The sequence below is a fragment of the Oncorhynchus masou genome, unplaced genomic scaffold, assembly GCF_036934945.1.
Source record: "Oncorhynchus masou masou isolate Uvic2021 unplaced genomic scaffold, UVic_Omas_1.1 unplaced_scaffold_12___fragment_6___debris, whole genome shotgun sequence".
Taxonomy (NCBI): domain Eukaryota; kingdom Metazoa; phylum Chordata; class Actinopteri; order Salmoniformes; family Salmonidae; genus Oncorhynchus; species Oncorhynchus masou.
Genome location: NW_027016554.1, coordinates 10379 through 82467, shown reverse-complemented (window position 1 = coordinate 82467; position 72089 = coordinate 10379). Strand labels below are relative to the sequence as shown.

Sequence of the window (72089 nt, the reverse complement as noted above, 5' to 3'; positions counted from 1 at the left end):
TGCTGAAATAGTAACTGGTCCTAGTTTCCAGTTTGAGGATCAGGAAACATGCAGGAGATTAAGGTGAGGGAGGATTCTGAAGCCGTTCCCATACAACTCTCTTACCATGTCTCTCTTGCCCTCATCCTTTTCCTGGAGCTTCAGATTAGCAGACACCTAGGAGACAGAGAGGAAGATTTAGTTCACACTTTGGCTGCGTCCCAAATAAGAGAAACAAAGTATACGTGTGCAGGTACATGCAGGTGCATGCAATCTTTCATGTAGCAACCATGTAGAGAAGGTGTATCTTATTAATGAAAAGAAAGCCCAAGTTTAGTAGTACACAATGTTACATATAAATGCATTGTTTAGAAAAGACAATGTGGAATAAGGAATTCTGATGCCTCTAATTACATAGCATTTCTATCTGCAGCGTTCTAAATGTTCCACCCTTTTAACTTATTGTTTACTTTCGGAGCATAAATTTCCATTGTGTATGCACTGTAATGTGTTTGATCTATTGACTTGCCCTCTTGGCCAGGTCTCCTTTGTAAAATAGGTCTTCTGACTTCAATGGGACTTCCTGGATAAATAAAGGTTAAATAAAATGTCAAACAATTACCATCATGGCCTCCTGTACTGTGAGGTGAGGCAGAAGCATGTCGTCCTGCATGATGTAGCACGAGACCTTCCTGAAAGAACGCAGGTCACGAGGCTGTCCATTGATCAAGATCTCCCCCTTCATCCCCGTTTCCCTACAGACAGAGGGCAAAGGCATACCTGGGTTATGCATTTGATCCATATGATAGACTTGATTTATATCTGTGTTTAAAAGAGAAGTGAACCATAGAAATAGAAACAACCGAGAACAGAGAGTAACGTAAACAACATGAACAACACGTATTTCCCAAGTGGTCATTGATTGGAAGAGGACTAACCAGTTCAATCAATCATGAAAACACACATAAAATAAAAATGGAATATATACAAAAAGACATATAGTAATCATTCTCAAAAATGTATTTCATGACATGGGTCAATGTTAAATTATTGCGAATGAACGTGCCGCTTGGCGTCACCCTGCGAGAGTCACATCAAGGTAAACACCAAGCTGCAGCAAGGCTTTTTGTAATGACAACTTTCTAATGCCCAGAACTGTAGGTGTGGCGTGATTCTTGTAAGTTACTCATCTATCAGCGACCTTTACACCTATTGGGTGTTAAGTGTCAGGCCTGTGGCTCACCTATAGCCAGACAGAATATTCATCAGCGTAGATTTCCCAGCTCCTGAGGGACCCATGATGGCCACCAGGCAGCCGCTGGTAAATTTCCCAGAGATCCCTTTCAGCAGGGTCTTGTAACCTGAAAGCCGGGTACAAAAGAAAGCAGAACCATATAAAACCCTCAATCAGCCTCACAATGGCACTTCAGGCTTTCAACTTCACACAGTACTTGCTTAAATCTGTCTATGTTTTCCCTCCTCCTCGAATAAAACCCTCTGTGTTTCGGGTTAAAAGGGCCTATTTGTATTTTGTGTTTTCTAAGTGAATACACCTATCTGTGTGGGTGTATATTACATTGTAATCTCCTCATGCTCACATTTCAGACCACAGAACATGCGTGGTATTAGAAGGGTTCCCACCCAAACATGTTCATGGTGTGATTCAAATCAACCCACACTGTGGGAGTAACGTTTTTTGGGGTGCTTTTTGTGAAGCATTTTGCTGCATTTATAAAATATGCTTTATAAATGAAGTTATTCTCATACGTTTTAGAATTCATTCCATTTTTACATGAGCTGTTTATCTATTCTGTTTGAACAGCCTATTTGTGTCAACGGTGAACACATTGTTGTTCTAGCCCAGCACTAGCACACCCGATTCAAGACCTTGATTATTTAGATCCGGTGGGTTAGTGCTGAGCTAGAACAAAAATGTGTAACCCAGTGGCAAAGGTCTCAGTATTAGAGTTGAGAAACATTGCCTCACTCTAAATCAATCATATATGCTAAAGCTGTAAATAAAATGTAAATGAAATCATCCCCTAGCTGGGAGTGGAATGGCCTATAGTAACCTGCTATTCACCTAATGGACACAGCTTGCTGAACGCTAATCCAGTTGATTGCGGTGGCTACCAGTTTAATTGGATTTTCTGTTATAATCCTTCAGAGCGATACACAAATACCTCTGACCTTTTCTGTCCTCTTTTAATGGAACCTAGTGTTCTCTGCTAGGAGGAGAGGATGCACTTTAGTAACCTCTCCCTTGTGAGGACACAGCATGTAAGCCATGCAGTGTGTGCATAGACAGTAATTGACTGGTTCACGAAGGGCATGTTCATAACTTGTTCACTTGACGGTTTTTCTTTATTTTTACTATTTTCTACATTGATAAATAATAATGAAGACATCAACGCTATGAAATAACACATATGGAATAATGTAGTAACAAAAAAGTATTAAACAAATCAAAATATATTTTATATTTGAGAATCTTAAAAGTAGCCTCCCTTTGTCTTGATGACAGCTTTGCATAGTTTTGATGTCTTCACTATTATTCTACAATGTAGAAAATTGTAAAAATAAAGAAAAACCCTTGAATGAGTAGATGTGTCCAAACTTTTGACTGTTACTGTATGCCTCGTTGGTGTTGAATCCCACTATAAATGGTAGCTACATCCTTCAACAGACAAGCAAAAATATATCCAAACCCTGGTTCACTATACTCATGTGATGAGTAACATTTTGTCTGAGACTAAAGCTAATGCCTAGTCTTTAGCTCAGCAGGCTAACATGGTTTGAGTCGTGACAATTGTCAGCATGTTACAGAAAGAGAACTGAACAAACAAGTGAGAAACAAATTCAAGTTCCATCGATCTATCCTACTCGGAAAGGGAGTTGGAGGTAAACAAATATCATGTATTTACAAAATCAATTCCTTTCAATTATTTGAGTCCAAAGCATGACCCCATGAAAAGACACAGTTGTCGGTGTCCAAATCTGCATGGTATCGGACAAAAACGGACCAAAATGTTTTTCAAACAAACCTGGTATAAACAAAGCAGGTAACCAAATTCTGCAAATACTTGTATTCACACCCAATGAGCACATGTAAACAATAGGATTAATCACAGTTCATTGAATTGGTTGCATTCACTGAAATACCCTTTGGCAAAATGCCCTTTGGCAAAATAATGACAGAGTAGGCTATACAGAAAGGTCGAAATCACACACTCTGCATTAAATCTGAGCTTTGGAAGAAGATAAGAAGTATGTACAACCCATTTAATATGAGTTCAACAATTTGGTTCAACAGGTTTTAGGGTGGGCAGCTAAATAAGTGGGTTGGATTCGTCTTAATACATACTCCCCTGAAGTTAAAATTAGGGCAATAAAGTTGCATTAAGTGCTTTTCAACTGACCTGTATGGTCCAAATATATATTTCAGATGTGTGTGGGGAAAACTAAAGATGGTCTAAAAAGAGGTGAAAGCGTTCATATTTAATGCATGTCCATCTGCATCAGTGAGCAGCTGCAAAAAAACAGAGGGGAGATGATGAAGGAGCAAGAGAGGTGAGTGCGAGGGAGGGAGGCCAGAGAGAGCTGGGAAGGCGTTTAAAAGGAAAAACACGTGGCGGGCATAGCTACTGCCACAGTACTCCAAGTGTTTCTGTTTGTGTTGATGATGCTGAGGAAGGATGAGAGAGGAGGGCTTCCCCTCCCCTTCTCTTCCTGAGAAAGACTAATGCCAGGAAGGAGATGGAGAGCAGCCAAGGAGGATGATCACCCAATGTCTCCCTTCGCTGCTCAGCTTATAAGGCACAAACACCCAGTGTTCACTCTGTGATTCTTGAAATTGGACGAGACCAAGATGAGTCATAAAACTAAGAGCCATTCCACTAACTTAGAGAAATTATATTTCTAGAGCAAAGAAACAGTCAGCCGGGATTTGATTAAAAGTCAATGAAACTTTTTAATTTCTTTAATTGAATGTACTAAGTTAGGCCTACTCAATAAACACAATCTACAGTTCATTGTCAGTCCTTTCCTGTCTCATAACAGTTCTCCGAAAGCGGTCTTTACCTTCAAAAGAAGGTAGAAAATGTTGTTTGTTACCAAAAGTTATGTGTTACTCATAACAAAATATTAAACGCATATATGTAGTAGCAGATCAACAAAGTTAGGACAACATTCAAAGTGACAGTAGGATGTAGAAGTAGGTAAAAAAAAACAAAAAAAACAATAAAGGAACAGAACCGATTCTAGTTTAGCACGGGTGTTCCTGTGTAGTGGGGTAATATTTATCATATGCATATGATATATCAGGGTTCCCCAACTGGCGCCAAATCTGGCCCACCAGCAATATTATTTTCCCACCCAAAGGCCCCAAATGAATTATTAATATTTTTTCATAGAAATATATAATAATAACTAAATAATCTCAGACTCGAGATGCAAATACTCCCAAATGCAATGTCCCAAAAAGTTACATTTGAACTTAATTCATGTGGAGAGAGAATACAGGAGACAGTCAACTAATAAAGCAGGTGTAACAGTACACTTCTTGCGTTGTGTACAATCAATCATTGACACGAACTCCAACTTGTAGCACCAGTCATGGAGCTTTATTCTGATAGGAACAGCACAAAATTGCACGTCTTGCAATGCACGGCTCACCATCCAACTCTGCACTCACGCACGCTGATTTGGTGCTTGTTCACTGGGGATGTAGTTACCAAAATAATACAATTACAATATACAATATAATATCTTTAACAATGTACCTGATAGAAACAGCACAAAATTGCACGTCATGCAATGCACGGCTCACCATCCAACTCTGCACTCACGCACTGTACAAAATATATGAACCCCTCCACCAGACACAGTAAGTTGCTAGCTAGTATTAGCCGGAATTCTTTACAACAAAATGCACAACAAATATTCTCCATAAAACACTGCATTTTATGTGTGATGTTCGAATAACATTTACAAACAAATTGATATAAAATTGTACATTTAAATCATCACTTGGGAGTATAAAAATCACTTTTGACGTACAGTGCTTTGCAACCAACAATTTACCGCTGGTTTGGTACCGGCGCCGACAGATATGGCCGCCTCGCTTCGTGTTCCTAGGAAACTATGCAGTTTTTTGTTTTTTTTACGTGTTATTTCTTACATTAGTACCCCAGGTCATCTTAGGTTTCATTACATACAGTCGAGAAGAACTACTGAATATAAGAGCAGCGTCAACTCACCATCAGTACGACCAAGAATATGACTTTCACGAAGCGGATCCTGTGTTCTGCCTTTCACCCAGGACAACGGAATGGATCCCAGCCGGCGACCCAAAAAACGACTCCGTAAAAGAGGGAAACGAGGCGGTCTTCTGGTCAGACTCCAGTGACGGGCACATCGTGCATGTCACGGCCTGGTTGATATATATTGTGTTTGTCTTTATTTATTTGGTCAGGCCAGGGTGTGACATGGGTTTTTGTGGTGTGTTTTGTCTTGGGGGTGTCTAGCATAGTCTGTGGCTGCCTGAGGCGGTTCTCAATCAGAGTCAGGTGATTATCGTTGTCTCTGATTCGGAACCATATTTAGGCAGCCATATTCTTTGAGTATTTCGTGGGTGATTGTTCCTGTCTCTGTGTTTGTTGTCACCAGATAGGCTGTATAGGTTTTCACGGTCCATTTGTTGTTTTGTATTGTTTAGTTATTTCATGTCTAGTTCATTTAATTAAAGAACATGAATAACCACCACGCTGCATTATGGTCCGCTTCTCCTTCTACAGACGAGAACCGTTACAGTGCACCACTCCCTAGCATTCTTCTCGCCAATGTCCAGTCTCTTGACAACAAAGGTTGATGAAATCCGAGCAAGGGTAGCATTCCAGAGGGACATCAGAGACTGTAACGTTCTTTGCTTCACGGAAACATGGCTCACTGGAGAGACGCTATCGGAGTCAGTGCAGCCAGCGGGTTTCTCCACGCATCGCGCCGACAGAAACAAACATCTTTCTGGTAAGAAGAGGGGCGGGGGCGTATGCCTTATGGCTAACGAGATGTAGTGTGATCACAGAAACATACAGGAACTCAAATCCTTCTGTTCACCTGATTTAGAATTCCTCACAATCAAATGTCGACCGCATGATCTACCAAGAGAATTCTCTTCGATTATAATCACAGCCGTATATATTCCCCCGCAAGCAGACACATCGATGGCTCTGAGAGAACTTTATTTGACTCTTTGCAAACTGGAATCCATACATCCTGAGGCTGCATTCATTGTAGCTGGGGATTTTAACAAGGCTAATCTGAAAACAAGACTCCCTAAATTGTATCAGCATATCGATTGCGCAACCAGGGCTGGCAAAACCTTGGATCATTGTTATTCTAACTTCCGCGATGCATATAAGGCCCTGCCCCGCCCTCCTTTCGGAAAAGCTGACCACGACTCCCTTTTGTTGATCCCTGCCTACAGACAGAAAGAAGAAGCTCCCACACTCCAAGACTGCTTCCATCACGTGGACTGGGATATGTTTCGTATTGCGTCAGACAACAAAATTGACGAATACGCTGATTCGGTGTGCGAGTTCATTAGAACGTGCATTGAAGATGTCGTTCCCATAGCAACGATTAAAACATTCCCAAACCAGAAACCGTGGATTGATGGCAGCATTCGCGTGAAACTGAAAGCGCGAACCACTGCTTTTAATCAGGGCAAGATGACTGGAAACATGAACGAATACAATCAGTGCAACTATTCCCTCCGCAAAGCAATCAAACAAGCTAAGCGTCAGTATAGAGGCAAAGTAGAATCTCAATTCAACGGCTCAGACACAAGAAGTATGTGGCAGGGTCTACAGGCAATCACGGACTACAAAAAGAAAACCAGCCCAGTCACGGACCAGGATGTCTTGGTCCCAGGCAGACTAAATAACTTTTTTGCCCGCTTTGAGGACAATACAGTGCCACTGACACGGCCTGCAACGAAAACATGCAGACTCTCCTTCACTGCAGCCGAGGTGAGTAAAACATTTAAACGTGTTAACCCTCGCAAGGCTGCAGGCCCAGACGGCATCCCCAGCCGCGCCCTCAGAGCATGCGCAGACCAGCTGGATGGTGTGTTTACGGACATATTCAATCAATCCCTATCTCAATCTGCTGTTCCCACATGCTTCAAGAGGGCCACCATTGTTCCTGTTCCCAAGAAAGCTAAGGTAACTGAGCTAAACGACTACCGCCCCGTAGCACTCACTTCCGTCATCATGAAGTGCTTTGAGAGACTAGTCAAGGACCATATCACCTCCACCCTACCTGACACCCTAGACCCACTCCAATTTGCTTACCGCCCAAATAGGTCCACAGACGATGCAATCTCAACCACACTGCACACTGCCCTAACCCATCTGGACAAGAGGAATACCTATGTGAGAATGCTGTTCATCGACTACAGCTCGGCATTTAACACCATAGTACCCTCCAAGCTCGTCATCAAGCTCGAGACCCTGGGTCTCGACCCCGCCCTGTGCAACTGGGTACTGGACTTCCTGACGGGCCGCCCCCAGGTGGTGAGGGTAGGCAACAACATCTCCACCCCGCTGATCCTCAACACTGGGGCCCCACAAGGGTGCGTTCTGAGCCCTCTCCTTTACTCCCTGTTCACCCACGACTGCGTGGCCACGCACGCCTCCAACTCAATCATCAAGTTTGCGGACGACACAACAGTGGTAGGCTTGATTACCAACAACGACGAGACGGCCTACAGGGAGGAGGTGAGGGCCCTCGGAGTGTGGTGTCAGGAAAATAACCTCACACTCAACGTCAACAAAACTAAGGAGATGATTGTGGACTTCAGGAAACAACAGAGGGAACACCCCCCTATCCACATCGATGGAACAGTAGTGGAGAGGGTAGTAAGTTTTAAGTTCCTCGGCATACACATCACAGACAAACTGAATTGGTCCACCCACACAGACAGCATTGTGAAGAAGGCGCAGCAGCGCCTCTTCAACCTCAGGAGGCGGAAGAAATTCGGCTTGTCACCAAAAGCACTCACAAACTTCTATAGATGCACAATCGAGAGCATCCTTGCTGGCTGTATCACTGCCTGGTACGGCAACAAGCATTTCGCTACACTCGCATTAACATCTGCTAACCATGTGTTTGTGACAAATAACATTTGATTTGATTTGTTCACTGGGACGATTCTAACTGAAACATCCTCCCTCGTAAGCAAGCTACGCAAACCAGCCAATAAAATGCCATGTTGAGTAGGTAAAGACAAGACAAAACTAAAACCAAAAACCCATTGGCTTAACAATAAAGTGGCATGGGGAATCACCAATATAACCCTGTTACACGGAAGCAGACAATTTTGTGGTGCTGAAACGTAAAGATGCAGCCGCAGCACAGGAGGTGAACAGCGCCTGGTGCTGAAAACATATAACAAATATATAACTTGTCATGCAAGTGTTGCACAGCAACAGATGGAGACAACCTACACTAGTCGAGTAAAATATACAATTTAATTTTAATTTCACTTTACAAACAAGAGGGCTTAATTGGTATCTATTTCTTCCGAGCCTAGGCTTATATAGACCCGTCATTCAGGGCAGAGCCCCACCTGTTTTGAGCTCCACCTGTTTAGCTATGAAAAATATACAGTACAAGGCCAAAGTTTGGACACACCTACTCATTCAAGGGTTTTTCTTCATTTTGACTATTTTCTACATTGTAGAATAATAGTGAAGACATCAAAACTATGAAATAACACATAAGGAATCATGTATTAACCAAACAAGTGTTAAACCAATCAAAATATATTTTATATTTGAGATTCTTCAAATAGCCACACTTTGACATGATGACAGCTTTGCACACTCTGGGCATTCTCTCAACCAGCTTCATAAGGTAGTCACCTGGAATGCATTTTAATTAACAGGTGTGCCTTCTTAAAAACTAGTTTGTGGAATCTCTTTCCTTCTTAATGCATTTGATCCAATCAGTTGTGTTGTGACAATGTAGGTGGGATATACAGAAGATAGCCCTATTTGGTAAAAGACCAAGTCCGTATTATGGTAAGAACAGCTCAAATAAGAAAAGAGAAACAACAGTCCATCATTACTTTAAGAACTTTTAAAGTTTCTTCAAGTGCAGTCTCAAAAACCATCAAGTGCTATGATGAAACTGGCTGTCATGAGGACTGCCACAGGAATGGACAAGACAAACTGGCACAAAGAGACAGGAAACACAGGGATAAATACACTGGTTAAAATAAGCGGAATCTGGAGGGGGTGCAGACAATCACAAGGTCAGGTGAAACAGATCAGGGCGTGACAGTCTCAGAAATTGCAAACCAAATAAATGCTTCACAGAGTTCAACAGACACTTCTCAACATCATGTTGGTTCTGTATTTTCTGTGCTCCGTTTAATTTTACATAACAAATAAGTAACACTCAAAATGTGCACTTATAAATCATAACAATTTTAATCAAAATACAGCTGTAGACAGAAGTCAAAGATCAAACATCGCACATACAATGATGTCTCTCCTGAGTTCTGCCCCATAAGACGTCCCAAGTAAGTCCCAAATTGTATTAAGCCCGAAGTCCAGCCCTAGTGATGTAACTGCATACGTCATTACCTGTTACTCATGCGTCCAAGCTCATGCATACAAAGCTATACCAACTTGCAAGAGAGATACAATAGTTCCATTGTTTTCTAAAGCCTCCGTAGTAAATGTTAACCCTCCCAAGTTGATTTATAGAAGTATGTCTGACTAGCCTCTTATATCTTTTACTCCCCTGCAGGGCTCTATGTTTATCTTTGAAGTGCTTTCTCACAGACCCCGTGCAATAATTCACACATTTCTCAGACCATTTCTTTATAAGATGCAGAAACTTTGAACAATTGTGAACAACACTGTGAACAATTTTAAAACCTTATAATGAATATATATATTGTTCATCCGTAGTTGAGGACCCTATACATGTGGAGGAGAGGTACCATAGCCCCTCCCCTTCTATTAATACAAGATAAGAATAATCAAGTATTATATTACATCAAACATTTGGTGCAGCCCCTGTCATGACCCCAATTTGACCCCATCAATTAACTGTTCAGAGGAGACTGTGTGAATCAATCCTTCATGGCCGAATTGCTGGAAAGAAATGAGTACTAAAGGACGCCCAGTGGTTAAGGGCGCTGTACTGCAGCGCCAGCTGTGCCACCAGCTGGCGACAGTAGCTACTAAAAACATCAGGCATCAGATGACCTGGCCTCCACAATCCCCCGACCTCAACCAAATTGAGATGGTTTGGGATGAGTTGGACCGCAGAGTGAAGGAAAAGCTGCCAACAAGTGCTCAACATATGTGGGAACTCTTTCAAGACTTTATAGAAAAGCATTCCAGTTGAAGCTGGTTGAGAGAATGCAGAGTGTGGGGCAAAGCTGTCGTCAAGGCAAAGAGTGGCTATTTGGCAAATCTCAAATCTCAAATATATTTTGATTTGTTTAATACTATTTTTTTTAATAATTTTTTATTATTTCATGGTTTTGATGTCTTCACTATTATTCTACAATATAGAAAATAGTCAAAACAAAGAAAAACACTTGAATGAGTAGGTGTTCTAAAAACCTTTGACCAGTAGTGTATTGTTTAGCTGGAATGGAATGTTCATATCCTATGTACACAGAGTGTACAAAACATTAGGAACACTTTCCGAATATTGAGTTGCACCCCGTTTGCTCTTAGAACAGCCACAATTCGTTGGGGCATGGATAACAAGGTGTCAAAAGAATTCCACAGGGATACTGGCCCATGTTGACTCCAATGCTTTCCACATTTGTGTCAGTTGGCTGGATGTCCTTTGAGTGGTGGACCATTCTTGATACACACACAGGAAACTGTTGAGCGTGAAAAATCCAGCAGCGTTGCAGTTCTTGACACACTCAAACCTACTACCATACCCTGTTCAAAGGCACTTAAATATTTTTTCTTGCCATTCACCCTCTGAATGGCACACGTACACAATCCATGTCTTAATTGTCTCAAGGCCAGGAAATCCTTCTTCAACCTGTCTTCTCGCCTTCATCTTCACAAATTAAAGTGTATTTAACAGGTGACATTAATAAGGGATCATAGATTTCACATGGATTCACCTGGTCACTCTATGTCATGGAAAGAGCAGGTGTTCCTAATGTTCGATACAATTAGTGTATTTCACTGTGATATGTGGTAGTCTCACCTAGCTATCTTAAGATGAGTGCACTTACTGTAAGTCGCTCTGGATAAGAGCACCTGCTAAATTACAAAAAATTTAAATCTAAATGTTTTATACACAGATCTCATATTACAGAACTTAATTATTTAAAAAAATTCAAATTTAAATATTGATTTGTACATTTATTTATAAAACATGTAGTTATTTGTTACATTTCACTGTGTAAAATTGAAGTCGGAAGTTTACATTTAGGTTGAGTCATTAAAACAAATTTTTCAACCACTCCACAAAACCATAGTTTTGGCAAGTCGGTTAGGACTACTTTGTGCATGACACAAGTAATTTTCCCAACAATTGTTTACAGACAGAGTATTTCACTTATACCTAACTCAGTGTATCACAATTCCAGTGGGTCAGAAGTTTACATACACTAAGTTGACTGTGCCTTTAAACAGTTTGGGAAATTCCAGAAAATGATGTCAAGTTAATTGACATAATTTGAGTCAATTGGAGGTGTACCTGTGGATGTATTTCAAGGCCAACCTTCAAACTCAGTGCCTCTTTGTTTGACATCATGGGGAAATCAAAAGAAATCAGCCAAGATGTGGGAGAAAAAAAATTGTAGACCTCCACAAGTCTGGTTCATTCTTGGGAACAATTTCCAAACGCCTGAAGGTACCACGTTCATCTGTACAAACAATAGTACGCAAGTATAAACACCATGGTACCACGCAGCCATCATACTGCTCAGGAAGGAAACCGTCTCCTAGAGATGGACATACTTTGTTGCAAAATGTGCAAATCAATCCCAGAACAACAGCAAAGGACCTTGTGAAGAGGCTGGAGGAAACAGGTACAAAAGCATCTATATCCACAGTAAAACGAGTCCTATATCGACATAACCTGAAAGGCCGCTCAGCAAGGAAGAAGCCACTGTTCAAAACCGCCATTAAAAAGCCAGGCTACGGTTTGCAACTGCACATGGGGACAAAGATCATACTTTTTAGAGAAATGTCCTCTGGTCAGATGAAACAAAATTATAACTGTTTGGCCATAATGACCATCATTATGTTTGGAGGAAAAAGGGGCAGGCTTGCAAGCCGAAGAACACCATCCCAACAGTGAAGCACGGGGGTGGTAGCATCATATTGTGGGGGTGCTTTGCCACAGAAGGGACTGGTGCAGTTTACAAAATAGATGGCATGAGGACGGAAAATGACGTGGATATATTGAAGCAACATCTCAAGACATCAGTCAGGAAGTTAAAGCTTGGTCGCAAATGGATCTTCCAAATGGACAATGACCCCAAGCATACTTCCAAAGTTGAAGCAAAATGGCTAAAGGACAACAAAGTCAAGATATTGGAGTGGCCATCAGAAAGCCCTGACATCAATCCTATAGAAAATGTCTGGGAAGAACTGAAAAAGTGTGTGCGAGCAAGGAGGCCTACAAACCTGACTCAGTTACACCAGCTCTGTCAGGAGGAATGGGCCAACATTCACCCAACTTATTGTGGGAAGGTTATGGAAGGCTACCCGAAACATTTGACCCAAGTTAAACAATTTAAAGGCAATGTTACCAAATACTAATGGAGTGTATACAAACTTCTGACCCACTGGGAATGTGATGCAATAAATACAAGCTGAAATGAATCACTCTGTACACTATTATTCTGACATTTCACATTCTTAAAAAAAGTGATGATCCTAACTGACCTAAAGACGGAATCTTTATTAGGATTAAATTAAATTGAAATGTATTTGGCTAAGGTGTATGTAAACTTCTGACTTCAACTGTATAATTTTGAATAAAAAAGATGATTATTTGTCTCCCTGAAATTAAACCATCAAGTGATATATTTTAAACAAATACATGTATGTCATTGAACAGCCCCTTGCCATGATTAGTGAAAAGCACACCAATCTCTTTCATAATTCATTTAAACAATAAAAGCTAATTAACCAACATTTCTGAAAATGGATATATAGTGTTCTGGAATTAAACTCTTCAATTGTCATTTCACTCTCAATATGAAAATACACTCTTTTGTACCAAAGGATTCTAAAGTAGGTAATAGTCATTTGTTAAACCATCAAAGCTATTTTTAGTGAGAGGAGGTCCTCATCCATGTCCCCTGACAGCAGGTTTAGTCTTCATGTATCTTTCATGTAGAAAGAGATCTGGGCCAGTATTCACAAAGCATCTCAGAGTAGGAGTGCAGTTTTGCCTTTTAAATCATAATGAATAAGCGTGAGAACCTGATCCTTGATCAGCACTACTCCTCTGAGGTGCTTTGTGAATGTGGGGGCCCTGACCCCGTTATTGAGACACAAACAATTCTGATGCAAATTCCTTTTGGATGAGAGTCACAGATAGCAGATTATCCTACAGAGTCTGAATCCCTCCAGGGGAGAGAGAGAGAGAGACAAAATGACAGAGAGTATGCTACAGCACACAGACTAGTCAAAGAAACGAAACCATACAACTCTGATACTATATATTTGTCCAATCTTTTATTTATTTATTTCACCTTTATTTAACCAGGTAGGCAAGTTGAGAACAAGTTCTCATTTACAATTGCGACCTGGCCAAGATAAAGCAAAGCAGTTCGACACATACAACAACACAGAGTTACACATGGAGCAAAACAAACATACAGTCAATAATACAGTATAAACAAGTCTATATACGATGTGAGCAAATGAGGTGAGATAAGGGAGGTAAAGGCAAAAAAAGGCCATGGTGGCAAAGTAAATACAATATAGCAAGTAAAACACTGGAATGGTAGATTTGCAATGGAAGAATGTGTAAAGTAGAAATAAAAATAATGGGGTGCAAAGGAGCAAAAATAAATAAATTAAATACAGTAGGGAAAGAAGTAGTTGTTTGGGCTAAAATATAGGTGGGCTATGTACAGGTGCAGTAATCTGTGAGCTGCTCTGACAGTTGGTGCTTAAAGCTAGTGAGGGAGATAAGTGTTTCCAGTTTCAGTGCTTTTTGTAGTTTGTTCCAGTCATTGACAGCAGAGAACTGGAAGGAGAGGCGGCCAAAGAAAGAATTGGTTTTGGGGGTGACTAGAGAGATATACCTGCTGGAGCGTGTGCTACAGGTGGGAGATGCTATGGTGACCAGCGAGCTGAGATAAGGGGGGACTTTACCTAGCAAGGTCTTGTAGATGACATGGAGCCAGTGGGTTTGGCGACGAGTATGAAGCGAGGGCCAGCCAACGAGAGCGATGGTGGGTAGTATATGGGGCTTTGGTGACAAAACGGATTGCACTGTGATAGACTGCATCCAATTTGTTGAGTAGGTCGCAATGGTGGGTAGTATATGGGGCTTTGGTGACAAAACGGATTGCACTGTGATAGACTGCATCCAATTTGTTGAGTAGGTCGCAATGGTGGGTAGTATATGGGCCTTTGGTGACAAAACGGATTGCACTGTGATAGACTGCATCCAATTTGTTGAGTAGGGTATTGGAGGCTATTTTGTAAATGACATCGCCAAAGTCGAGGATTGGTAGGATCAATCTGATTTTGCCACTGCCACTTTTAGCTTTGAGAAGGGGATAGAGACAGACAGTCAGTTTCCTTTTCGTATTGACTACAAATATTTGCTGGATAGCTTGATGGCCCAGTTTCCATTTCAGTCAAGCAGGAACAATAGGAAAGCAGGAACAATAGGAAAAGAAGGTCGACGACATCCGATCCTCGTTTGCTAAGTCAAACGACACCGCTGGTTCTGCTCACACTGCCCTACCCTGTGCTCTGACCTCTTTCTCCCCTCTCTCTCCAGATGAAATCTCGCTTCTTGTGACGGCCGGCCGCCCAACAACCTGCCCGCTTGACCCTATCCCCTCCTCTCTTCTCCAGACCATTTCCGGAGACCTTCTCCCTTACCTCACCTCGCTCATCAACTCATCCCTGACCGCTGGCTACGTCCCTTCCGTCTTCAAGAGAGCGAGAGTTGCACCCCTTCTGAAAAAACCTACACTCGATCCCTCCGATGTCAACAACTACAGACCAGTATCCCTTCTTTCTTTTCTCTCCAAAACTCTTGAACGTGCCGTCCTTGGCCAGCTCTCCCGCTATCTCTCTCAGAATGACCTTCTTGATCCAAATCAGTCAGGTTTCAAGACTAGTCATTCAACTGAGACTGCTCTTCTCTGTATCACGGAGGCGCTCCGCACTGCTAAAGCTAACTCTCTCTCCTCTGCTCTCATCCTTCTAGACCTATCGGCTGCCTTTGATACTGTGAACAATCAGATCCTCCTCTCCACCCTCTCCGAGTTGGGCATCTCCGGCGCGGCCCACGCTTGGATTGCGTCCTACCTGACAGGTCGCTCCTACCAGGTGGCGTGGCGAGAATCTGTCTCCTCACCACGCGCTCTCACCACTGGTGTCCCCCAGGGCTCTGTTCTAGGCCCTCTCCTATTCTCGCTATACACCAAGTCACTTGGCTCTGTCATAACCTCACATGGTCTCTCCTATCATTGCTATGCAGACGACACACAATTAATCTTCTCCTTTCCCCCTTCTGATGACCAGGTGGCGAATCGCATCTCTGCATGTCTGGCAGACATATGAGTGTGGATGACGGATCACCACCTCAAGCTGAACCTCGGCAAGACGGAGCTGCTCTTCCTCCCGAGGAAGGACTGCCCGTTCCATGATCTCGCCATCACGGTTGACAACTCCATTGTGTCCTCCTCCCAGAGCGCTAAGAACCTTGGCGTGATCCTGGACAACACCCTGTCGTTCTCAACTAACATCAAGGCGGTGGCCCGTTCCTGTAGGTTCATGCTCTACAACATCCGCAGAGTACGACCCTGCCTCACACAGGAAGCGGCGCAGGTCCTAATCCAGGCACTTGTCATCTCCCGTCTGGATTACTGCAACTCGCTGTTGGCTGGGCTCCCTGCCTGTGCCATTAAACCCCTACAACTCATCCAGAACGCCGCAGCCCGTCTGGTGTTCAACCTTCCCAAGTTCTCTCACGTCACCCCGCTCCTCCGCTCTCTCCACTGGCTTCCAGTTGAAGCTCGCATCCGCTACAAGACCATGGTGCTTGCCTACGGAGCTGTGAGGGGAACGGCACCGCAGTACCTCCAGGCTCTGATCAGGCCCTACACCCAAACAAGGGCACTGCGTTCATCCACCTCTGGCCTGCTCGCCTCCCTACCACTGAGGAAGTACAGTTCCCGCTCAGCCCAGTCAAAACTGTTCGCTGCTCTGGCCCCCCAATGGTGGAACAAACTCCCTCACGACGCCATGACAGCGGAGTCAATCACCACCTTCCGGAGACACCTGAAACCCCACCTCTTTAAGGAATACCTAGGATAGGATAAAGTAATCCTTCTCACCCCCCCTTAAATGATTTAGATGCACTATTGTAAAGTGGCTGTTCCACTGGATGTCATAAGGTGAATTCACCAATTTGTAAGTCGCTCTGGATAAGAGCGTCTGCCAAATGACTTAAATGTAAATGTAATGTAAATGTAATACTGTAATGTTGCTGAGACCTAAAGCCTGGCAGGGACAATGGTCAATTCCATGAGGTCAGACAGAAGTTCCCATCATCTGAATCAAACGTCAATTCAATTTAGATTACCTAAATTTCCTTCATGCTCATTGTTGATGTGTTTTTTGTTTAAGTAGAACACATGTGCGTCACTGCATCTTATTGAAGGCTGCCTTTTAATGATTAGGTTACATGTTTGTATTCTCGTCACTTCTATATCTTAATGTTGTCTGTATGCTTCTCTGACCTAAACAGACAGACAGACGCACAGACAGACAGAAGGTGCAGGTCTGCATGCCAATGAACATCCATAAGGAGAGTGCTAATGAAGACAACAGTGCCGTGCTATGATGGGAGGAGGGCCCTCCAGTAAAAACGTGCCAGAGCTTCTAGCCAGCTGTGCAGTTGCGTCAACACTGTCATGTCTTGTTATGTCTGTTCCTGTCCTTTCTCTTCACTCTGTCTCTCTCTGCTGGTCTTTTTAGGTTACCTTCTCTGTCTCTCATTCTTCAGCTGTTCTACATCTCCCCTAACTAGCTCATTCACTCTTTCCCACCTGTTCTCTCTTCCCCCTCTGATTAGGTCTCTATTTCTCTCTCTGTTCCTGCTACTTTCAGTGTCTGATTCTTGTTTGTGTTTTTGATGCCAGAAGCAAGCTGTCGTCTCGTTTGCTTCCACCTTGTCCTATCCTGTCGGAGTCTGCCTGGCAGGTGCATCCTGCACTATACTACGTTCTTTTTGTTCCATTGTCAACGTTGGAAGAGGATTTATGCCATTCCTGTTTTTCATTAAAGAACTCTGTTTTCTGTTAAAACCGCTTTTGGGTCTTCACTCAAGTACATAACAGAAGAATCAGACCAGGAATGGACCCAGCGGCTCCGGACCCTTTTCACTCCGCCGTCGAGATCCAGGGAGCGATGCTAGGCAGACACGAGGAGGAATTGTCTGCTGCTCGACATGCCGTTGAGACCCTGGCCGTCCAAGTCTCCGACCTCACAAGACAGGTTCACCAACTCCACCTCGATCCACCGCCCACTTCCAGGGTTTCCGAGTCTCCGGAGCCCAGGATCGACAACCCGCCCTGTTACTCTGGGGAGCCCACTGAGTGCCGCTCATTCCTCACTCAGTGTGATGTGGTGTTCTCTCTCCAGCCCAACACTTACTCCAGGAGCGCAGCCCGCATCGCCTACGTCATTTCTCTCCTTACCGGACGGGCGCGTGAGTGGGGCACGGCAATCTGGGAGGCGAGGGCTGAGTGTATTAACCAGTTTCAGGACTTTAAGGAGGAGATGATACGGGTTTTTGACCGTTCTGTTTTTGGGGAGGAGGCTTCCAGGGCCCTGTCTTCCCTATGTCAGGGGAATCGATCCATAACGGATTATTCTATTGAGTTTCGCACTCTCGCTGCCTCTAGTGACTGGAACGAGCCGGCTTTGCTCGCTCGTTTTCTGGAGGGTCTCCTCGTCGAGGTTAAGGATGAGATCCTCTCCCGGGAGGTTCCTTCCAGTCTGGACTCCTTAATAGCCCTCGCTATTCGCATAGAGCGACGGTTTGATCTTCGTCGCCGAGCTCGTGGAAAGGAGCTCGCGTTCTCCGTTGCTCCCCTCTCCACATCACTGCCACCTGCCGCATCACTGCCACCCTCCTCCGCCGGCTCGGATGCTGAGCCTATGCAGCTGGGGGGTATCCGCATCTCGGCCAAGGAGAAGGAACGGAGAATCACCAATCGCCTCTGTCTCTACTGCGGCTCCGCTGGTCATTTTGTCACCTCATGTCCAGTAAAAGCCAGAGCTCATCAGTAAGGGGAGGGCTACTGGTGAGCGCAACTACTCAGGCCTCTCCTTCTGGATCATGCACTACCTTTCCGGTCCATCTCCGCTGGCCCGGTTCATCTGCTTCCTGCAGTGCCTTGATAGACTCTGGGGCGGAGGGCTGTTTTATGGACGAGACCTGGGCTCGGGAACATGACATTCCTCTCAGACAGTTAGGGAGCCCACGGCCTTGTTCGCTTTAGATGGTAGTTCTCTCCCCAAGATTCAGCGTGAGACGCTGCCTTTAACCCTCACTGTCTCTGGTAATCATAGCGAAACCATTTCTTTTTTAATTTTTCGTTCACCTTTTACACCTGTTGTTTTGGGTCATCCCTGGCTAGTGCGCCATAACCCTTCTATTAATTGGTCTAGTAATACTATCCTATCCTGGAATGTTTCTTGTCATGTGACCTGTTTAATGTCTGCTATCCCTCCTGTTTCCTCTGTCTCTTCTTCACAGGAGGAGCCTGGCGATTTGACAGGGGTGCCGGAGGAGTATCACGATCTGCGCACGGTGTTCAGTCGTTCCAAGGCCACTTCTCTCCCTCCACACCGGTCGTATGACTGTAGTATTGATCTCCTTCCGGGAACTACTCCCCCCGGGGTAGATTATACTCTCTGTCGGCTCCCGAACGTAAGGCTCTCGAGGATTATTTGTCGGTTTCGCTCGACGCCGGTACCATAGTCTCCTCCTCCTCTCCCGCCGGAGCGGGGTTTTTTTTGTTCAGAAGAAGGACGGGTCCCTGCGCCCATGCGTGGATTATCGAGGGCTGAATGACATAACAGTTAAGAATCGTTATCCGCTTCCTCTTATGTCTTCAGCCTTCGAGATCCTGCAGGGAGCCAGGTTTTTCACCAAATTGGACCTTCGTAACGCCTACCATCTCGTGCGCATCAGGGAGGGGGACGAGTGGAAGACGGCGTTTAACACTCCGTTAGGGCACTTTGAATACCGGGTTCTTCCTTTCGGCCTCGTTAACGCTCCAGCTGTCTTTCAGGCACTAGTTAACGACGTCCTGAGAGACATGCTGAACATTTTTGTTTTCGTTTACATGGACGATATCCTGATTTTTTCACCGTCTCTCTCGATTCATGTTCAGCACGTGCGACGCGTCCTCCAGCGCCTTTTGGAGAACTGTCTTTATGTGAAGGCTGAGAAGTGCACTTTTCATGCCGCCTCTGTCCCTTTTCTCGGTTCCGTTATTTCCGCTGTGGGCATTAAGATGGATCCCGCTAAGGTCCAGGCTGTCATTGATTGGCCCGTTCCTAAGTCACGCGTCGAGCTGCAGCGCTTTCTGGGCTTCGCTAATTTCTATCGTCGTTTCATCCGTAATTTCGGTCAGGTGGCAGCTCCCCTCACAGCCCTTACTTCTGTTAAGACGTGCTTTAAGTGGTCCGTTTCCGCCCAGGGAGCTTTTGATCTTCTTAAGAATCGTTTTACGTCCGCACCTATTCTTGTTACACCTGACATCTCTAGTCAGTTTGTTGTTGAGGTTGACGCGTCAGAGGTGGGCGTGGGAGCCATTCTTTCTCAGCGCTCTCTCTCTGACGGCAAGGTCCATCCTTGCGCGTTTTCTCTCATCGCTTATCGCCGTCAGAACGTAACTATGATGTTGGTAATCGCGAACTGCTCGCCATCCGCTTAGCCCTAGGCGAATGGCGACAGTGGTTGGAGGGGCGACCGTTCCTTTTGTCGTTTGGACTGACCATAGGAACCTTGAGTACATCCGTTCAGCCAAACGACTTAATGCGCGTCAGGCTCGTTGGGCTCTGTTTTTCGCTCGTTTCGAGTTTGTTATTTCTTATCGTCCGGGCTCAAAAACACCAAGCCTGATGCTTTATCTCGTCTCTTCAGTTCTTCTGAGGTCTCCACCGACCCCGAGGGGATTCTCCCTGAAGGGCGTGTTGTCGGGTTGACTGTCTGGGGAATTGAGAGGCAGGTAAAGCAAGCACTCGCTCACACTCCGTCGCCGCGAGCTTGTCCTAGGAACCTTCTGTTCGTTCCCGTTCCTACTCGTCCGGCCGTTCTTCAGTGGGCCCACTCTGCCAAGTTAGCCGGCCACCCCGGCGTTCGGGGTACGCTCGCTTCCATTCGCCAGCGTTTCTGGTGGCCCACTCGGGAACGTGACGCGCGTCGATTTGTCGCCGCTTGTTCGGTCTGCGCGCAGACTAAATCTGGGAACTCTCCTCCTGCCGGCCGTCTCAGACCGCTTCCCATTCCCTCTCGACCGTGGTCTCACATCGCTTTAGATTTCATCACCGGACTGCCTTCATCAGCGGGGAAGACAGTTATTCTTACGGTTGTCGATAGATTCTCTAAGGCGGCTCATTTCATTCCTCTCGCTAAGCTCCCTTCTGCTAAGGAGACGGCTCAGATCATTATCGAGAATGTTTTCCGAATTCATGGCCTTCCGTCTGACGTCGTTTCCGACAGAGGCCCGCAGTTCACGTCTCAATTTTGGAGGGAGTTTTGCCGTTTGATTGGGGCTTCCGTCAGTCTCTCGTCCGGCTTTCATCCCCAGTCTAACGGTCAAGCCGAACGGGCCAATCAGACTGTTGGTCGCATTTTACGCAGTCTTTCTTTTCGTAACCCTGCGTCTTGGTCAGAACAGCTCCCCTGGGCAGAGTACGCCCACAACTCGCTTCCCTCGTCTGCTACCGGTCTATCTCCTTTTCAGAGTAGCCTCGGGTACCAGCCTCCGCTGTTCTCATCTCAGCTCGCCGAGTCCTGCGTCCCCTCCGCTCAGGCTTTTGTCCAGCGTTGCGAGCGCACCTGGAAGGGGGTCAGGTCGGCACTTTGCCGTAATAGGGCGCAGACTGTGAGGGCCGCTAATAGCGTAGGACCAAGAGTCCTAGATATTGTTGCGGTCAGAGAGTATGGCTCTCCACTCAGAACCTTCCCCTTAAGACAGCTTCTCGCAAGTTGGCCCCGCGGTTCATTGGTCCGTTCCGTATTTCCCAGGTCATTAATCCTGTCGCAGTGCGACTTCTTCTCCGCGCTATCTTCGTCGCGTTCACCCGGTTTTCCATGTCTCCTGTGTTAAGCCCGTTCTTCGCGCCCCCGCTCGTCCCTCCCCCCCCATCCTTGTCGAGGGCGCACCCATCTACAGGGTTCGTAAGATTTTGGACATGCGCCCTCGGGGCCGTGGTCATCAGTACCTAGTGGATTGGGAGGGGTACGGTCCTGAGGAGAGGAGTTGGGTTCCCTCTCGGGACGTGCTGGACCGTTCGCTGATCGATGATTTCCTCCGTTGCCGCCAGGTTTCCTCCTCGAGTGCGCCAGGAGGCGCTCGGTGAGTGGGGGGGTACTGTCATGTCTTGTTATGTCTGTTCCTGTCCTTTCTCTTCACTCTGTCTCTCTCTGCTGGTCTTTTTAGGTTACCTTCTCTGTCTCTCATTCTTCAGCTGTTCTACATCTCCCCTAACTAGCTCATTCACTCTTTCCCACCTGTTCTCTCTTCCCCCTCTGATTAGGTCTCTATTTCTCTCTCTGTTCCTGCTACTTTCAGTGTCTGATTCTTGTTTGTGTTTTTGATGCCAGAAGCAAGCTGTCGTCTCGTTTGCTTCCACCTTGTCCTATCCTGTCGGAGTCTGCCTGGCAGGTGCATCCTGCACTATACTACGTTCTTTTTGTTCCATTGTCAACGTTGGAAGAGGATTTATGCCATTCCTGTTTTTCATTAAAGAACTCTGTTTTCTGTTAAAACCGCTTTTGGGTCTTCACTCAAGTACATAACAAACACGGATTCCCAGAAACACTACCACCAGCACCCAATTCCAAATGCAAAGCAACCTTGCTAACAACTCTCTCTCTCTCAGCTCTTGTGGGAGAGTAATCACTTACCCAGAGAGAGTAAGGATGTGCCTATTCAAAGGCTAACAAGTAATAGCTTACTTTGTTTATAGTCATTTGTATGATGGCACGTCTTTGAAGCAATAGCCTTCCGGCCCTCTCAACATCAAATCAACTTTTATAATGGTTGGTGATTCTTAAAATGGTCAGTGGGATGGAGTGTTGTCGGGCAGCTTATTCCTCTAAAAAGTGATTTGGGGTCCCTAACTGGAGCTGATACTTGTTATGTGTTATCTGAACACAAGATGTTACAAGCTTCATTGAACCTCAAAATAAGATCCCTGCAAAATCAATCTAGTGGCTATTTCTGCCTATATGCAAATCCACATTTACGTATGATAATCCACAAGACATAACAATCATTGAGTAACATCATGCAGCTCTGCGAATCCATGTAAAAATGTCTCTAGCTATACAGTTGCTAGTAAAAGTTTACACACTCCTTGCACAATCTTCATATTTTTTTGCCTTAAAATAACATCAAAATAGGCAATATCTTTTTTTTTATCGTACCGATCTACACAGCCTACTCCAGATTTTCAAAGTGAAAGAGAAAATATAGAACAGTAATATTAAGATGTTTGATTGCATATGTCTTCACACCCCACAGTTAATACTTGGTGGATGCATCTTTGGCAGCCATTACAGCTGTGAATAATTTAAAATAAGATTCTACCAACTTTGCACAACTCTTAGGGCAACATTTATTGATTGTTTTTGTCAAAACTGCTAAAGCTCAGTAAATTTAGTCGGGAATTATTGATGGACAGCATTATTTAAACTTTAAATTTCAAGCAAATGTAAGTCAGAAATGAGACTGGACCACTCAGAAACACTTAACACCCATTGGAAAGCTATTCTGGTGTGTCTTTGGTACTAACATTTGTGCAATTGTCCCACTGAAAAAATTAAACTCTATACCAGGGTTAAGTTTTCAGAAGAATGAGGCAGGGTTTGTGCTAACTTTTTACCTAGGTTTTGCTCCTCTCATATTTATTTTTATCCTGACAAACTCCCCTATCTCTTTCGGTAACAAGTCCGCCCATAAGGTGATGCTGGAACATTCGGCAGCTCTAACTAAAGGCTAGAGATGCCGCTTTCAAGGAGCGGGACACTAATCCGGATGTGTATACAAAATTCCGCTACGACCTCCGACGAGCCATCAAACAGGCACAGCGTCAATACAGGACTAAGATCAAATCTTACTACGCCAGCTCTGAAGCTCGTCGGATGTAGCAGGGCTTGCAAACTTTCATGGATTACAATGGGAAACCCAGCTGTGAGCTGCCCAGTGACGCCTGCCTACCAGACAAGCTAAATATCTTCTATGCTCGCTTCAAGGCAAGCAACACTGAACCATGCATGAGAGCGTCAGCTGTTTCAGACTACTGTGTGATCTCGCTCTCCGTAGCCAATGTGAATAAGACCTTAAACAGGTTAACATCCACGAGGACGAAGGGCAAGATGGATTACAGGATGCATACTGAGAGTTTGCGCTGATCAGCTGGCAAGTGTCTTCATGGACATTTTCAACCTCTCCCTGGCCCGGTCTGTATTGTCTCAAGCAGACCACCATAGTCCCTGTGCCCAAGAATGCCAAAGTAACTATCGCCCAGTGGCACTCACATCTGTAGCGATGAAATGTTTTGAAAGGCTAGTCATGGCTCACATCAACACCATCATCCCAGACACCTTGGACCCACTCCAATTCGCATACTGCCCCAACAGATCAACAGATGACGCAATCTCTATTGCACTCAACACTGCCCTCTCCCACCTGGATAAGAGGAACACCTATGTGAGATTGCTGTCACTGACTGCATCTAAACATTCAATCCCATAATGCCCTCCAAGCTCATCACTAAGCTTAGGACCCTGGGACTGAACACCTCCCTCTGCATTTGGAGAACAACAGAAGTTTGACGGACCGCCCCTAGGTGGTGAGGGTAGGCAACAATATATCCGCCATGCTGACCCTCAACATGGGGGCCCTACGACTGCGTGGCCGTGCACGACTCCAACACCTCATTAAGTTTGCTGACAACATGACGGTGGTAGGTAGGCCTGATCACAGACAACAATGAGACAGCCTATAGGGAGGAGGTCAGTGACCTGGCAGTGTGGTGCCAGGACAACAACATTTCCCTCAACATCAGCAAGACAAAGGAGCTGATTGTGGAATACAGAAAATGGAGGGCCGAGCACGCCCCCATCCACATCATCAACAGGACTGTAGTAGGTGGGGTTTTGATTCAAGTTCCTCATTGTACACATCAATAAGGACATGGTCCACACAAACACACTCCAACACAGTTGTAAAGAAGACACAGCAACACCTCTTCCCCCACAGGAGGCTGAAAAGATTTGTCATGGGCCCTCAAATCCTCAAAAGATTCTACAGCTGCACCATTGAGAACATTTTGACTGGCTGCATCACCGCTTGGTATGACAACTGCTAGGCATCTGACTGCAAGGCTCTACAGAGGGTAGTGCGTATGGCCCAGTACATTACTGGGGCCGAGCTCCCTGCCATCCAGGACCTCTAGGCTCCAGCCACTGTTCTCTCTCTACTGCCGCATGGCAAGTGGTACCGATACACAAAGTCTGGAAACCAACAGGACCCTGAACAACTTCTACACCCCCAAGCTAAATAGTTAAAGTGGCAATATGTAACTTTTCGGGCGACCCGGCCAAATTCATATAGAAATGTGAATTATAGATCTATCATTATACTTGAATTATACATATATCATTCTAAGAAGCAGTAGATCAGTTCTATAAGCACTATTTCAATGCTTCCCTTTCTTAAGTTTTGTTTTTGCATCTTTTACTTTCAATTTTGTACACCAGTTTCAAACAACTGAAACAACAATATTGTTGTTTATGGGAAATATATTTCACAGCGGTTTAGATAGTACAATGATTCTCTACACTATACTAGCTTATTTGTCACATAAATTACGCGACCTATTAGAGTTTTAGCAACCAGGAAATGGCGGATGGATTTCTGCATAGTGCAACTTTAATCAAATAGCTACCCGGACTATCTGCATTGACTACCCTTTGCACCCTTTTGACTCATCTGCTGCTACTGCTTATTATGTATCCTGGTGCCGAGTCACTTTACCCCTACCTATATGTACATATATACCTCGATTACCTCGTACCCCTTCAAATCGACCCGGTACTGTTACCCTGTTTATATAGCCAAGTTATCGTTACTCATTGTGTATTTATTCCTCGTGTTATTGTTTTTCTATTTTTCTCTCTGCATTGTTGGGTAGGGCCCGTATCTGTTGTTTGATTAGATTTTTTTTTTTAAATACGATTCCTCAGAAACGTCAATAATGCACTCACCTTTCTTTCCCCACCATGGTCCCTCAGGAACTGAGTAGCAGACATCTTTGAATTCAATGTTAACTGCTGGTCGATGTGGCAGGTAGGAAAAACGTTGGGCTTCAGTTAGACTGTTCTCCACTTTCTTGAGATGCCCATGTGATAATGGAGTCTGACTTCTCACATGATTGGATACCACCTCATCGATAGATACACATACAGTTCTGGGGTCCAGCATCAGATCAGGAGGCCCATTGGTGTTCTGGTGATGATGAAGAGAGAGGTAAAATAGGTGGTTTGGGGTATAAAATTATTGAATTATCAAAAAGTTAGCAAACAAAATGCGGCAGGTTACACTGGCCACCTCACCACTTGTTTTGATAACAATCATAGACAATTCTTGTGATGCAAGGAATGACAGTCCATGACATCCAAATTATAGTTTCAAACATTTGAGGCTATACATTGTTTGTTTACGATCTTCTTATAAAAAAATACAATTGAGTAAAAAAACTTTGGGTTATTATAGACCAAGACAGTTTTGTTAAGGTTATATTTATAAGTTATATTCTTCAAGAATCAATGTCAATAATTATAATTTGACCACTAAACAGATCCCAGACAACAATAAAACTTGAATACAATAAAGATATCTTAAAAAACAATTAATTGATAAGACATGTACATGTCTGATCATTTCACCTTTCAGATTACGATTTAGGCAAAGTGCATATTGGCATAGGCTACTGTAGGCTACTGCAGAGTCGCCTAATCTGTTTCTATCTATATGCAGTGTGCCGGGGTTACAATCGGACAAAGCTTAGCTTACTCTGAGCGCAAAGAAAAACAACAGCCATGCAATAATTAGCCTGATACTGATGAACTACATGGTATGTGTTAACTACATATGCAAATTGAGTAATTCAATATTGATTATTGAAGAATGAGGGCAGCCATTCTATCTATGGTTCATACACAAAATAATGCTGTGTTGTTTGGTTGACCCAACTGCTGGGTTAGAGGCAAATACATTTGATTGAGTTATAATTTCAGAACAAAAATATTGTCATACTGAAGTAAGAACAGACAAACACCAAAGGAAAGACACGGGTGTATAAGGTAATGTCAGCTAACTGTCAGTAACTGTCAGCTAGTTGGGTTGTTTTCTTTAAAAAGAGCACGGTTGGGTTGTTGATGCTGGGTTATTGGTGCTGGGTTATTGGTGCTGGGTTATTGAGACATGTAGATATGTACTATATGTAGTTCAGTAGGGGTGTGGCTTTCAGATTGTTGTAAGAGTAAATGTCATTCTTGTTCATCTGTTCTGTTGTATAGTTATCACATGTTATGGTAGAACATTTACATTTTTGTAGCTTCAATGAGCCTTAAGTTCCCTTTAAAGCCTACACAAATCGCATTGTCAGGATAGATACCACCTTATTATAATATGTAATAAATAATCTTAATATTCTACAAGAATGTGCAAAATAATAAAGATTTTAAGGAGACATTTTATTTGCAGTATCGAAACTTAACATGGTGAGAAGGAATGACATTTACTCTCATGAATAATATCTATCAGAAAGCCACACCCTAATAAGCCACGCCTCCTGAAAATAAACTAGTTACATTAAAAAAACACAGCTGCTTGGTCAACCCAGCATGAAATTAAAAATACCCAATTGATGGTTAAATAATCCCAACAACCCAACATGTTGAGTTATTCACGCAACCCAACTGTCTTGGTCAAAATAACCCAGCATATGCTCTTTCCAATATTTACCCAGCCCTGGGTTACCAAATAACCCAAATTGGGTTCTTTTTAAGCCAGCATTTATTTTAAGGTCCATAAATTAAAACAAAAAGCCTAAATGAGAAACTCACACACTGATATAGTCATGTTGCCTAATAGTCAACAAATATTGTTATCAATATTGAAATTATCATGATTTGAAAAGGCAAAAAATCTATTAATGTATAGGGTTAGGGTTAGGTAACCCTTAGGTAACCCTAACCCTAACCCACAGTATTGACGCAATCAAAATCAAAATCAAATCAAATTTTATTTGTCACATACACATGGTAATCATAATTTGTTTCCATTATTTGTAGAGGGGTTATCACAGTTCATATTCTCATCGAGGCTGCCTATTATGATGAACAATTTTGGATGAGCAAAACTGATCGGCTATGAAAAGCCAAATGTCATTTACTCCTGAGGTGCTGACCTGTTGCACCCTGTGATTATTATTATTTGACCCTGCTGGTCATCTATGAACATTTGAACATCTTGGCAATGTTCTGTTATAATCTCCACCCGGCACAGCCAGAAGAGGACTGGCCACCCCTCATAGCCTCGTTCCTCTCTAGGTTTCTTCATAGGTTCTGGCCTTTCTAGGGAGTTTTTCCTAGCCACCGTGCTCCTACACCTGCATTGCTTGCTGTTTGGGGTTTTAGGATGGATTTCTGTACAGCACTTTGTGACATCAGCTGATGTAAGAAGGGCTTTATAAATACATTTGATTTATTTAAATTGGATTGATAGAAAAATGCTGATCAGACATGTTCATTTATAGAAATGCATTGAAAGAAATGCACAACTTGCCAGGCCAACATTGCAAATAAGCATTTGCTCATAATCAACTTGCCTGGTTCAATAAAGGTTCAATAAAATAATTAAATTATGTCATTTAAGAAACTACCATCAATATTACCACAATACATTGTCACAATCACGTTATTCATGTGTAATGAATAAGAGTTTTCTTACCATTATGATGGAGTTAGTGACAGTGGCGTTATTAACAGAAAAGGCTGCCATAACACATTCCATTCCCCCTAGATTTTTTTTCTCCAAAAAAGGACAAAAAATCCCACCTAATAACCTGCAAACATCTGTTGCGTCGCCGCTTCGTGTGCACTGCGCTCGATGTGTTCACTCTTTCTATTCTTTCCCGCGTGTCTTGCCTGCCCTGTGCCCAGGACGAAATAAGTAGCCTATTTGTTTACAAGCGCACAACCAACCACAGTGTTAGGAATGTGACGTCACAGACTGGACTGGCGACAACTGTAGGTGTATGGGTTGAAGGAGCATACATGGACAAAGACACTCGCCTCTCTCCAGGTTGTTGTTCGTCGAATTGAACAATACGCACCTAATCTTCAATTTGCCAGACACGATGTAGGCCTACAATACAAACATTATAATAGGCTAAGTAGCTGAGCTGAGATTACGTTCTCTTACGCTTTGAACACACCAACAGCTTTTACACCAGAATTACATTCATTTCCAATGAAACGCTGCGTTTTGCCTTGCAGCATTTGCGTTGCAGAGGCAGTGCGTTCGGTGTGGTACATAAATGGGATTTATCGAACATATGCGTCCAACTGTATGCGTAGACGGCTTGACAGAAATGGTAGCAGAAGGTGAATGTTGAACTTTTGTTGCATACATATCCAGATGATGCCGAGTATTTTTTTGAGCAAAACACTGTCGGTGTGTTGGAAACGTTATGCTAACAACAACATTGATACTTGTAAAAATGTCCTGTACAACTGGGGTGCTGAAATTCTAACGTTTAATAAAAACGTTGATCCCCTGCTGATTTTGTACGTTTGCCCACATGACAAAGAAATGACCAGTCTATAATTTTAATGGTAGGTTTATTTGAACAGTGAGAGACAGAATAACAACAACAAAAATCCAGAAAAATGCATGTCAAAAATGTAAAATGAGGGAAATAAGTATTTGACCCCCTCTAAAAATGTAAAATGAGGGAAATAAGTATTTGACCCCCTCTCAATCAGAAAAATTTCTGGCCCCCAGGTGTCTTTTATACGGGTAACGAGCTGAGATTAGGAGCACACGTTTAAAGGGAGTGCTCCTAATCTCAGTTTGTCACCTGTATAAAAGACACCTGTCCACAGAAGCAATCAATCAATCAGATTCCAAACTCTCCACCATGGCCAAGGCCAAAGAGCTCTCCAAGGATGTCAGGGACAAGATTGTAGACCTACACAAGGCTGGAATGGGCTACAAGACCATCGCCAAGCAGTTTGGTGAGAAGGTGACAACAGTTGGGGCGATTATTCGCAAATGGAAGAAACACAAAAGAACTGTCAATCTCCCTCGGCCTGGGGCTCAATGCAAGATCTCACCTCGTGGAGTTGCAATGATCATGAGAACGATGAGGCATCAGCCCAAAACTACACGGGAGGATCTTGTCAATGATCTCAAGGCAGCTGGGACCATGGTCACCAAGAAAACAATTGGTAACACACTGCGCCGTGAAGGACTAAAATCCTGCAGCGCCCCAAGGTCCCCCTGCTCAAGAAAGCACATATACATGCCCGTCTGAAGTTTGCCAATTAACATCTGAATGATTCAGATGGCAACTGGGTGAACGTGTTGTGGTCAGATGAGACCAAAATTGAGCTCTTTGGCATCAACTCAACTCGCCGTGTTTGGAGGAGGAGGAATGCTGCCTATGACCCCAAGAACACCATCCCCACCATCAAACATGGAGGTAGAAACATTGTGCTTTGGGGGTGTTTTTCTGCTAAGGGGACAGGCCAACTTCACTGCATCAAAGGGACAATGGACGGGGCCATGTACCGTCAAATCTTGGATGAGAACCTCCTTCCCTCAGCCAGGGCATAGAAAATGGGTCGTGGATGGGTATTCCAGCATGCCAATGACCCAAAACACACGGCCAAGGCAACAAAGGAGTGGCTCAGGAAGAAGCACATTAAGTGGCTTGGCCACTCCAGGACGTCTCCAGACTTTAATCCCATAGAAAATCTGTGGTGGGAGCTGAAGGTTCGAGTTGCCAAACGTCAGCCTCTTAACCTTAATGACTTGGAGAAGATCTGCAAAGTGGAGTGGGACAAAAGCCCTCCTGAGATGTGTGCAGAACCTGGTGGCCAACTATGAGAAACATCTGACCTCTGTGATTGCCAACCAGGGTTTTGCCACCAAGTACTAAGTCATGTTTTGCAGAGGGGTCAAACACTTATTTCCCTCATTAAAATGCAAATAAATGTATAACATTTTTGACATGCATTTTTCTGGACTTTGTTGTTGTTATTCTGTCTCTCACTGTTCAAATAAACCTACCATTAAAATTATAGACTGATCATTTCTTTGTCAGTGGGCAAACATACAGAATCAGCAGGGGATCAAATACTTTTTTCCCTCACTGTACATCCGCAAGACAAATGGGTGTGTTCCAATTGGGAAAGAGGGATACCTAAATCCGACGTATGCACTGCAACTGCCTCTGCAACGCAATGCTGCATGGCAAATGCAGCGTTTCATTGGAAATGAATGTAATTCGGGTGTAAAAGCTGTTGGTGTGTTCGAAGCATAAGAGAACATAATCTCAGCTCAGCTACCAAGCCTATTAGAATATTTGTATTGTAGGCCTACAATACAAACCCACTCGTAGCACACGCTCCAGCAGGTATATCTCACTGGCCACCCCCAAAGCCAATTCCTCCTTTGGTCGTCTTTCCTTCCAGTTCTCTGCTGCCAATGACTGGAACGAACTGCAAAAATCTCTGAAGCTGGAGACTCATATCTCCCTCACTAGCTTTAAGCGCCAGCTGTCAGAGCAGCTCACAGATCACTGCACCTGTACATAGCCCAACTGTAAACCGCCCATATATCTACCTACCTCATCCCCATACTGTATTTATTTATTTATCTTGCTCCTTTGCACCCCAGTATCTCTACTTGCACATTCATCTTCTGCACATCTACCATTCCAGTGTTTTAATTGCTATATTGTAATTACTTCGCCATCATGGTCTATTTATTGCCTTAACTCCCTTATCTTACCTCACTTGCACTCACTGTATGTAGACTTTTTGTTTTCTTTTGTTCTACTGTATTATTGACTGTATGTTTTGTTTATTCCATGTGTAACTCTGTGTTGTTGTATGTGTCGAATTGCTATGCTTTATCTTGGCCAGGTCGCAGTTGCAAATGAGAACTTGTTCTCAACTAGCCTACCTGGTTAAATAAAGATAAAATAAAAAATAAACTTCCTCTGCAACGCAATTCTGCAAGGCAAACGCAGCGTTAAGATCTAGATTATGTGAGATCTAAATAAGCAGCAGCCACTTGTATTCAAATCAAATCAAGCTTTATTTATATAGCAAATTTCAGACATGAATCATGCGCCAAATACAACCTTACAGTGAAATGCTTACTTACAAGCCCTTAACCATCAATGCAGTTTTAAGAAAAAAAATTAAAGAGCAGTAGTAAAATAACAATAGCAAGGCATATACAGGAGGCACCGGTACAGAGTCAATGTGGGGGGGCACCAATTAGGTGACATAATAGTGGTAGTAAACTCAGCAAAAAAAGAAATGTCCTCTCACTGTCAACTGCATTTATTTTTAGCAAACTTAACATGTGTAAATATTTATATGAAAATAACAAGATTCAACAACTGAGACAAACTGAACAAGTTCCATAGACATGTGACTAACAGAAATGGAATAATGTGTCCCTGAACAAACTTGCAAAATCAAAAGTAACGGTCTGGTGTGGCCAGTATCTGGTGTGGCCATCAGCTGCATTAAGTACTGCAGTGCATCTCCTCCTCATGGACTGCACCAGATTTGCCAGTTCTTGCTGTGAGATGTTACCCCACTCTTTCACCAAGGCACCTGCAAGTTCCCGGACATTTCTGGGGTGAATGGCCCTAGCCATCACCCTCCGATCCAACAGGCCCAGACGTGCTCAATGGGATTGAGATCTGAGCTCTTCGCTGGCCATGGCAGAACACTGACATTCCTGTCTTGCAGGAAATCACGCACAGAACGAGCAGTATGGCTGGTGGCATTGTCATGCTGGAGAGTCATGTCAGGATGAGCCTGCAGGAAGGGTACCACATGAGGGAGAAAGATGTCTTCCCTGCAACGCACAGCGTTGAGATTGCCTGCAATGACAACAAGCTCAGTCCAACGATGCTGTAACATACCGCCCCAGAACATGACGGACCCTCCACCTCCAAATCGATCCTGCTCCAGAGTACAGGCCTCGGTGTAACGCTCATTCCTTCTACGATAAACGTGATTCCGACCATCACCCCTGGTGAGACAAAACCGTGACTCTTCAGTGAAGAGCACTTTTTGCCAGTCCTGTCTGGTCCAGGGACGGTGGGTTTGTGCCCATAGGCGACGTGGCCAAGTTGCCGACGTTGTGAAGTTATTGGGATTTTTACGAATTATCTTTGAAAGACAGTGTCCTGAAAAAGGGATGTTTCCTTTTTTTGCTGAGTTTATACACAACACAATGCGCTTCACAGGAAGAACCAAATAAACAATTAAAATAAAAACTGAAACATTTTCTACCCAATCAACATACGAGTATTAAAAAGCTGAAACACTAAAAAAGCACCCTAAGGAAAAGCAAAGCTTTGTTTTTTAAGATCCCTTTTAAATATGTCCACAATTTCGGCCCCCCTCAGGTTCTATGGCAGGCTATTCCAGAGGCAGGGGGTATAGTAACTCAAAGCTGCCTCTCCATGCCTCTTGGTCCTAGGCTTTGGGATAGTTAAAAGGCCAGAGGACCTGAGGGACCTACTGGGTACATAACTTAAAAGCATGTCTGAAATGTATTAGGGTGCTCAATAGTAGATAGATTTTGACAACCAATAGAAGCATCTTAAAAGGAATTACAAAACTCACAGACAGCCAATGCAGGGACTTTAAAACCCATGTAATGTGTGCTCTCCGGCTGGTCTTGGTCAGTACCCAATGGCTTTCTTGAGTAGGCAACACAGAAGAACATTACAGTAGTCAAGCCTGCTTGCAATAAATGCATGGATGAGTCTCTGTATCAGCCTGAGATAGAAACGGCCGCACCTTGGCAATGTTCCTCAGGTGGTAAAAAAGCTATTTTGGTCACATTCCTAATGTGGGATTCTAAATTGAGTTCAGAATCTAGACTTACACCCAGGGTTTTTATCTAGTGTTTTATCTTTATTGCCCATGAATTAAAATGTGCGGCCAAATTCTTTCTCTGTGCTTTGGCTCCAATAATAAGTACCTCGGTCTTGTCTTGATTTAGCTAGAGGAAGTTGTGAGCCGTCCAAGTATTTCAATTACTAATACAGACTAATCATTTATCTGTGGAGCTAAAATCATTTGGTGACACAGACATTTAAAGTTGTGTTTTGTCTGCGTAGCAAGTGAAAATCAATGTTGGGCCTTCTGATAACACTGCCAAGGGGTAACATGTACGGAACAAAAATTTAAACGCAATGTATAAAATATAGGTCCCATGTTTCATGAGCTGTAATTAAAGATCCCAGAAATGTTCAATATGCACAATAAGCACATTTCTTTCAAATTCTGTGCACAAATTTGTTTACATCCCTGTTAGTGAGCATTTCTCCTTTACCAAGATAATCCACCTGACAGGTGTGGCATATCAAGAAGCTGATTAAACGGCATGATCATTACACAGGTGCACCTTGTGCTGGGGACACTAAAAGGCCACTCTACTTTTCCCACATTTTTTTGTGTTACAGCCGGAATGGTATGGGCAGGCATAAGCTACAAACAACAAACACAATTGCATTTTATCAATGGAAATTTTAATGCACAGAGATACCGTGACGAGATCCTTAGGCTCATTGTTGTGCCAGTCATCTGTCACCTGTCATGTTTCAGCATGATAATGCACATCCCCATGTTGCAAGGATCTGTACACAATTCCTGGAAGCTGAAAATATTCCACTTCTTCCATGGCCTGCATAATCATCATTCTTGTCACCCATTGAGCAGGTTTGGGATGCTCTAGATCGACATGTACGACAGCGTGTTCCAGTTTCCACCAATACCCAGCAACTTCGCACAGCCATTGAAGAGGAGTGGGACAATTTTCCACAGGCCACAATCAACAGCCTGATCAACTCTATGTGAAGGACGTGTTGCGCTGCATGAGGCAAATTTTGTCACAACAGATACTGACTGGTTTTCTGATCCACGCCCCTACCTTTTCTTTTAAAGGCATCTGTGACTAACAGATACAAATCCGAATTCCCAGTCATGTGAAATCTATAGATTAGGGCCTAATGAATTTATTTTAATTGACTGATTTCCTTATATGAACTGTAACTCAGTAAAATCTTTGAAATGGTTGCATGTTGAATTAATATTTTTGTTCAGTACAGCCTAGGCTAGCCTAAGCATAGAGCAGAGCTGTCTGACAAAATAATTGCAAAATAATTGCACTAGTTTTTCAAATTAGATAAGGCATACTTTCTATTCCTGTCTCTTGTCCTTGTGTTGGGTACTTTCCTCTATCATGCGATCTGTGTGTATCTAAACTAACAAGTGAATTGCCTTGCCACATTTTTTGCAGTATTACTTAATTGCCTTGCTGCAAACAGGATGCATGTTTTGGAATATTATTTTTTTAGTACAGGCTCCCTTTTCACTCAGTCAATTAGATTAGTATTGTGGAGGAGTAACTACAATGTTGTTGATCCATCCTCAGTTTTCTCCTATCACAACCATTAAACACTAACTGTTTTAAAGTCACAATTGGCCTCATGGTGAAATCCCTGAGCGGTGTCCTTCCTCTCCTGCAACGGAGTTAGGAAGGACACCTGTATCTTTGTAGTGACTGGGTGTATTGATACACCATTCAAAGTGTAATTAATAACTTCACCATGCTCAAAGGGATATTCAATGTCTGTTTTTGTACCGATCTACCAATAGGTGCCATTCTTTGTGAAGCATTGGAAAATCTCGCTGGTCTGTGTGGTTGAAATTAACTGCTCGACAGAGGGACCTTAGAGGTAGTCATTCAAAAATCATGTTAAACACGATTGCACACAGTGAGTCCATGCAATTTATGTGACTTGTTTTAAGCAAATGTTTACTCCTGAACTTATTTAGGCTTTTTATATATAAACAAAGGGGTTGAATACTTACTGACTCTCAAAACATTTCAGCTTTTATTAATTTGTAAACATTTCTAAAAACATAATTCCACGTCGACATTGTGGGGTATTGTGTGTAGGCCAGTGACACAACTGAATTTAATAAATGTTAAATTCAGTCTGTAACAACGAAATGTGGAAGTAAATGGGTGTGAATACTTTCTGAAGGCACTGTATGTCACGTGAATTAGGCCTGAGTGAAATCATTGTCAAACCCGCAAGAGATAGGCCTACTGTTGCATGTATGTCTAGATTGTTTCATTTCTATATGATCAACCCATAAATATTCTTTCAACTCCAAAGAAATGTCCTGTCTGTGGCACAGAAACCAGACTTGCTGCCTTTATCAAGACACCGGCTGGTAACTCATAACTGGTTTATACTGCTCATGAGGTCTCCTAAATATCTGTTGACTAGGTGGGACTCGACTTAAGGCTTCATGCATAGCTTTCACTTTTACCCATAAGAGGAGGAGTAAAACAGCGCTACTCTCAGCAATTACGAGCAATTTCTACTCTGCGACACTGTGGATACAGGCCCAGATCAGCACTCCTATTCATTGAAACACAGATCAAAAAGTAGACAATGTAAAAATGCCTTCTAACTTTATTTGAAACTTATATGAACAGGTACATACAATAAGGTTGCTAAAGCCAAAAACCTACGGACAAAAATGGCAACGTCTCTGTACCCCTCACTTTTAAAGTCATACTACAGAGAAATGAACTATCCAGGAATATCATCCAACCTTCACAATATAAATTAAATATCTAAAATGGTCATGCATTCGAGTGAGGATAACTGATCAATATCATTTCATTTTTAAACTGTTGACAAAAACATGTACATCAAAACAATTATCCCTGCTTTAAAGCGGAGCCGCAAAAGGTGAAACAGCGCCACTGATCACCCCTAGGCCTTTTATTATTTTTGAAAAGGAGATGAGCATCCAGCAACATAATAAAAATAAAATTTCAGTACATACTCTGCTGTGCTATCACACACATGCAGTGATGTGCAATATCTGGAGGGAAAAAAAAATTGAAGTAATGTCTTTGTAATATCGCAAAAGGACATGGCAGTTCCACCGAAACAGATTCCAAATTTAAAGAAATACGTCCAACAAACCATGTACTGAAGGGAGGCATGGCGGCGACACTACGAAATGTATGGATTCAGTCCCTCCAGATCATTTATTTTGCCCTATAAAGCCTTATGGTAACAAAATCCATTTAAAAAAATACATACATGTAGAATTGCAAAGATTTTAAAAGGACAGTAGTTGAATAATCCTTTCAGGACAATTTAACATAATTTCCAACAAATTATCTGGTCGGTCACTGCACGCATTTACGTAAGGCTTTGTCCTAAAGCATAAAATCTGGGGAAGAAAAGTCAAAGAAGACCAATCTCTTAATTTTTAACAGCCATTCAAGGGAGAAGACATTTTTTTGCACCAATCAAGTTTTGTTAAGTTGTCCTAAGGGTCCTCAAAAGCAATGTCTAGATGAAACCTGTATCAAGGTAAACATAGGGGGGAAATGTAATGACAACCCTCAAATTTATTGGACAATTCTAACAAGACAACAAATGCTGGCGTGCAGACTTCTATAACAACCAATAACTAATCCAAATGCACCCAGGATTGTACAATACCAGTGTGCTCTACTGCAGTTCATTCCGGTGTGGTGCAGCATTGTAAAGGTCTGATCATTATTATTTTGTCTTCTTTTCAGTGGCCAAGGTATTATGGAGTTTTGACACACACTTTTCAAACTGGTCCATGACCAGCGTTCCGTTCCCGTCAAAGAAAGCCCCCACAGACTTTGTGATCTCTTGCTCCCGTGTGTGTTTGGACTTCCCATCTGTGAAGGACACTCTTAGTGTGTACTGGTCATCAAACCTGCAGAGAGTCGATGTCACAACACTACACACTGTTAACACTTGAAAATTAAAACAAGCAAACAAATTTGCTAGGCAGGACTTTTCAATATCAAGATATATTAAAAACATTACCAGGCATCATCTCTCAGAAAATGTGATAGTACCAACAACAAAATAATGCATAAAAAGGTAAACCACCCTCCCACCCCCAAAAAGTACCTTTTCAGACTAGATGAAAGCTGCCAGGTGTGGTCAAGGTCCATGCCTGCGGGATCTTTCTGGACAGAAACAAGGAAGATGTTCTTCTCTTGGTAGGAGGTGTATAAGGTTAGAAAGCCCATCATTATGAAATACGTAAGGATCCGTTAGGGAAAACATGGATATATAAATTCCAGAATCCAATAACGGACATTTTCGGAAGGACAATTAAGTTACTAACATGCTGACCAGACCGCGCACATGTTCACGTGTGATATCGCACACGTTCGTTTTGTCCACCCACATTTGGGTTATTTTACCTGAAATGCACAATGTCCTCTACTCCGACAATTAATCCACAGATTAAAGGGTACAAGTTTGTTTCTGGTTCTCTCTCCTCCTTCAGGCTTCTTCTTCTGAATTTATTTTGTTGGCAACCAACTGCATAGTGGTAGTGGTACATTACCACTACCAACTGGACTGGAGTGTGGACCACACGTGAGCGGTGTGGTCAGCATGTAAGCCGTGATAAATGTAAAATAGGGTAATAATAACTCATCAAAAACATATCATCAGTCTGTAAATGTCAAAATGCACAAGTGGACATAAAATAAGGCCTGTAGAGGCCTTTAAAGCAATATCCACAGTTGGATGAATTGTTTTATAAAAGCAATAAGGCATGTTAGGCAGTGCTGTGTTAGGATTGCATTACACCAATGGAATGTAGAAATTAAATGACATAAAATAAAGTTTACGTGCACAACGATGGCACAGTTTGACATCATTTAGCACAATCAACACTGCCATCATTCCTCCACACACTTCCCACAATTAATATTTGCTAACTTTAGTTGGACCATGTAGATGGGCGTATTAAACAGTGGTAGGTGTAACGAGGAATCATGGCGGTGGTCGTAGTAGTAAATTACCTCAAAATGTAGGCACTTATGCCATCTTTATGCATGTCTTCTACTGTGACAAAGCAGTAGTTTAATTATTTTTTCCCTTAAAAGGATATGATATAACACAGATTGCCAGGACTGGCTTGGACTCAGGGAATGGATGAAGGAAGTCCCAAATTAAAGCTACGATGGCGAAGAGGCATGAGATTGTGCAAATGAGGAGACGTCCATCTACGAGATTGAAGTTCTCGGCATAACCATACTTCTCCAAGAGCACCTGATGAATGTTGGAAAAATATGATCATAACAGATGTAAAATGTCAAAACCATACAAGAGACTGGAAATCAGCTAATTTGTCTGTGTACATTTTTCCCCTCATTGTACTGTATGCAAACCTTCTTCGCTGCATCATCAAGAGAATTCTTGACAGCTGCACCATCCCATTTGTCAATCTTCACAGGTTTCTCATCAATCCTCCACTGAAAACAAATGACAATGGTCAATAGTATGAGCAACACAGTTCTTGATAGTTAGCAAACTCCTATTGCAGGGGCATGTTAGATGACAATTACGCCTTGTTCACACTGCAGGCCTTAATGCTCAAAATCAGTTTTGTTTTTCAAATCTATTTTGGACTGACTGTCCAAACATCAAGTTACAAGTGACCAAATCAGATGTGTGTGTGTGTGTTCGTTCAGACAGCAGTCATTTGCTGACAAGGCTATGCTATTTGTCATAGTAATGAGGGGTGTGTGTGCTCGCATTGGTGTAGGCTGATTGGTGGTGGTGTTTGTGCTTCCTGTCACTCAGGAAGTTAAGTTATGTTTCCCATTTGCTTTGAATGTTCAAAATCATAGGATAACACTTAAAGCCAAAAGATATATATATATATACACAAGATGATCCAACTTTCAAAACAAGTTAGGTAGCTGTTTTGCTTTCTATTCACTATATTTGTTAGTAAACAATTAACTAGCTTGTTAGCTACCACATGTTCTTGACAAAAAGTCAGGAGTAGCTAGCAAGCAACAAGGTATGCTGAATTAACAGTCTAAATACCACTTGAGGGCAAATAAAGACAAGTCACATGGCCAGGAATCAGGTCAGATTCCATGTGCCTTGTGACTGTTCAGACTGCATGAAAACTAAAAGATTTGAATCGGACATTCAAATCAATAGATTTTGAGTCACTTCAAACTAATGATTCACAGATTTTTAGCCGATACCTAATATTTTTCATGCAAAAAACAAACAAACACGATACTTAATTTTAGTGGCATTTTATGCATTCTAGTACAGGTAAATAGTTTACACACACACACGTCTAAGGCACTGCATCTCAGTGCAAAAGGCATCACTACTGTCCCTGGTTCGAAACCAGGCTGTATCACATCCGGTCGTGATTGGGAGTCCTATAGGACGGTGCACAGGGTTTTCGTCCGGGTTTGGCCAGGGTAGGCCGTCATTATAAATAAGAATTTGTTAACTGACTTACCTAGCTAAATAAAAGGTTACTTCGTTGGAATTTACATGTCCTTATTACCAGTAAAACAATCAAAACCGATTTCTTTTACTTACTTGCTGTGCTGTTTTGTTGTTAGTTTGATCAGTCGTTTCATTCTCAACCAGGATTTCTATGGAACGCCGTTTGGGTCTTTGGGTGTCAAAAAAAGATACTCTAACGTGTCAAATAACACTATTTGACGTGTCAATTAAGCTTGTTGACCAATCAAGACCTGAATGACTGCACGACACATTCTAATTTAACGCGTTCATTAATTTCTCACGTAGTTATTACACATCGATTACACTATCCACTCGTATTTCATACGTCACAACAATTCATTGAAACGAATGCTATGATGCTGGTAAAGTTGTCTCACACACCTGCAGTGCTGGTCATAAAAAAAAGCTAGCTAGCTCATGGATGCAAACAATGTTCTTCCTCCAAAACGACAATTTGTTTCAGTAGCTATAGTTAGCCAACTACATGTCATCCTCTAAAATAACCCTAATTTATAAGACAGTTCTTTGATTAACGGTGGTCGGACCATCTATGTGAAGCTAGCCACAATAAGGATTAGCCACAACAGAAGACTTTGTGGTTAGCCTTCAAAATAAAAAAGTATTTGATTTACACAAAAGGCCTACCACTTTGAAGATTGCAAAATATTTGTGAAACAAACGACAGAAGAGAACATATCTATTCACCCCCCCAAAGTCAATACTTTGTAGAGCCAACTTTTGAAGCAATTACAGCTGCAAGTCTCTTGGGGTATGTATCTATAAGCTTGGCACATCTAGCCACTGGGATTTTTGCCCATTCTTCAAAGGCAAAACTGCTCCAGCTCCTTCAAGTTGGATGGGTTCTGCTGGTGTACAGCAATATTTTAACTTCTTTGGGATAGGGGGCAGCATTTTCACTTTTGGATGAATAGCGTTCCCAGAGTAAACTGCTTCCTACTCAGGTCCCAGATGCTAATATATGCATATTATTATTGGATAGAAAACACTGAAGTTTCTAAAACTGTTTGAATGATGTCTGAGTATAACAGAACTCATATGGCAGGCAAAAACATGAGAAAAAAATCCAAACCGGAAGTGTGAAATCTGAGGTTTGTAGGCTTTCAAGTCTTTGCCTATCCAAGACAGTGTAAATTTGGTCCGATTGCACTCCCTAAGGCTTCCACATGTATTGTGTAACATGAAGTCCTATGAGTGTCATCTGATGAAGCTCAAAGGTTAGTGATTAATTTTCTCTCTATTTGAGCTTTTTGTGACTCCTCTTTGGCTGGAAAATGGCTGGGTTTTTCTGTGGCTTGGTGGAGACCTACAGTGCCCTGCGAAAATATTCGGCCCCCTTGAACTTTGCGACCTTTTGCCACATTTCAGGCTTCAAACATAAAGATATAAAACTGTATTTTTTTGTGAAGAATCAAACAACAAGTGGTACACAATCATGAAGTTGAATGACATTTATTGGATATTTCAAACTTTTTTAACAAATCAAAAACTGAAAAATTGGGCGTGCAAAATTATTCAGCCCCCTTAAGTTATTACTTTGTAGCGCCACCTTTTGCTGCGATTACAGCTGTAAGTCGCTTGGGTTATGTCTCTATCAGTTTTGCACATCGAGAGACTGACATTTTTTCCCATTCCTCCTTGCAAAACAGCTCGAGCTCAGTGAGGTTGGATGGAGAGCATGTGAACAGCAGTTTTCAGTTCTTTCCACAGATTCTCGATTGGATTCAGGTCTGGACTTTGACTTGGCCATTCTAACACCTGGATATGTTTATTTTTGAACCATTCCATTGTAGATTTCGCTTTATGTTTTGGATCATTGTCTTGTTGGAAGACAAATCTCCGTCCCAGTCTCAGGTCTTCTGCAGGCTCCATCAGGTTCTTCCAGAATGGTCCTGTATTTGGCTCCATCCATCTTCCCATCAATTTTAACCATCTTCCCTGTCCCTGCTGAAGAAAAGCAGGCCCAAACCATGATGCTGCCACCACCATGTTTGATAGTGGGGATGGTGTGGTCAGGGTGATGAGCTGTGTTGCTTTTACGCCAAACATAACGTTTTGCATTGTTGCCAGAAAGTTCAATTTTGGTTTCATCTGACCAGAGCACCTTCTTCCACATGTTTGGTGTGTCTCCCAGGTGGCTTGTGGCAAACTTTAAATGACACTTTTTATGGATATCTTTAAGAAATGGCTTTCTTGCCACTCTTCCATAAAGGCCAGATTTGTGCAATATATGACTGATTGTTGTCCTACGGACATAGTCTCCCACCTCAGCTGTAGATCTCTGCAGTTCATCCAGAGTGATCATGGGCCTCTTGGCTGCATCTCTGATCAGTCTTCTCCTTGTATGAGCTGAAAGTTTAGAGGGACGGCCAGGTCTTGGTAGATTTGCAGTGGTCTGATACTCCTTCCATTTCAATATTATCGCTTGCACAGTGCTCCTTGGGATGTTTAAAGCTTGGGAAATCTTTTTGTATCCAAATCCGGCTTTAAAATTCTTCACAACAGTATCTCGGACCTGCCTGGTGTGTTCCTTGTTCTTCATGATGCTCTCTGCGCTTTTAACGGACCTCTGAGACTATCACAGTGCACGTTCATTTATACGGAGACTTGATTACACACAGGTGGATTGTATTTATCATCATTAGTCATTTAGGTCAACATTGGATCATTCAGAGATCCTCACTGAACTTCTGGAGAGAGTTTGCTGCACTGAAAGTAAAGGGGCTGAATAATTTTGCACGCCCAATTTTTCAGTTTTTGATTTGTTAAAAAAGTTTGAAATATCCAATAAATGTCGTACCACTTCATGATTGTGTCCCACTTGTTGTTGATTCTTCACAAAAAAATACAGTTTTATATCTTTATGTTTGAAGCCTGAAATGTGGCAAAAGGTCGCAAAGTTCAAGGGGGCCGAATACTTTCGCAAGGCACTGTAACACAATCGTTTGTGGTGCTTTCGCTGTAAAGTATTTTTGAAATCAGACACTGTGGCTGGATTAACGAGAATTGTATCTTTTAAAAATGGTGCCTTGTGAGATTTCTGTTGATTTGTATTTGTCGCCCTCATTGGCTGTTGGCCAGTCCTAGACAGGTTAAGTTATACCACAGATTCTGAATTGGATTGTGATCTGGGCTTTGACTAGGCCATTGCAGGACATTTAAATGTTTCCCCTTAAACCACTCGAGTGTTGCTTTAGCAGTATGCTTAGGGTCATTGTCCTGTTGGAATGTGAACCTCCATCCCAGTCTCAAATCTCCGGAACAGGTTTCCCCTCGAGAATTTCCCTGTATTTAGCGCCATGCATCATGCCTTCAATTCTGACCAGTTTCCCAGTCCCTGCTGATGAAAAACATCCCCACAGCATGATGTTGCCAAAAACGCTTCACTCTGGGGATGGTATTCTCGGGGTGACGAGAGGTGTTGAGTTTGCGCCAGACAGTTTTCCTTGATGGCCAAAAAGCTCAATTTTAGTCTTATCTGACCAGAGTACCTTCTTCCATATGTTTGGGGAGTCTCCCAAATGCCTTTTGGCAAACACCAAACGTCTTTTCTTATTTTTTTCCCACTAACTTATTACGGCTGAAATCCCGTTAAAGTGGTCCTATGGACATATACTCCAATCTCCGCTGTGGAGCTTTTGCAGCTCTTTCAGGGTCATCTTTGTTGCCTCTGATTAATGCCCTCCTTGCCTGGTCCATGAGTTTTGGTGGGCGTCAGTCTCTTGGCAGGTTTGTTGTGGTGCCATATTCGTTCCATTTTTTAAAATAATGGATTTAAATGTTTAATATTTTTTTTATAACCCAACACTGATCTGTACTTCTCCACAACTTTGTCCCTGACTTGTTTGGAGAGCTCCTTGGTCATCATGGTGCCGCTTGCTTGGTGGTGTTGCAGACTCTGGGGCCTTTCGGCACGGCACGGGACGAGATATACATATACACATATATACATACACACACACACACACACACACACACACACACACACACATATATATATATATATATATATATATATATACATATACATATATATACATATACATATATATACATATATATACATATACATACATATACATATACATATACATATATATACACACACACACACACACACACACACAGTATATCACAAAAGTGAGTACACCCCTCACATTTTTGTAAATATTTGAGTATATCTTTTCATGTGAGAACACTGAATTGTTTTTACTTTGTAAATGTAACTACTACAATGTAAAGTAGTGAGTGTACAGCTTGTATAACAGTGTAAATTTGCAGTCCCCTCAAAATAACTCAAAGCACAGCCATTAATGTCTAAACCACTTGCAACAAAAGTGAAAATGTCCAAATTTGGCCCAATTAGCCATTTTCCCTCCCCGGTTGTCATGTGACTCGTTCAAAATATATTTCATATTCGTCAAAGTAGCCACCCTTTGCCTTGATGGCAGCTTTGCACACTTGCCATTCTCTCACCTGGAATGCTTTTCCAACAGTTTTGAAAGAGTTATATGCTGAGCACTTGTTGGCTGTTTTTCCTTCAATCTGTGGTCCAACTCATAAACAGAGGGAAACCAGATGGGATGGCGTATCGCTGCAGAATGATGTGGTAGCCATGCTGGTTAAGTGTGCCTTGAATTCTAAATAAATCAGTGACAGTGTCACCAGCAAAGAACCCCCACACCTCCATGCTTCAAGGTGGGAACCACACATGCGGAGCGCATTCGTTTACCTACTCTGTGGTTGGAACAAAAATAAAAATGGACTCCTCAGACCAAAGGACAGATTTCCAAAAGGTCTAATGTCCAGTGCTCGTGTTTCTTGGCCCAAGCAAGTCTTGCATTATTGGTGTCTTTTAGTAGTGAAGAGGCGACTCCGGGATGCTGGCCTTCAGGCAAAGTTCCTCTGTCCAGTTGTGTTATTTTGCGCATCTTAATCTTTTCTTTTTATTGGCCGGTCTGAGATATGGCTTCTTTTCTTTTATGAAACTCTGCCTAGAAGGCCAGCATCCCAGAGTCGTCTCTTCATGGTTGACGTTGAGACTGGTGTTTTGTGGTACTATTTAATGAAGCTGCCAGTTGAGGACTTGTGAGGCGTCTTCTCAAAACGAGACACTAATGTACTTGTCCTCTTGCTCAGTTGTGCACCAGGGCCTCCCACTTTCTATTCTGGATAGAGACAGTTTGCTCTGTGAAGTGAGGAGTAGACAGCGTTGTACGAGATCTTCAGTTTCTTGGCAATTTTTTGCATGGAATAGCCTTATAATTTCTCAGAACAAGAATAGACTGATGAGTTTCAGAAGAAGGTATTTGTTTCTGGCCATTTTGAGCCTGTAATCGAACCCACAAATGCCGATGCTCCAAATACTCAACTAGTCTAAAGAAGGACAGTTTTATTGCTTCTTTAATTAGCACAACAGTTTTCAGCTGTGCTAACATAATTGCAAAAGGGTTTTCTAATGATCAATACACCTTTTAAAACTATAAATTTGCTAACAATATGACATTGAAACACAGGAGTCATGGTTGCTGATAATGAGCCTCTGTACATCTATGTAGATATCCATAAAAAAATCTGCCGTTTCCAGCTACAAGTCATTTATAACATTAACAATGTCTACACTATTTTTGATCAATTTGGTGTTATTTTAAAATGGACAATTATTTTTTGCTTTTCTTGCAAAAACAATGACATTTCTAAGTGACCCCAAACTTAACGGTAGAGTACGTACACTTTTTTTCCCCACTCTGTTGTACACGAGACTAATAACACCAGAAAATCAGCTCCAAGTAATTTTAATTCAAGAAATCTATTCCTAAGTATTCACACACAGAGACAAATGTGATCGTATACAGTAAAGCTGTAAGCAAGGTTTAAAATGGTTTTAGTCAAACATCTGTTTGAGCTTCTTGCGGTCAATTTGCAGTCTACAAATTTGTAATTATGTTCCGGCCACCCGACCATCCGCTCAAAAAAAGAAAGGCCTGCGGCTGAATCTAGTTGTTGATCCGTACATTACAGTATGGGGAGCACAGAGAACATTGCTCAGGCTGTAGCAGCCAAATGCCAGACAGCAAAGAGTTGACTAAAGAACGAAAAATAATACAGGAATGTAAGAAAGTCTAAATAATATACACAAAATATTTTATTATTTCACAGTCATATTCTATTTTCCAATTGATGTCTAACCTATGTGGACCAGAAAAAGATAATTAAATATTTTCAATGTTTTGTTCACTACATCACCAAATGTATGTGGACACCTGCTCTTCAAACATCTCATCCCAAAATCATGGGCATTAATATGGAGTTGGTCCTCAATTTGCTGCTGTAACAGCCGCCATTCTTCTGGGAAGGCTTTCCACTAGCTGTTGGAATATTGCTATGGGGACTTGCTTCCAATCAGCCACAAGATCATTAGTGAGGTTGGGCACTGATGTTGGGCGATTAGACCTGGCTCGCAGTCAGCCACCAATTCGTCCCAAAGGTATTCAATGGAGTTGAGGTCAGGGCTCTGTGCAGACCAGTCGAGGTCTTCCACACTGATCTCAACAAACCATTTCTGTATGGACCTCGATTTATGCATGGGGGCAATGTTGTGCTGAAACAAGAAACTGTTGCCACAAAGAATCGTCTAGAATATCATTGTACGTTGTAGCGTTAAGATCCCTTTCACTGGAACTAAGGGGCCTAGCCCAAACCATGAAAGACAGCCCTGAGCATTATTCTTCCTCCACCAAACTTTACAGTTGGCACTGTGCATTGGGCAGGCAGAGTTTTCCTGGCATCCGCCAAACACAGATGGTGTTTTCGTCCATCGTACTTCCAGATGGTGAAGCGGGATTTATCACTCCAGAGAACACGTATCCACTGCTCTAGAGCTTTACACCACTCCTGCTGACGCTTGGCATTGCGCATGTTGATCTTAGGCTTGTGCGCGGATGTTCGGGAATAGAACCCCATTTCATCAAGCTCCAACTAACAGTGATTGTGTTGCTTCCAGAGGCAGTTTGGAACTCAGTAGTTTGTTCCAACCGAAGACAGACTATTTTTACGCGCCACACTTCAGCGGTACTGTTCTGTTAGCTTGTGTGGCTTACCACTTCGCGGCGGAGCAGTTGTTGCTTATAGACGTTTCCACTTCACAATAACAGCACTAAAATGTTGACCGGGCAGCTCTAGCATGGCAGAAATGTAAACTTTTTTTAACCTTTATTGAACTAGGCAAGTCAGTTAAGAACAAATTCTTATTTTCAATGACTGCCTAGGAACAGTGGGTTCTCTGCCTTGTTCAGAACGACAGATTTTTCTACCTTGTCAGCTCGGGATTAGATCTTGCAACCTTTCAGTTACGAGTCCAACGCTTCAACCACTAGGGTACCTGCCATCCTATGACGGTGCCACATTTAAAGTCACTGAGCTCTTCAGTAAGGCCATTCTACTGCCAATGTTTGTCTATGGAGATTGCATGGCTGTGCACTCAATTTTATACTCTTGTCATTAGCGGGTGTGGCTGAAATAGCCAAATCCACTAATTTTAAGGGGTATCCACGTATGTTTAAATATATACAGTGGAGAGAACAAGTATTTGATAACCTGCGAAATCGGCAGTGTTTCCTACTTACAAAGCATGTAGAGGTCTGTAATTTTTTATCATAGGTACACTTCAACTGTGAGAAGAGGAATCTAAAACAAAAATCCAGAAAATCACATTGTATTATTTTTAAGTAATTAATTTGCATTTTATTGCATGACATAAGTATTTGATACATCAGAAAAGCAGAACTTAATATTTGGTACAGAAACCTTTGTTTGCAATTACAGAGATCATGTGTTTCCTGTAGTTCTTGACCAGGTTTGCACACACTGCAGCAGGGATTTTGTCCCACTTCTCCATACAGACCTCCAGATCCTTCAGGTTTCGGGGCTGTCGTTGGGCAATACGGACTTTCAGCTCCCTCCAAAGATTTATTGGGTTCAGGTTTGGAGACTGGCTCGGCCACTCCAGGACCTTGAGATGCTTCTTACGGAACCACTCCTTAGTTGCCCTGGCTGAGTGTTTCAGGTCGTTGTCATGCTGGAAGAACCAGCCACGACCCATCTTCAATGCTCTTACTGAGGGAAGGAGGTTGTTGGTCAAGATCTCGCGATACATGGCCCCATCCATCCTCCCCTCAATACGGTGCAGTCGTCCTGTCCCCTTTGAAGAAAAGCATCCCCAAAGAATGATGTTTCTACCTCCGTGCTTCACAGTTGGGATGGTGTTCTTGGGGTTGTACTCATCCTTCTTCCTCCAAACACAGCGAGTGGAGTTTAGACCAAAAAGCTCTATTTTTGTCTCAGACCACATGACCTTCTCCCATTCCTCCTCTGGATCATCCAGATGGTCATTGGCAAACTTCAGACGGGCCTGGACATGCACCGGCTTGAGAAGGGGGACCTTGTGTGAGCTGCAGGATTTTAATCCATGATGGTGTAGTGTGTTACTAATGGTTTTCTTTGAGACGGTGGTCCCAGCTCTCTTCAGGTCATTGACCAGGTCCTGCCGTGTAGTTCTGGGCTGATCCCTCACCTTCCTCATGATCATTGATGCTCCACGAGGTGAGATCTTGCATGGAGCCCCAGACAGAGGGTGATTCCATTCTCTAATAATTGCGCCAACAGTTGTTGCCTTCTCACCAAGCTGCTTGTGTATTGTCCTGTAGCCCTGATGTCCTTACACCCTCTCTGGTGGTGGCCATTGTGGAGAGGTTGGAGTCTGTTTGATTGAGTGTGTGGACAGGTTTCTTTTATACAGGTAACGAGTTCAAACAGGTGCAGTTAATACAGGTAATGAGTGGAGAACAGGGGGTCTTCTTAAAGAAAAACTAACAGGTCTGTGAGAGCTGGAATTCTTACTGGTTGGTAGGTGATCAAATACTTATGTCATGCAATAAAGTGCAAATTAATTACTTAAAAATCATACAATGTGATTTTCTGGATTTTTGTTTTAGATTCCGTCTCGCAGAGTTGAAGTGTACATATGATAAAAGTTACAGACCTCTACATGCTTTATAAGTGGGAAAACCTGCAAAATCAGCAGTGTTTCAAATACTTGTTCTCCCCACTGTGTGTGTGTGTTATATATTATAAATAAAAATCATGTTTGGCTTTGGAATTTCCCTTAATATTCTCAGATGCTTTTTTTGACTTTAACATAGAGGGGAGGGGGGATAACCGAACCGACCTAAAAATATATATTTTTAAATATTGCTCAGCACTATTTTCCACACATACATACATACATATGGTCTCACATTCCTACCGCCAAAAGGACCAACTGGTAAAGTACATACAATTAGAATTGTAATTCAACATTCTGACTCGTAGAGGTCATGAGGAAGCGTTCCCGATTCAAACATTCATTTCTGCCCGACGTAGAATTGAATGCAATTGAACGTCTGGTTTCCAGGCAAAAAAAAAAAATACCAGGGTCCAATTGTTAAACAATTGCACTGTTACAATGAATGCAATCCAAGATAGTACGGTTAAATTGTTGCTGCAGTATAGAATTACTGGTTATCTAGTTACTGTAGCTAGTCACTATAACTATACATCTAGTGAAGTTGTCAGCATATGCTACCTATAGTTTCCTAGCTAGCTATACAGCGCGTAGTGTTAACATCTGGAAAGCCATCAACGAGGAATAATATTAGCTAGTAGCATGCTAGGCTAGCCATAGTTCATCCAAGTTAGCGAACTGGTCAATAAGCTTCCCTCACTTCAAAGCAGATCTGCGTTCCTCTTGAAATTAGAACATACAAACAGCCCACGTTATTTGTATAGCCAATGCCTTCAAGAAAGTAAAACTAACTTGCTAACTACTGTTAATATTAGCTCAAAATGAACGGTCTGTCTGTTACTAGTAGACATGCCTGTCGTGGCGTAATACAATATTGGCTATGCGGTCAACTATTGAAAAATACCCAAGCATGACAGGTTTAATTTCCGATCCCCGTGTCTTATACAATGTAGCATGAATTAGTGTAATATAATTCTTACTTTCTCAAGTAGACCATTCTTCCCATTTTTGGCTGCCATCTTTCTTTCCTGTACATTTGCTGTGAGTGACCTGGAACAATGTGATTGGCTAAAATCATATTTTTTGCAGCCAACCAAACTAACTCGGAACGACGTACGTTTACGGAAGCGATGTTGAGTGTTTTTATTTTACCCCCAACGTTCAAATGAAGAATGAGGATTCAATGGGTGGATACGATTATGCAGAATCGCGGGGCACCGGCATTGGCCCGTGACATGAACGGGCAAAAGCGCTGAGGGAGGAGCACCCTTCGTAAACCGAACAGTAATCTGCGCAGCTCGGTCATGTTGTTACAAGGCAGCATGGTGCATCAACCAGAAACAGTCAAGATGTCATTTCCATAACAATATATCTTCACATCACTTTTGCATGTGAATATACATAATCCTACACATTACTCCACGTGCTTAATTAAGTCACTTTTGTTATGAGGTGATTAAACCGTGGGCTTTGAACCGTGCATGCGTGCCAGATAAATCGAAACCCCTCATTTTAGCTCGCCCAGCTCACATGTTCGTTAACAATCTGGGCAAGCCGCAAAGTCATAAACCCTGCCCACATCGACAATTTATCTTCTTAAAACCTGATTTGAACCCCAACCTTAAATTAAGACCAAACATATAATTTTAGTTTTCATGATGAAATCGAAGGGGGAATATAGATTTCTATGTCTAGTATGTATACATGACAAAAATATAAATGCAACAATTTCAAAGATTTTACTCAGTTAAAGTTCATAGAAGGATTTGAAATTAATTGAAATTAATTCATTAGGCCCTAATCTATGGATTTCCCAAGTGGGCGGGCCTATGCCCTCCATGGCTACACATAGAACTGGTGTTGTGCAATTTAGATTTGCAGAGCAACGCCTCCCCTGGTTTAGGTGATCATCCCCGCCAAATACACAGTTGTAGTGATTGATTGGAAACAACTTGTGTCAATTAAAACAACATTTCTTAGGGTTTTATACCTGCACCAAGGCTAGTAGACATTGCTGGAAATACTATTAAATGTAAAGTGCCCCCCCCAAAAAATGGCCCTAGCTACAAGAAAATTAGTTTGAGGAAGAAAAATAGAAGCTTAAAGATAGTAAGATCTATTGAATTTAGCTAGAAACTCAAGTTCAAATTAATGATTTGAAGACAACAAATATATTTAAATTTTTGGGAGTTTTATGCATGACCTCCAATGCAAATCAATGACTGTAATATTATATATGATCTTTCCTGTCATTGTGTTGAGTTGAGTGGTCAAATTAATGTCTTGGAAAGCCATTCAGCATTCAAACATTTCACATTTCAAAACCAGATACTGGAGAAAAAAAACACAGAATAACATACAGTTGAAGCCGGAAGTCAATAAAACTCATTTTTCAACCACTCAATTTCCAAATGCCTGAAGGTACCACGTACAATAGTACGCAAGTATAAACACCATGGGAACCATGCAGCCGTCATAACACTCAGGAAGGAGATGCATTCTGTCTCCTAGAGGTGAATGTATTTTGGTGTGAAATGTGCAAATCGATCCCAGAACAACTGCAAAGGACCTTGTGAAGATGTTGGAGGAGACAGGTACAAAAGTATCTATATCCACAGTAAAACGAGTCCTATATCGACATAACCTGAAAGGCCGCTCAGCAAGGAAGAAGCAGCTGCTCAATACCGCCATAAAATAGCGAGGCTACAGTTTGCAACTGCACATGGGGACAAAGATCAAACATTTTGGAGAAATGTCCTCTGGGCTGATTAAATAAAATAGAACTGTTTGGCCATAATGACCATCGTTATGCTTGGAGGAAAAAGGGGGAGACTTGCAAGCTGAAGAACACCATTCCAACCGTGAAGCGTGGGGGTGTTTTGCTGCAGGAGGGACCGGTGCACTTCCCAAAATAAATGGCATCATGAGAAAGGAAAATTATGTGGATATATTGACGCAACATCTCAAGACATCAGTCAGGAAGTTAAAGCTTGGTCGCAAATGGGTCTTCCAAATGGACGGATGACCCCAAGCATACTTCCAACGTTGTGGCAAAATGGCTTAAGGACAACAAAGTCAAGGTATTGGAGTAGCCATCACAAAGCCCTGACCTCAATCCTATAGAACATTTGTGGGCAAAACTGAAAAAGTGTGTGCGAGCAAGGAGGCCTACAAACCTGACTCAGTTACACCAGCTCTGTCAGGAGGAATCGGCCAAAATGTACCCAATTTATTGTGGGAAGCTTGTGGAAGGCTACCCAAAACATTTTACCCATGTTGAACAATTTAAAGGCAATGCTACTAAATACACTCAATTAGTATGTAAACTTCTGACCCACTGAGAATATGATGAAAGAAATAAAAGCTGAAATAAAATCACTCAGCTATTTATTCTGACATACATTTAAACTTTATTTTAAGTGTATTTGGCTAAGGTGTATGTAAAAACTTCTGACTTCAACTGTGTGTGCAAACCTCTTTACATACTTAAAGTGAAAATGAGACAAGCTTGAATGAAAGTCTTTCAGGTCTCCGTTCCGTTTGAATGGGTTGTGTTTCACAGTTCCTTCAGAATGTGAATGGACATGATCGGAACAAGTTGTTTCCTTCAAAGTACAGCGCTGTCAGTGAATCATGTAGGCTATACAAGTGGTACATTCTGATTACTATAAAGAATAAATAACCTAATCTTTAAATCAGGAAAGTAAACAAAAAACTGCAGATGTATGACAGTCGATAGAAATCAACCATTTGGCACTAACCTATTTCCATTTGGCACCAACTTCCCCTCCAATACTAAAATATGCATCTGATTATTTAAACTGTATGTACAAAAAAGTATACAAGTATGTGTACATAATGTGCATATTAATATTGCAATATCTCATACTTAAACGTTTAAGTAGTAATGGACATTAAAGCTAATATTTTGGCATATGCCATTGAAAAAAAATATATCTTCAGAAAAACAAGAATCAAATAGAATATGGAAAGACATTTCTCAGATCAAATATAATAGCCCTTTGAATAAGCGTCTCAAACAATATAGTAAGTACAACTCAAAGATTTGAAAAATAACAATGCTGATTAACCCTGCATACCACTGCTGGCTTGCTTCTGAAGCTAAGCAGGGTTGGTCCTGGTCAGTCCCTGGATGGGAGACCAGATGCTGCTGGAAGTGGTGTTGGAGGGCCAGTAGGAGGCACTCTTTCCTCTGGTCTAAAAAAAATACCCCAATGCCCCAGGGCAGTGATTGGGGACATTGCCCTATGTAGGGTGCCGTCTTTCGGATGGGACGTTAAACTGGTGTCCTGACTCTGAGGTCATTAAAGATCCCATGGCACTTATCGTAAGAGTAGGGGTGTTAACCCCGGTGTCCTGGCTAAATTCCCAATCTGACCCTCAAGCCATCACAGTCACCTAATAATCCCCAGTTTACAATTGGCTCATTCATCCCTCTCCTCTCCCCTGTAACTATTCCCCAGGTCGTTGCTGCAAATGAGAATGTGTTCTCAGTCAACTTACCTGGTAAAATAATGGATAAATAAAATAAATATTAATGTGGATTCTCCAATAGAAATATTGCATAAAACAGTTATCCTAATTACCACCATACTATAACCTATAATTAATATAGATCAAAACTATGAGCTTTAGCAGTGCTACAGCTTTGTAAATTTGTACCATGCACATGCATAGAGCCATTTTAGTTTGTAGTAGTCAATAAGAGGGCATAAATCATTTGAGAGAAATGCAAAATCGCAACAGTGAGGGTTGAGGTAGAAGTGTGGGCATACAGAAAACAGACCGGTATTGAATTTGATCAGAAAATCATCCTCCAAAAAACATTGTACCCCTTTCCAATATTACTGTAATAGTTTTCAGCAGAGTTTACACATTGCATATATTTAACCTGTCCACACTGATCCTTTAACTCAACAATCTGACATGACCAGGAGCTGCAGTGCAACCGAAGAGTGTGAGCGGCTGTATACCTCAACACCCACACGTTTCAGGCTGCCTGCATTGCAGTTTTTCTGTCCAGATTGTCAGATCGTTAAATCTTATTGATGGGGTTTCTGCAATGTTAACCACTACTTTGGCAAATACTATCTAACATTGACAGACACAAATCAATATGACTTAAATTTGATAATCTCTGCAACTCTGTGTCGCAAGACACCCAGCTGTTCATGGTAAAACCACATCGCTGAATATACCTTCAACTAAAAAATAATACCAAATTATGTCAAATAAATTCTGCTACAGAAGGCAATGAGATTTAGAGCGATTGAGGTGCCAATGGACACCGTCTGTGTGCAAAATATTTTAGCTGAGCCAAAGGATATAAACTGGGCAAGGTTTCACTCATTCCTAATGCACTAAGATGGTACAAGGTGTTTCCCAAAACATCACAGAGGTGCTAAGGGCAAAGTATCGTTGGTGCAGAAAGGAACATGTGGATCATGAAATAATCAATAGGATTGTACTGTTCTGGGTTAATGGGAATCTGAATGAAGGGTCTGACAAAGTAATAGTGCTAGATCTTGTGTCCACATCCTTGGCTGAGCTAGAATCAGAATCATACATGACCCTGAACACAAAGATTTTCAAGTGTCTGCACAGTATGAATCAACACAACATCTTTGTGTTCAGGGTCATGTATGATTCATGCCGTGAATCCTTTAGTTTTTTTTCTCAGTGCATTAACTGCAGAAATATATGATGTAGTGTTTTTACATTCTGTCACGAGTAACTGCAAATGAGAAGAAAATAATAATGTTCAGCAAAATCATGTTCGTGGAAACTAAATCTAAGTTAATCTTTAAAAGCACTGAATTTGGAACATGGTCAGCAAAAACAGTTTAGTTCTTGTATGCAAGAAGTTGGCAGATTTTAATAATTTAAAAAAGCACAAGAATAACCATTTAATAATTGCAATAAAAGTGCTCATTCCTTTTGGAAATTCTTCCTGGTCTACGTGGATTGCATTCGATTCTGTTTTCACTGCAGGACTGGAGAAAGTACTTGTCAAAACAGGTATTTTGCTTGTCTACTTGTTGCTGTTCCCTGTCAAACTGTCTTTGAAGATTCAACGCTCGCTCTCTATCCTCACTCACTTGCTGTACCTGTTGAATGTACAGGTCAGCCTGTGCACAATCTATATTGAAACCATATTGGCTCTGGGATCTTGGCCTCTTGAGTCCAGACTCGGTCTCTTCCAGGTGTTTTGTCTTCTGGCTCCTCTTCTTACCCCTCGAGGTAGGTTTGTTCCGGGCACCGTTTCTATTGTCCAAATATTTTCTCTGATCCTGTGAGTCCTTTGATTTAAGATTGCACCCCCTAACACTGTCATTTATATTGTGTGGGACTAAGTGTCACGCCTTGGTCTTAGTATTGTGCGTTTTAGTTTATTAGTTAGTCAGACCAGGGTGTGACATGGGGTTATTTTGTATTGTATTTTCATATTGGGGTTTTGTAGTAGTTGGGATTGTAGCTGGTTAGGGGTGTGTGTGTGTGTTAATTAGGTTGGCTGCCTGAGGCGGTTCTCAATCAGAGTCAGGTGCTTCTCGTTGTCGCTGATTGGGAACCGTATTTAGGTAGCCTGTTTTTCGCTTTTTCGCTGCATTTCGGTCCGACTCTCCTTCAACTAAACAATAACGCCGTTACAGAATCACCCACCAAACTCGGACCGAGCAGCGTGTCAACAGGCAGGAGCAGCGCAAAGAAGAGCCGCGCAAAGAGGAGCCTCGTAAAGAGGAGCCTCGTTATAAGGATTTCTGGACATGGGAGGAAATCCTGGACGGAAGAGGACCCTGGGCTAAACCAGAAGAGTGTAGCCGCCCTAAAGCGCAGCAGGCGAAGAGTAAACAGGAGCAGCGTGTCAACAGGCAGGAGCAGCGCGTCAACAGGCAGGAGCAGCGCAAACGGGAGCTACACGAGAAACAACAGAAGCAGCTTCAGTGGGAGAGGCTACACCATTTGGAGAATTGGACATGGGAGGAGGAACTGGACGGAAAAGTACCCTGGGCTCAGCCTGGTGATTATCGCCTCCCCAAGGAAGAATTAGAAGCGGCTAAAGCGGAGAGGCGCAAATATGAGGAGGCAGCACGGCGATGTGGATGGAAGCCCGAAAAGCAGCCCCACATTTTTTTGGGGGGGGGCTATCAGGGGGAGTGGCTGAGTCAGGAGACAGACCTGAGTAAACTCTCCCTGTTTATTGTGAAGAGCCAAGGAAGAGGTCAGAACCAGTGTTGGAGGTGAGCGAAGCAGAGACTGTGAAGGAGTTAATGGGAAAATTGGAGGAGAGTCTAATGAGGGAGTTGCTAGTTTGGTGCTTTAGATATAATATTCGGCCGACGGAGCGTGTCGGGGATTTGATGGCACCTGGGTCAGCACTCCATACTAGTCCTGAGGTGCGTGTTAGTCGGCTGGTGGAAAGTGTGCCAGCCTCACGCACTAAGCCTCCTGAGTACCAGCCTAGCCTTGCACGTCCTGTGCCAGTCCTGCATTCAGGCTCTTCAGTACTCCTTCACAGTCCAGTCCATCCTGTGCCACCTTCACACACCAGTCCTCCGGTAGTAGCTCCTCACACCAGGCTTCCTGTGCCTGTCCTTTATCCAGAACCACCTCCACACCCCAGCCCTCCAGTAGCAGCTCCCCGCACTAGGCTTCCTGTGCGTGTCCTCGGCCAAATACCACCAGTGCCAGAACCACGCATCAGGCCTTCAGTGCGCCTCGCCTGTTCAGCGCTTTCTCCCTCTCCTGCGCTGTCGGAGTCTCCCGTTTATTCAGCGGTTCTAGAGCCTTCCTCCTCTACAGCGCTGCTGGAGTCTCCTGTCTGTTCAGCGCAGCCAGCGCTTTCTCCCTCTCCTGCGCTGTCGGAGTCTCCCGTCTGTTCAGCGGTTCTAGAGCCTTCCTCCTCTACAGCGCTGCTGGAGTCTCCTGTCTTTTCAGCGCAGCCAGCGCTTTCTCCCTCTCCTGCGCTGTCGGAGTCTCCCGTCTGTTCAGCGGTTCTAGAGCCTTCCTCCTCTACAGCGCTGCCGGAGCCTCCTGTTTGTATAGAGCAGCCTGAGCTGCCAGTCTACATTGAGCAGCCACAGCTGTCAGTTTGTATAGAGCAGCCTGAGCTGCCAGTCTACCTTGAGCAGCCAGAGCTGTCAGTTTGCATAGATCAGCCTGAGCTGCTAGTCTGCATGGAGCAGCTAGTCTGCATGGAGCAGCCAGATCTGCTAGTCTGCATGGAGTTGCCAGTCTGCATTGAGCTGCCAATCTGCAGGAAGCCGCCAGAGCTGTCAATCTGCATGGAGCAGCCTGAGCCGTCAGTCAGCATGAAGCAGCCAGATCTGTCAGTCAGCCAGACACTTCCAGATCTGCCAGTTAGCCAGACCATTCCAGATCTGCCAGTCAGCCAGACTCTTCCAGATCTGCCAGTCATCCAGACTCTTCCAGATCTGCCAGTCATCCAGACTCTTCCAGATCTGCCAGTCAACCAGACCCTTCCAGATCTGCCAGTCAACCAGACCCTTCCAGATCTGCCAGTCAACCAGACTCTTCCAGATCTGCCAGTCATCCAGACTCTTCCAGATCTGCCAGTCATCCAGACTCTTCCAGATCTGCCAGTCATCCAGACTCTTCCAGATCTGCCAGTCATCCAGACTCTTCCAGATCTGCCAGTCAACCAGACCCTTCCAGATCTGCCAGTCAACCAGACTCTTCCAGATCTGCTAGTCAGCCAGGATCCGCCAGTAAACCAGGATCCGCCAGTAAACCAGGATCCGCCAGTCAGCCAGGATCCGCCAGTCAGCCAGGATCCGCCAGTCAGCCAGGATCCGCCAGTCAGCCAGGATCCGCCAGTCAGCCAGGATCCGCCAGTCAGCCTGGATCTGCCGGATTCAACTTCCTGGCTGGGCTTCATCTCAGTGCTGGGCTGCCCCTCAGTCCCGAGCTGCCCCTCAGTCCCGAGCTGCCCCTCAGTCCCGAGCTGCCCCTCAGTCCCGAGCTGCCCCTCAGTCCCGAGCTGCCCCTCAGTCCCGAGCTGCCCCTCTGTCCCGAGCTGCCCCTCTGTCCCGAGCTGCCCCTCTGTCCCGAGCTGCCCCTCTGTCCCGAGCTGCCCCTCTGTCCCGAGCTGCCCCTCAGTCCCGAGCTGTCCCTCAGTCCCGAGCTGTCCCTCAGTCCCGAGCTGCCCTTCTATTATGTAGGGTTCTGGGTGAGGACTATTCGGCCATGGTCGGCGGTTAGGGTGGATTATCTATGGACGCGAAGGGGAGGAACATTGACATTTATGAAGTGGGGTCCACGTCCGGAGCCGGAACCGCCACCATGGACAGACGCCCACCCGGACCCTCCCTATGGTTTTGAGGTGCGTTCGGGAGTCCGCACCTTAGGGGGGGGTTCTGTCACGCCTTGGTCTTAGTATTGTGTGTTTTAGTTTATTAGTTAGTCAGACCAGGGTGTGACATGGGGTTATTTTGTATTGTATTTTCATATTGGGGTTTTGTAGTAGTTGGGATTGTAGCTGGTTAGGGGTGTGTGTGTGTGTGTGTGTTAATTAGGTTGGCTGCCTGAGGCGGTTCTCAATCAGAGTCAGGTGCTTCTCGTTGTCGCTGATTGGGAACCGTATTTAGGTAGCCTGTTTTTCGCTTTGCATTTCGTGGGTGATTGTCCCTGTCTGTGTAGGTTGCAGTCAGGCTGTATTAGGTTTCGTTCTGTTTGTTGTTTTTTTTGTATTTATTTTGTTATTCATGTTAGTTCGTTCGTTTTTGTCGTCTTTAAATAAACATGAGTAACTTACACGCTGCATTTCGGTCCGACTCTCCTTCAACTAAACAAGAACGCCGTTACACTAAGGTTGGATTTTGATTAATTGAAGTTGATCCACAATGTGATACAGGTATCACCACAGAATCTGAAGAAACCCCACACTCAGTTAGTCTCCTCACTGTTTAAAGGTACAAATGGAGTATGAAACTTTGTGAATTGTTTTTGATGGAGGGCCGTCTCTCCAATGGCCTGCTAAAATATCACTCTTTGTTTATTATGTATACAAGTTATTTCATTCTCTTGCCCAGAGGAATCAGTCTTGGCACACCTACCCAAGTGTTCTTTTCCCTTATTTGCTGCTAGAGCGCAGCTGCAGGGCTTGCCATCCTTCTCTATGGGGCTTGGTTTGAAAACAAGGTCCACGTTTATGGGGCTGGTCAAGGTGCCCTTTGAGGTCACTTTGACAGACTGACGGTCCACCTCTATCTGCTTCCATTCCTGGAGGATAGTAGGGCTGGCTTCATAGCTGGTGGGCCTCTCCAGGCTGCGGAATAAGTTCCGTGGGGTGGACTTCACAATTGTGGGTTCCATCACTCGCCCGTCAGGTAGCCGCTTTGGTGGGGTGCACGGCAAACACACTATTGGCTTGAAGTGATTCAGCTCCTCAGAGATACTGTCATTGCTCTCAGGGCTAATGGACCTCTCCTGTTTCGACTGGGGGACCATAAAAGGTGTTGATGAAGCCATGATGACGCCTCGCCAGCTATGCCTCTTGTCTTGGACAATTATGGGTGCCAAAAGAGATTGGCTGTTCTCAGAGGACAGAAGGATTCCTGCATTGTAGCTGAGAGGAATACTTGCCTGTACAGAGACAACAAACCAACAAAAAGAGGAAGAGCAATGTTTTAAAAGATCATGAACTCAAAATCATATTTTTCATGAAATTTGATTATTTTGACGAAACCAGATCAAAGCATGATTACCAAAGCACAAAAAATTACTGTTGCTTCTACATTGATCAAGTTTGATCATAAAGTTACTGGTCCCATCCCATGTTAAACACTTAGATTCAATGAGGCAAGATTATTAAGGGTAGGGTGACATTAGGGTGACATCACCAATGCTCCCTCAAAATTTTTGGGGTACTGAGCAAATTACAGGCCTACATTTCATAAGACTTTTAAAAACATTTTAACATTATGAAGGGCTTGACATAAATGTATGATTTTTTACTTAGTCTAACACCATGAGCCAAATAGGTGAGTGTAAATTGCATGCATTGCATTGTATGATGCAAGAAACCACTTTACAAAATAAATTGAATTATTGCAGAGAATTAGACACTGTTGGCTACCCCTCTGCCCATTGGCTTATTTGCATATTTAAGCCTGTCTCAAATTACAACAAGGCCCCTTTTTAAAGACAGCTTAAAATGTAGCCTACATGTTTTGTGCTCTTGTAGGAAGCAGTAACTCCCCATTGCTGACCTACACCTGAGCTAATAACTCACTAACTAGCAAACAATATCAATACATGTTAACATGTGCAGCTCTGATCTGAAAAGCGCATTCATTCACTTGCAGGTTATTGAAAGACCACTCATCGGCTACCCGGACGAATTGTACTGCATTGCGCTCTGGCTATGCCTACAACAAAATCACAGACTCAATCTTAGGAAAGTTAGATTTGGTTTGTTGCATTGAAAAGGCACTGATAACGTTGATTTGATCACAGAAAAAAAAACATTGATCTATATATTGCAAACTAATGTGGTGAACTCAGTGAAGTTCAATCTCTTGCCCCTCTGCACAGCCTGGCATTTCTTCTGCCCTGCAGTCCTGTGCACACACACAGCTTAGAGGAAACATTGGACATCACCCTAACTATGATATTCTCCCACCTAATTTAAATAAGTACCACCTTGTAACCAACAGCGGAGAAGGCAAGTTTACGGAGGGGCGTGGTTTGTATACAGTACCTTCAGAAAGTATGGACTTACTCCACATTTTGAATTCTGAATTCAAAACGTCTTACCCATCTACACACTATACCCCATGACAAAGTGAACACGTTTTTAGAAATTTTTGCAAATTACAGCTGTGAGTCTTTCTGGGTAAGTTTAAGAGCTTTGCACACCTGGATTGTACAATATTTGCACATTCTTTTTAAATTATTCAAAATGGTTGTTGATCATTGCTAGACAGCCATTTTCATGTCTTGCCATAGGTTTTCAAGCCTCTTTAAGTAAAAATGTAACAAAGCCACTCAGGAACATCTTGGTAAGTGTCCAGTGTATATTTGGCCTTGTGTTTTAGGTTATTGTAGTAAATTGTTGGAAAGCAGACAACCAGGTTATCCTCTTAGATTTTGTCTGTGCTTAGCTCTATTCCATTTCGATGATAAGCATACCCGTAACATGATGCAGCCACCCCCATACTTGAAAATATGAAGTGATGTGTTGTTTTGGATTTGCCCCAAAACAGAATGCTTTGTATTCAGGACATAATGTTCATTTCTTTGCCACCTTTTTAGCACTTTTATTTTAGTGCCTTATTGCAAACAGGATGCATGTTTTGGAATATTTTTATTCTGTACAGGCTTACTTCTTTTCACTCTCATTTAGGTTAGTATTATGGAGTAACTACGTTGTTCATCCATCCTTAATATTTTCTCCTATCACAACCATTAAATGAATTGTTTTAAAGGACACCATTGGCCTTATGGTTAAATCTCTGAGCGGTTTCTTTCTGGCAACTGCTTTCTTTTCTACCAATAGGTGCCCTTCTTTGCAAGGCATTGGAAATCCTCCCTGGTCTTTGTGTTTGAATCTGTGTTTGAAATTCACTGCATGACTGAGAGACCTTACAGAAAAGTGTATGTGTGTGGGGTACAGACATGAGGTAGTCATTCAAAACTCATGTTAAACACTATTATTGCAAGTTGATTGCAACGTAGGTGACTTGTGAGAATGCTATTCATTGACTACAGCTCAGCGTTCAACACCATAGTGCCCAAAAAAGCTAAACTAAGGACCCTGGAACTAAACACCTCCCTCTGCAACTGGATCCTGGACTTCCTGAAAGGCTGCCCCCAGGTGGTGAGGGTATGCAATAACACATCTGCCACACTGATCCTCAACATGGGGTTCCCTCAGGGGTGCGTGGTTAATCCCCTCCTGCACTCCCTATTCACCCACGACTGCGTGGCAAGCTCGACTCCAACACTATCGTTAAGTTTGCTGACAACACAACGGTGGTAGGCCTGATCACCGAGAACAATGAGACAGCCTGTAGGGAGGAGGACAGAGATCTGGCAGAGGGGTGCCAGGACAACAACCACCCTCAATGTGAGCAAGACAAAGGAGATGATCATGGACGACAGGAAAAGGGAGGCTGAACACACCACAATTCACACCGACGGGGCTGTAGTGGAGCAGGTCGAGAGTTAAGTTCCTTGACGTCCACATCACCAACAAACTATCATGGTCCAAACACACCAAGAAAGTTGTGAAGAGGGCATGACGACACCTTTTCCCCCTCAAGAGACTGAAAAAAAATGTGGCTTGGGTCTCCAGATCCTCAAAAACTTCTGCACCATTGAGAGTATCCTGACCGGTTGAATCACCACCTGGAATGGCAACTGCTCGGCATCTACAAGGCACTACAGAGGGTAGTGCGTACAGCCCTGTACATCACTGGGGCCAAGTTTTCTGCCATCCAGGATCTACACTAACATTCAAAAGTTTGGGGTCACTTAGAAATGTCCTTGTTTTGAAAGAAAAGCTATTTTTTTATCCATTAGAATAACATCAAATTGATCAGAAGTACAGTGTAGACATCGTTAATGTTGTAAATGACTATTGTAGCTGGAAATGGCTGATTTGTTACGGAATCTCTACATAAGCATATAGAGGCCCATTATCAGCAACCATGACTCCTGTGTTCCAATGGCACGTTGTTAGCTAATCCAAGTTTATAATTTTAAAAGGTTAATAAATCATTAGAAAACCTTTTGAAATTATGTTAGCACAGCTGAAAACTGTTGGGTTGATTAAAGAAGCAATAAAACTGGCCTCCTTTAGACTAGTTGAGTATCTGGAGCATCAGCATTTATGGGTTCGATTACAGGCTCAAAATGGCCAGAAACAAAAACCTTCTTCTGAAACTTGGCAGTCTATTCTTGTTCTAAGAAATTAAGGCTATACCATGCGAGAAATTGCCAAGAAACTGAAACTGCCAAGAAACTGAAACTGATCTCGTACAACGCTGTCTACTCCCTTCACAGAACAGCACAAACCGTCTCTAACCAGAATAGAAAGAGTGGGAGGCCTCGGTGCACAACTGAGCAAGAGGACAAAGTACATGAATGTCTAGTTTGAGAAACAGACGCCTCACAAGTCCTTAACTGGCTGCTTCATTAAATAGTACCCGAAAAAACACCAGTCTCAATGTCAACAGGCAACTTCAGGATGCTGGCAACTAGGCAAGTCAGTTAAGAACAAATTCTTATTTTCAATGACGGCCTAGGAACAGTGGGTTAACTGCCTGTTCAGGGGCAGAACGACAGATACCTTGTCAGCTCGGGGGTTTGAACTTCTGGTTACTAGACCAACGCTCTAACCACTAGGCTACCCTGCCACCCAGGCAGAGTTCCTCTGTCCAGTGTCTGTATTCTTTGCCAATCTTAATCTATTTATATTGGCTAGTCTGAGATATGGCTTTTTCTTTGCAACTATGCCTAGAAGGCAGAGGACATTTCTAAGTGACCCCAAACTTTTGAACAGTAGGGTATATACTAGGCGACGTCAGAGGAAGGCCCAAAAATGCTCCAGTCACCGACCACAGGGCAAGCACCAAGTCTAGGTCCAAAAGGCTCCTTAACAGCTTCTACACCCAAATCATAAGACAGCTGAAAAAAATGAATCAAATTGAGTTACCGTTCAGATCTTTTTATATAATTATTTTTTACTTTATAGTTTATTTAGTAAATCTCTTAACTCCATTTTCTTAAACTGCATTGTTGGTTAAGGGCCTGTAAGAATCCATTTCACGGTAAGTTCTACACCCGTTGTATTTGATTTGATAAGCAAATGTTTACTCCTGAACATGTTATGCCTGAGATAACAATGGGGTTGAATACTTAATGACTCAAGAGTCAGCTTTTCATTTAATTAAATTTGTAAAAATGTCAAACATAATTCTACTTTGATATAATTATTTTTTTATATAAAAATTGTTTTTTTCCCACTCATTCATAAATCTACACACAATACCCCATAATGACAAAGCAAAAACAGGTTTAGAAATTTTTGCAAATTCATAAAAAAACTGAAATATCATATTTACATAAGTATTCAGACCCTTTACTTAGTACTTTGTTGAAGCACCTTTGACAGTGATCACAGCCTTGAGTCTTCTTGGGTATGACGCTACAAGCTTGGCACACCTGTATTTGGGGCGTTTCTCCCATCTCTGCAGATCCTCTCAAGCTCGGTCAGGTTGGATTGGGAGCGTTGCTGCACAGCTATTTTTTCATGTCTCTCCAGATATGTTAGATTGGGTTCAAGTCTAAGCTCTGGCTGGGCCACTCAAGGACATTCAGACACTTGTCCCGAAGCCACTCCTGCATTGTCTTTGCTGTGTGCTTAGGCTCGTTGTGCTGTTGGAAGGTGAACCGTCACACAAGTCTGAGGTCCTGAGTGCTCTGGAGCAGGTTTTCATCAAGGATCTCTCTGTACTTTGCTACACTCGTCTTTCCCTTGATCCTGACTAATCTCCCAGTCCCTGCCCCTGAAAAACATCCCCACAGCATGATGCTGCCACTACCTTGCTTCACCGTAGGGAACCTATTTTTCACTTTCTCATTATGGGGTGTTGTGTGCAGATTGATAAGGAAAAACATTCATTTAATCACTTTTAGAATAAGGCTGTAACATAACACAATGTGGAAAAGGTTGAGGTGTCTGAATACTTCCGTAATGCACTTTAGGCAAGTGACACAAAATCTCAATTTAATCTATTTTAAATTCTGGCTCTAACACAAAATGTTGAAAAAGTTGAGTACTTTGAATACTTTCTGAAGGCACTGTAGCTACTCTACTGGTGCCAAATTTTGACTGTAGGGTGTCAGCAAATATTAAAAGTTTACACTATTCATATATAGCAAAGATACTTAGGTCTCCCCTTTCATCTGTGTCTGGTGTTCGCTAGTTACTGGCACAAAGGGAACAAAGGGGTGTGTGTGGGGGGGGGGGTCGTTCAAAACTGACGCAGTTGTCATGTCAACACATTGGTTTGTGCTGCTGCGAACCGCATCAGAAAAGACATGCCAATTTCAACGTTGTTTGCATCAAAGTTTCTTGACGTAGGCGTATCAAAGAGCTGTCAGTCAAGACAAGTTCATGAATATAAACTCCCAGCCCTCTCAGCCTCTTTTCAAACTTCCTGGTAGTAAGCCATGAGAGAGAACTTAGCCATGATAGAAAAGAATGTCTACAATTTTGAGCTTTTCTATTACCCAAAAATATACAGTATTTTAGTCACTCAAAAGGCTATTTTACATGGAATCAGAATGACTGTTCAGGACCTTTTTAAAGCTTTTCAGAAATAAACATCTGACCATTTTAGGGAATAAAATCTTCCTTTAAAAAGCCCAGCTTTATACCTTGTCCTGTCCAGGAAGATGAGTAGACACCCTAATTTTTCGCCTTCCATCCTCTGTATCAGTACAGCTCTGGCTTCTCTGCACCACATTCGTCTGTAGACCACTGAGGGAAAAGTGGACTAAGTAAATAACTGAATATAAGTAGAAAAAACATTCAATGTAACATCAATCGTTCAATGGCTTTGAAAATGTATGTGTGCAAAGAATCAATACTGCAGCATTGAGTAAATGCGAGCAACACGATTATTCAACTGTAATAATGACATTATTACAGTTACAAGCAGTCTTCAATGTAAAAAAAACCAAAAAAAACATTGATAATAGAAGCAAGGGGATTTCAGTACTCTCTTGTGAAGTCTGCCGAGGTCTTTGTTCTTCTAACAAATGCAGACACATTTCTGGTTCTCTTCCCAACATGTTCTTCATTCTCCGAGTCTGACAGCAACCCAAAGAACTGGAAGAAAAGGCTGTAATATCTCAGCATCATATTTACACTTATTTATCAATGTGTTGGCATACCATTCGGAGCAATCTATTCAACAATTTATTCATATGATTGTTACAAGATAAAACTAACAGGATCTTGGAAGTGCTTGAGTGGTCCACATTCCTCTTTTCTGTTGTGGAGGACTTTCCTCCTCCCCTCCTCTTTCTCTTCATTCATTGGTAACTGAAGAATAAAAATGCCTTCTTACTGATAGGAACTGAACCCAAGGGACCATTCACATGACCTGTGGTTGTTTAAAATCAATGTGTTGTGTGCCCATCTACAACAATAGAATTCGAGAATTGGAATAAGATGATGATATCAATGTATTAAAATGTTCTCTAATTTAAGTCTCAAACACATAGTTCTCTCCTTTTGAGGGGTTTAGGGGCATTGTACAACACTTCTGTAAATAGCTATGTTAAAAAGAAATAAGGCCTGGGGGTGTGGTATATGGCCAATATACAATGGCTAAGGGCTGTTCTTAGGCACGACTCAACGTGGAGAGCTAGGACAGTCCTTAGCCAAGATATATTGGTTATATATCAACCCCCCCCCCCCAGGTGACTTGTTGCTATTATAAACTGGTTACCAATGTAATTGGAGCAGTAACAATAAATGTTTCATACCCATGGTATGATACACCACGTCTTTCTGCATTCAAGGCTCAAACCACCCAGTTTATAATTATCAATATTACATTTACTTGTTTTCCATACTCCAGTCGGATCTCTCCAGATTTGGATACCTGAACAGGTGAGCTGAAAATCTGAGGAATATAAAACATTTAAGTTATCAAAATCACTCAAATTTTCTCAAAACAAGGGCTGGGTCAAAAAGGTTTGGGAACCACTGGATAGAACAGGTACTCCCAAAATTCCCTAACATATTACATTGAAAAACACCCCAGCCCCAACCAAGCCTGGGCAAGTCACAGCCAAACTTTCTATGCTTAGAATAGTATATCAGAACTGACTGGTCTTGTTCTCTCTCCGTCCTTGTCTGTACAATAGCCTACTGGTTCTATGGAATGACCATCCAAGGCGCGTACAGAAGAACGCATAGCCCCGAGTTGAATAGAGTGTGTTACAATGTACGAGAAACCGTTGTAATTCCTAATTATATCATTGTAAAACAAAGTAACACAATTGTTAACCACTGTCAGTTTCAATGTTTGCCACGATAAAAATGTTTTTTTTTATGCCGCGAATAAAAAAGCCAATATGCTTTCCTACTTTGTGTTCGTGATCATAATGGCAGGTAGCCTATAAAAGGAAACAAATTAAGAACACTGGACAAAATCCTTACGACATACAAATGTATGTACCCTACAGAACAGCCTAAAACGGAATTGTTGTCAAAAAAGCATACCTTCTCCACAAGTCTCACAGTCTCTCTCTCTTGCATCGTTGTGGATAACTCTTTCGAACAATTTCCCAAAGTTCGATGTTCACTAGGCTTTTCTCCCGGGACTGTTTACGGGCCCAGCTGGATACTCGCAGCCGGCAGAGGGGACAGCACAAACTGGTAAATTCCACAGTCCGCTTGAAACAGTGCAGACACACCGAGTGGCTACATGGCATAGTTACGGGCCCCAAAAAAATCTCAGAACCAACCGGACACCTTGCCTCGTCCAGGGTCAGCAGCTGTGGATGTGTCCGAGTATTCAATACATCGGCGGGCCTGGCTTTGCATTGTTGCCCTAATCCACTAGTGGATCTGGTAGACCCTGTCGCCGCCATTTTCATTGGTCTCTTCCTACCAAAGATGGTGGATACAATGAAGATAAATTACTCAGGCCGTTTACCATTGAAAACAATTGTCAGTTCCGATCTTCGTAAGGGGGTGGTGACAATAGATGCCAGCGTAATATCAACTGGGTCTGGTTTCCTTAGTTCATTGATCCATGCACATACCTTTTGTGCTCAAAACAAAAAAAGGTACCCCCTCAAAAAAATGTCCCACTACCACGATCAGGAACTTGTTCAGCAATTATTACAATAAAAGGGGAAAGCAGCACAATATGATGAGTAAAGTATTGCAATGACCTGACTAGATCATAAATGAACAATTGTCCAGACAGAGGCTTGAGTTTGCGAATTGACGGTTTATTAAACCAACTTTACACAGGCTACTGTTTGGGCCGTAGCACACGCCAAAAGATGACAGATAACCCACAAGCCAATCGTGACCTTCTCTTGGGAAGCCCAGACGTAAGAGAGAGAGAATAAAGGCTGAACCTGGTCTTAACTTCCAATGCCCACCCCCCTGCCCAACCCCCCTCCACGCCACTCCGCCAACCACCATGATGCCCGGCATCAGAACATTCCAGGCATTCACGTGATTGGCAGATAGCAGGTTGATTGACATGTCGGACCCCGCGAACACCGGGTGCTGGTCAGTACAACACAACCACCTCCTAGCCTAACACATAACACACAGCTGTCTGTGCGGGTCGCTACACAGCCCCCCCACCACAAAGTCCCTCGTCCCCGAGGGAACAAACAAAGTCTCTGAAGCGACCCGGAGGTCTCCTTTGCCTGCGTGGCCGTGATGGTCGCAGAGTGCCCCTCTGGGAACCAGGGGATGAAGGCAGGGATATGGGGGACAAGGAAGCGGGAACGGGTAATACAGTCCGTGGCTCTGGGGAACCACGCGGTGACACGGGGGGAGACCGGGGGAGTGGGCTGTCTGGAGCCTTGTCTGCGGCACCTGAGGGTGGGTGCCTGGAGAATGTCATTGCCAGAGAGGGGAATTGTGGGGGTTCCTGGGGTTTGGGGAAAAGAGGCCCCTCTGTATGGGGCTAACCTGTCCCGGTGCAGTGCCACCTTTCTCCCCCTGGGAGGAAGCTGCACCCGGTACACAACCTCCCCTACCCTCTCCAGGACACTGCAGGGTCCCACCCAGTGACTGTCCAACTTGGTGCATCTGCCTTTTTTTCTTAGGGGGCTGTAGACCCAGACCAGCTCCCCAGCCACAAAGTGCCTTCCCCGGGTGTGCACGTCATAGTTCCTTTTCTGCCTCACACCTGCATTCACCAGCTGCTCTCTGGCGAAGGTGTGGGCTGTCTCCAGGCGGTCCTGGAGTCTCCGGGCATACTCCGGCCCCGGAGGAACATGAGGGCTATCCAGGGGCCGACCAACGCCATCTCCGCAGGGGTGCGGATCTCTCTCCCCAGCATGAGGAGGGCAGGCGTGCAGGAGGTGGAGTCTTGGACAGCGGAGCGGCATGCCATGAGGACCATAGGCAGGTGCTTGTCCCAGTCACGCTGGTGTTTGGAAGAGACGATGGCCAGCTGCTGTCCAAGCGTTTTGTTGAAGCGCTCCACAAGGCCATCACTTTGAGGATGGAGAGGAGTAGTGCGGGTCTTGTGCATACCCAGCCTCTCACACATGGTGGCGAACACACGGGACTCAAAGTTTCTGCCTTGGTCGCTGTGGATGGACTCTGCAGCTCCAAACCTGCTGAACATCCCCGCTGTCAGGGCGCCGACGATGGTCTCTGCCTCCTGGTCAGGCAGAGCATAGGCCTCGGGCCATTTTGTGAAATAGTCCATGGCCGTGAGCACCCAGCGGTTTCCACTGTCTGTGGTGGGGAACGGCCCAACTACATCCACTCCCACCCTCTCCATGGGAGCCCCCACTGGGCACTGTTGGAGCTGAGCATGAGAGCGGCCTGGGGGGCCCTTTCTCGCTGTGCAGTTGTCACAGCGGCGACAAAAGTCCTCCACATCCCTCTTGTGCTGCCCCCAGTAGAAGCCCTGACGGAGACGGCGCAGTGTTTTTGTGACCCCAAAGTGTCCAGTCCCCACCCCCCCATGAGTACTCTGGAGCACAGCCTCCCGCAATGCTTTTGGGACCACCACCTGCCACCTCTCCTCTCCCGTAGCTGACTCCTTCCATGCCCGCTGTAGCACGCCATCAGCCAGCCGCAGTCTCTTAAACTTCGACCACAAACCTTTGGTCGCGAGTGAGAGCGCTGTCACCTCTTCCCATGGTGGCCTCACCTGCGCCTCTACCCACTGTAGCACTGGCTGTAGGTCTGTGTCCCGTCCCTGCTGCTGCTGCCATTCAGCCACGTTGACAGTCTGCAGCTCGCAGCAGACAGGCCCGCTCGCCCGACACACTGTGGCACAGACAACCTCCTCTGCCCGCAGCTCTCTCTCCCGTCCCTCTCTCCGTTCACAGTGGCGGCAGCCGTCTGCAGTACAGGGCCGACGGGACATGGCGTCGGCGTTGGAGTGGCGTGCCCCTGCCCTGTGCACCACCGTGAAGTCATACGGCTGAAGCTCCTCCAACCAGCGTGCCACCTGCCCCTCTGGCTCTCTGAAAGACATGAGCCACTGGAGAGCAGAGTGGTTAGTCCTTACAGTAAAGGGCAGACCACCCAGGTAGTACTTGAAGTGTTTGACGGAAGCCACAACAGCCAAGAGCTCCCGCCGGGTGACACAGTAGCGGCGCTCATGTTTGTCAAATGTTTTGCTGAAGTACGCCACCACTCTCTCCCCCTCTGGCCCCACCTGGGCCAGCACCCCACCCATGCCCACATTGCTCGCGTCTGTGTCCAGGATAAAGGGCAAGGTGAGGTCAGGGGGGGCGAGCACGGGGGACCCGATCAGTGCACGTTTGAGGGTGTTGAACGCCTCCTCACACTCCACTGTCCAAGTGAAAGCCTTGTCCTTCGGCAGCAGGCGGTTCAGTGGAGCAGCAACGCTTGAGAAGCCCCGTACAAACCTCCTGTAGTACGAGGCCAGGCCCAGGAAGCTCTTCAGCTGACGCTGGTCGGTGGGGGTGGGCCAGTCTCTGACAGCCCCTACCTTGTCCTCCATGGTGCAGATCCCCTCCTTCCCCACTCGGTGGCCCAAGAAGGACACCTCTCTCCTCATGAAGTGGCACTTCTCGGGGTGGAGCTTCAGACCTGCGGCAGCCACCCTCTCCAGCACACGCCATAGCGCCCCCAGGGCTGACTGGAAGGAGCTGCCATGGGCCAGGATGTCATCGAGGTATACCAGACACTGCTGTCGGGGAATGCCATCCAGCACCCTGTCCATCAAACGCTCAAAAGTAGCTGGAGCGTTGCACAGGCCAAAGCACAGGACCTTGAACTGCCAGTGTCCTCTGTTAGTGGAGAACGCAGTTTTGGCTCTGGCCTCTGGGGAGAGGGGCACCTGCCAGTAGCCACTGCAGAGGTCTAGTGAGGAGAACCAGGAGGACCCCCTAACCAGGTCCAGCGACTCATCGATACGTGGTATGGGGTATGAGTCCTTCCTGGTTACCTCATTCAGCCGCCTGTAGTCCGCACAGAACCTCAGCTTGCCCCCCTTCTTCGGAACCATGACGACTGGCGCCGCCCAGGGGCTGTCTGAGGGCTCAATGAAGTCTGCCCGCTGCATCTCCAACACAGCCTTGTCTGCCGCCTCCTGGCGTGCCAGCGGGATACGGCGGGGACGCATCTTGATGGGTCGAGCATCACCTGTGTCGATCTCATGCTGCACCAGATGAGTCTGACCCACCTCTTCCTCACTCAACGCAAAGCTGTCTCTGAATTCAAACAGCAACTGCCACAACCGTTCCTGCTGCTCGGGGTCAAGACCAACACAGTTCCTCCCCCATATCTCCCTCACTGCAGACAGTGTCCTCTCCTCTCCCATCTGGGGTAGCTGGGCTGGGGGTTGCAGCCCGGGCTCACAGAGGGCTGTGTCATGGAGGTAGCTGGGGGAATGTAACACACCGCCGTAGGTGACAGGGGGACTGGGGAAAAGTCACACACAGCTGTGGGGGAGGGGCGCAGCCATGAGTCTCTGCTGCTTTAACTGTTGGAGTAAAGGGTTTGTTGGGTTGAGTGAATGTGACATTAGGGGGAGCCATGGTGACTTCCGTCCCTCCCTGGAAGCTCAGTGTGCCCCTATTTAGGT

General features: G+C 43.7%; 2 protein-coding genes across 3 annotated transcripts; both read right to left on the bottom strand.

Moving 5' to 3' along the window:
• Positions 1 to 36281: 36281 nt before the first annotated feature.
• Positions 36282 to 50344, bottom strand: LOC135538812 (signal peptidase complex subunit 2-like). Of its 2 annotated transcripts, none has more exons than XM_064964738.1 (5): positions 50244 to 50344; positions 39074 to 39157; positions 38795 to 38954; positions 37797 to 37932; positions 36282 to 37620 (listed from the first exon to the last, which is right to left on the bottom strand). In XM_064964738.1, exons 1-5 carry the CDS (start codon positions 50280 to 50282, stop codon positions 37410 to 37412), a joined length of 630 nt encoding a protein of 209 aa, XP_064820810.1. In that variant the 5' UTR covers positions 50283 to 50344; the 3' UTR covers positions 36282 to 37409. The 2 variants fall into 2 exon arrangements, with proteins under 2 accessions (XP_064820810.1, XP_064820811.1); XM_064964739.1 differs by having other exon boundaries at positions 36282 to 37596.
• Positions 50345 to 51966: 1622 nt separating this feature from the next.
• LOC135538813 (E3 ubiquitin-protein ligase RNF169-like) lies at positions 51967 to 67870 on the bottom strand. Its single transcript, XM_064964740.1, has 7 exons — positions 67799 to 67870; positions 66876 to 66944; positions 66266 to 66358; positions 66033 to 66142; positions 65689 to 65791; positions 59330 to 59886; positions 51967 to 51979 (listed from the first exon to the last, which is right to left on the bottom strand). The coding sequence occupies exons 1-7, from the start codon at positions 67868 to 67870 to the stop codon at positions 51967 to 51969; spliced, it is 1017 nt and encodes a 338-aa protein (XP_064820812.1).
• Between the last annotated feature and the right edge of the window lie 4219 nt (positions 67871 to 72089).

Excerpts from the sequence above, each read along its gene's own strand:
- LOC135538812 (XM_064964738.1), bottom strand. The coding sequence starts at position 50,282 with ATGGCAGCCAAAAATGGGAAGAATGGTCTACTTGAGAAA. Across the intron at positions 37,933-38,794 it reads CCTGGCAATCTGTGTTATAT|CGTATTTCATAATGATGGGC; the intron begins CATATCCTTTTA and ends AACGGATCCTTA. Across the intron at positions 37,621-37,796 it reads CTTTCATCTAGTCTGAAAAG|TGTTGTGACATCGACTCTCT; the intron begins GTACTTTTTGGG and ends AACAGTGTGTAG.
- LOC135538813 (XM_064964740.1), bottom strand. The coding sequence starts at position 67,870 with ATGCAAAGCCAGGCCCGCCGATGTATTGAATACTCGGACACATCCACA. Across the intron at positions 66,945-67,798 it reads CTGACCCTGGACGAGGCAAG|ATTTTCAGCTCACCTGTTCA; the intron begins GTGTCCGGTTGG and ends TATATTCCTCAG. Across the intron at positions 66,143-66,265 it reads TCAAGCACTTCCAAGATCCT|TTCTTTGGGTTGCTGTCAGA; the intron begins GTTAGTTTTATC and ends CTTTTCTTCCAG.